General features: G+C 42.0%; 1 protein-coding gene and 1 long non-coding RNA gene across 2 annotated transcripts; both read left to right on the forward strand.

Moving 5' to 3' along the window:
* Positions 1–28538: 28538 nt before the first annotated feature.
* On the forward strand, positions 28539–31052 carry LOC145823400 (uncharacterized). Its single transcript, XM_082922944.1, has 2 exons — positions 28539–29907; positions 29995–31052. Exons 1-2 carry the CDS (start codon positions 29476–29478, stop codon positions 30718–30720), a joined length of 1158 nt encoding a protein of 385 aa, XP_082779070.1. The 5' UTR covers positions 28539–29475; the 3' UTR covers positions 30721–31052.
* A 38469-nt stretch (positions 31053–69521) lies between these two features.
* LOC145823401 (uncharacterized) lies at positions 69522–70769 on the forward strand. Its single transcript, XR_014365685.1, has 3 exons — positions 69522–69706; positions 69847–69883; positions 70466–70769. It is a non-coding gene; the product is annotated as an uncharacterized LOC145823401 (long non-coding RNA).
* The last annotated feature ends 1320 nt before the right edge of the window (positions 70770–72089 follow it).

The following is a 72089-nucleotide window of genomic DNA, read 5'->3' on the forward strand; positions in this document are numbered from 1 at the left end:
TGGCTGGCAACATGCATTTGCACATTGTAGACACCCCATTTTTGACCGTCCTCAAGACTTAGACGTCACCGTTTGAACACTCGGTGATTATCCATGTTTGTGTTTGTTTGGAGTTCTCGGAAGTCCCGGCTCGCGCGTCCTGCCTCAGGATCTCCGAACTCGACTGTTTAGTGTCTGGTTTCATACCGAACACTTGTGTTTTGCCTTGGAAGGGCAGGGAATGCCTTGTGAGGCATCCCCATCCACCACCGGCAGTGGCTAGAGGCCACCGGCTGGTCTTTTGCTTCCATTGACACTATTTGTTGCCGGTCGGCACATTTTATTGCTGGTCGGCACAGTTTGTTGCCGGTCGGCACTATTTTTTGTCGAAATAACTTTTTTGGGCAGCCGACCACTGTTCATCTACTTTATGGAGATATTTTGTGCCAGCTGTGATAGCTGGCACCAACTCTGCCTCCCTCCATACACGTGTATGGAGGGATCTCCCTCTAAGCAAGCTTGTTGTATAAGCTTTGTAAGAGGGAGTCTTATAAGAGGAAGGGCTCTCCTCTTTGATCTAGGTTAGAAAGTTAGAAGCAAAAACCAGAGCTTAGAGATATAGATATATCCTATCTCTATATCTCCCTCTCTCTCCTCCTTTGTGTGTGATTTTTGGCCCAAAAGTGTTACTTTTGCACCATTACACACACTATTACACCTTGCTCCGAGATTGAGGGACTTGGGGGGTTGATTCTTGAGTTTTTGGACTGATTTTGATTAAAAGAAGAGGGCTGGACCATTTGTTCTTCAAAGGTTCTTCAAGGGTGAGCATCTTGCTTTATATTCCCCAAACTTGCAATAGTCTTTTACCTATCTTGCTTGTTGATTTAGCTTTTGTGTATAACATGAAAAAGGCTTGTATTCTCATGATTGAGTAGACCGCATCTTTATTAATTTCATTACCTGCGTAGACCGCATGTTTTGATTGCGTAGACCGCATCTTTATTAATTTCATTACCTGCGTAGACCGCATGTTTTGATTGCGTAGACCGCATCTTTATTAATTTCATTACCTGCATAGACCGCATGTTTTGATTGCGTAGACCGCATCTTTATTAATTTCATTACCTGCGTAGACCGCATGTTTTGATTGCGTAGACCGCATCTTTATTAATTTCATTACCTGCGTAGACCGCATGTTTTGATTGCGTAGGCTGCATCTTTATTAAATTCATTACCTGCGTAGACCGCATGTTTTGATTGCGAAGACCGCATTATTATTTTCATTACCTGCGTAGACCGCATGTTTTGATTGCGTAGACCGCGCTATATCATTACCTGCGTAGACCGCATGTTTCGTTTGGGTAGACCCCATATTAATTTCATTGCTTGCGTAGACCGCATAATTTGATTGATTTCATTACCTGCGTAGACCGCATGCTTATGATCAATTTCGTTGCCGGCATAGACCGCATGCTCCACTTACATGTTTGTATTTCCACGGCATTGTTATGCTCCCCACTTGCTTTGCGCTGTCACGCATTTCGAGTATACTACTATGCATGTTGCTAACGATATTGTACCTGTTAAGTTTGTTTTCTTTTCAGGTACGATATTGTATGTACGGTTCATTTGAGGCTGGTGCAACCAGACGAGCCGCACAGGTATTGTATCTCCTGAGTGAGACGTATTGAGAATTGCATAATTCTCTTACATCCTTTCTGCATTGTAGTGTAGTTCGGTGTATGCTAGCTTAAAACTGTCGCATGTATGCTTCGTTACAGCTTTCTTTGCATGATCATAAGTTATGCTCGGCTTCGTGCATTGTCTTGCATTTTGCCCCTGCCTTCGGGCGCATATCTTGATTGTCTTGCATGTTTGTCTAAGTCTTCGGCCTTGTCAAAAATGGGTCGTCTCTAGGCTTTGACATTCACTCCCGTCATTGTTATGACTTTCGAGTTCTGTCAAAGAGGGGCAACTGTAGACACCCCATTTTTGACCGTCCTCAAGACTTGGACGTCACCGTTTGAACACTCGGTGATTATCCATGTTTGTGTTTGTTTGGAGTTCCCGGAAGTCCCGGCTCGCGCGTCCTGCCTCAGGATCTCCGAACTCGACCGTTTAGTGTCTGGTTTCATACCGAACACTTGTGTTTTGCCTTGGAAGGGCAGGGAATGCCTTGTGAGGCATCCCCACCCACCACCGGCAGTGGCTAGAGGCCACCGGCTGGTCTTTTGCTTCCATCGGCACTATTTGTTGCCGGTCGGCACTCTTTTTTGTCGAAATAACTTTTTTGGGCAGCCGACCACTGTTCATCTACTTTATGGAGATATTTTGTGCCAGCTGTGATAGCTGGCACCAGCTCTGCCTCCCTCCATACACGTGTATGGAGGGATCTCCCTCTAAGCAAGCTTGTTGTATAAGCTTTGCAAGAGGGAGTCTTATAAGAGGAAGGGCTCTCCTCTTTGATCTAGGTTAGAAAGTTAGAAGCAAAAACCAGAGCTTAGAGATATAGATATATCCTATCTCTATATCTCCCTCTCTCTCCTCCTTTGTGTGTGATTTTTGGCCCAAAAGTGTGTTTTTACCTTACTTTTGCACCATTACACACACTATTACACCTTGTTCCGAGATTGAGGGACTTGGGGGGGTTGATTCTTAAGTTTTTGGACTGATTTTGATTAAAAGAAGAGGGCTGGACCATTTGTTCTTCAAAGGTTCTTCAAGGGTGAGCATCTTGCTTTATATTCCCCAAACTTGCAATAGTCTTTTACCTATCTTGCTTGTTGATTTAGCTTTTGTGTATAACATGAAAAAGGCTTGTATTCTCATGCTTTAGAACTTTCATTAAGGTTATTTTGTGGTTTGAGTGCTAACTCACCTCATTAGGCTTTATTTGGCCTCTTTTGTGCTTCTTTTGAGAGGCCTTGTTTGCTTGAGTGTGTTGGTCTTTTCATCACTAAAAACTAGTTGATTTTCAGTATTAAAAAAGGTGGTTTGAAGTCTTGCATAGGGGAGGGACACCCCTCTCCCTTCATTGTCTTGTTTCCTTACATTTTGGCCTAAAAGGGTAGCATGTATGCTTGATCATCTTGAGCCTTATTTCAGAAGATTTTTGGATGTTTTAGGTCATATATAACCTCTGTTTTTGGCCGGATTTGTGCCTCCTTGTATGCTTGTAGTACTTGCTTTGTATTGCTCCATTTGGCCTAGAAATGTCCCTTGTGTTTAGACCATGATTTTTGCATGTGTTGGCTTAGTTCCATGAAGATGTTAGCACTATTTTTCCGTGCTTAAAGTCTGTTGGTTATCCATTTGGTCATGTTTGACATGTTTGATATGGTTACTATGCATTTTGGCTTGTGAGCCCTCAAGTATATGAGTCACAAGCATGCCTTAGTTGGTCCACTTTAATGAGTTGAAGTCGTTTGCCATGCTATTTCAGTCCCTAGATCATGTTTGCATGCTTGCATTTATGATCTCTTTTGTGCCTTGAGGGTGTGCCCTTTTATGCCTACATTTGAGCCTTGGTGCATACACTCCTTTGGAGTCATTTTGGCTGCCATATTAGGAAGATTTGGAGCCCTATTTTGTCTGCAAAAACTCTGTTTTTACTTGTCTAAACCATGCCATGATTTGGTCTTGTTGTTGGAAATGAAGTGGCCCTTTTGGTGCCTTAGCCTTGGGTCTATTGGCTTGTATGTTGACATGAGAGTTTGTCCATCATTTTGAGCACTTTTGGTGCTGTTTTGAGGTGAATTAAGGCCTGCACCTTTATCACTTTAAGGCCCTCTTGCATGCTTGTCTCATGTTTGCTACATAATTGTTTCATAAATGTGTAGTCCCATGCTATCTTTATGGTAAATTGGTCCATGTTTGCATCACATTTGCACCTTGCATGCTTAGCATTGCATATTTGTCATGATGGTTCCATAACATTTGCCATGACTTGAATATTTGGCACCATGCTGCATTTGAATCATGTTTACATAACATGCATTGCATTGCTTGGTTTGGGGTGTCAAACCAAGTGTGAGAATCAAGGAACATTCATACTACAAGTGATGTAATGTGCTTTGATTCTCGGTCACCGAGGCCTTTGACTCTGACTTGATAAGGCTTTGGTTCTCATTTTGTTTGTTGCATGCATCCTTACATCAAGTGGCAAATTTGATCCCTTGGGCTATCATGCACCATTGATGGCTCGAAGATCGAAGGTCATACTTCCTTGAGTTCAAAGCATGATAGGATGTATGACCATGCTCACATGTGCCTGAAAACCCCATGCCATGCACTATCTGTTCTCTGTTTGCTGTCAAAACTGTCTCATGTAGGAAGTTTCTGCCGACCGGCAGGATTTAGTGCCGACCGGCAATCATTGAAGTGCCGATGAGTCCAATAACAGCCGGTGGAAATTGTAGAGTGCCGGTGGGAATTCCGTCTGGCCGGTGGTGCTCTGCAGTGTGTAAGGAACCTGCTCCAGGACTTTGGCAATTTTCAGAGAGACAAGGCAGTACAAACAGAGGTGACAGGGGTACGGTACGGGTTTTTCGGGCGAGCCGAGTTCCGAGCATGCATCATTTGCGCATCCCGAGGCAGAGGCTGCGGCCACCCTCTTCTTTCTTTTGCATCCTTTCTTTTAATTAATTAGAAATTCTGTAATAATTTTATTTGCTTATCATTTGGGATTGTAATATTTATTTGTACCCTTCGAGTGAGGGCAATTATGTAATAAGGGTGCGTGAGTGTGTGTATGTCTTCCAACCTCACGTCTTTCTTCCTTTTTATTTACCTGCTTATGATGGTAGATTAGGGCATGTTTAATTTAGCATACCTTATGCTATGCATGCGTGCATTCATGCATTTGTACTGCATGCATTAGGCTCGGTACATCACGCTAACTGCATTTGTACTTCATTTCAAAAATTGAATATGTGATAGTTGATCGCATTTCATATGCCATGCTTAGGTTAGCCGAGCCTATCTAATTGCATCTTGTATGTGTTGCATTAGGCAATTTAACATGAACTAGGACACGCATGTTTGCTAACTAGTTTATTGTTTTGGCACGGAGTACGATGTAAGTATTTTCGCTTTAGCATCTCGCATGCGTGTGAATGTTAACATGACAGCATGTTTACCATGTGGCTAGATGCTTATGTGATAAAATGTTTTGAATGCCTGTGGGTGAAGGTTGGATTGTTTGAGTTGGAAAAACTCATTGAAATCCGTGTTTTAGCCTACTTGCGAGTAGCAAATTCCAAAGCATTTTCAAAACAAACGGATATGCAACGTTTCTTTCCAAATTAGGCAATCTAGTCTATACTTGTTTGCTGCTCGCATAACATAGTAATTCTAGGCTAATAAATGGAATAAGAACACGTAACGTTTTCAAAATCGGATATCATGGTTAGTAGAGACCGGTCTTCGGACCGGGCGAAAGGGGGTGCTCATAGCTGACCTTCCCCGATCGTACCCAAGCTCCCGAGCCGAGACAACTCCGGTGATGACGGACATGTGGCATTCGGCACCGAGTCAGGGTTTCCTAAATTTCCCCATTTTAAAAATATTTAGGTGGCGACTCTATATCTGGCAAAGCAGTCCATGTTTGGCACTTCTTTTCTAAAAATCTGTTTTCTCAAAACGATTTGCCAGATTTGGACTCTTTGGTTCAGATTAAGAACCGTGACACAAATCGAGTCTGAACTGTAGCGAGGTCCCCTTCGCGGACTTGTTACAGTTTCTGGCGACTCTGCTGGGGAGTTTAGAGAGCTTGACTCGAACTCGTGATATCCTGTTTTGATTTCACTTTTGTGTTTCTTTGCATTGCATGTGCATTGGTGCGCCTAGGAACACAGTGTTTGCCATCTGCCATTCCTGAACGGTTTGCCGGAGGCTTGTCTTGTCAAGGCACGACCATAAGGCTGACCGGCTATGGGCTCTGACAGTATGGGAACACAAACCCCGGTTTTTACCGAGGCACCCTTTTCGACCATTCGACCTAGTGCATATTCGGATCTATAGTGACCATTCCAAGTTAGGACAGGTTGCTTACCCGATGTTAGGTTGTTTGAAACCGCTGCGTGCATAGTGAAACCCTAGCTCCTGACAAAATAGGACAGGGAAACCCTACCCCAACATAGGGGTGTTTTGGTTCTCTTTACTTGCTATATGCTTTTAGAATATATTTCTACAGGGAAAGTACATGTCAGTTTGCAAGTTTGAGTATCAGACCTCAGGACACCAGTATCAGTACCAGTTATGAGAATCAGTTATCTGCGGGTATCGGGTTCAGTTTTGGGGGACAGTGATTTCTGGGAACAGTGATCAGCAATAGGGTACAGTTGTTTGGCTACACCCATGTTTGATCAGTTTGGGCTGAAATGCTGTCTGTTTTTCCTTTCAGTTCAGAGAGTCGCAGAGTTGATACAGAATAGCCAGTGTCTCCCCTTTGCTGAGGCAGGATTTATGGCGGCACAAAATTCAAAAGAAATTGTGGTTATGACGGCTGCATTGGAGCAGGGGACCGCTCCGCAGAGTGAGGCCAGCATCAATATGTCACACCCACCCAGGTCGCCCATTGTGCACCCGGTCTGGGCTCCCCAATTATATCAGGCTCGTGAGCCCACCACCTTTGAATTGATGGGAATGATAGGTGACCTCCAGAGGTCCGTGGCCGATCTGGCCTATGGAATGTCGGCTTCACCGCCAGCGGCGCCGTATGCCGGGAATTTCATACCACAGGAGCCCCCGCTACTGGGGTGGATTGTGATAGAGCTCAGCCAGCCAGAGGTGGCTTCCAGCTACAGCCGCGACATGCCAGCACCGGCCCAGACCCTTGATCAGGCTGAGGCTAGAGGAAAAGACAAGGCAAAGGTAGATGCCGATCCTATTGAACAACTGCTGTGGGCAGTCGAGGCTCTGAAAGTCAGAGGGATGAACAAGCAACAAACATCTGTGATCGTGATCAAAGCTGTGGATGATGCTTTCCCCACTCCGATCAAAGGCAGTTCAAGCCAGGTAGAAAATCGGGACGGGCCCCGTCATGCCCGGACAATTCCTGTCATTCCCAACCCTGCACCGGGAGAGGGTCAAAAAGCCAAGGCAGTGCCAGCCGACCCTTTCGCTAGCGCATCTGGCAAGAATCCTCAAACTTCAAAGTACCTGCCCCGAGGGCGCAGGGTCTTTCACGACCTCTACATGCCTTTGTCTAGGGCATTGCTAATATTGGCGAAGAATGGGCATCTTAAACCTTTGGAGCCTTGGCCACTCCCGAAGAATCTCCCCGCCACGCATGATGCTACCTTGTACTGCGCGTACCACCAACAGTCCGGCCACAGTACCGATGGTTGTTCCCGCCTTCGTCATGAAGTGCAAGATTTGATTGATAACAAGGTTATCCTCCCACCCACCTCAGCCAAGTTCGTCACCACCCAGTTGTTGGATTTCGAGGGCTCAGATACTGCGAGTATGTAAAGTGAACCGCCTGCGGGCGACATTTGGTATATTTTGGATGTAGCGTCTGGCACGCATTTTTGAGCATCAGTGAAACCGAGTTTTGTAAATCCTGGCTTGGATATCAAGTCAGTCTTTTGTTTTGAGTCTGTCTCTTTGTCTTGAGTCAGTCTTTTTTGCTTAAGGGTCTGTCTTGTTGTATCGAGTCAGTCCCCTTTGTATATAATACCAGGTGATTCTGGGGTTGTTGTCCCGAACACCGTTTTGTCTTGTAATTATTTGTTTTTGTTTTGAGTCTGTTTCTGCCAAGGAGCCAGTTACACCAACAAATCTGAACGGAACAGCTGTTGCTATCTCAACTTCATGCTTGCTTTCAGCATAAGTGCCAAAGAATTTGATTGGGCTGACAGTACATCTCGCCTGCTCTCCTGCGCGCCAAACTTATTGCATTAACCTAAGTTTTTCAAAAAAAAACAAACCTTTTGAACACTGCGGTGATGAAAACAAAGAGGAAGGAATTCCTCGGGTTTTGCAAAATTTTGATCACTTTGAGAGAAAGAGAGGCGTGCTAAGCCTTCTTGTGAATGAAATCATGCTTGTCGGCGTGAGTACTGAGAAGGATCCTGACCTGATCCAGATTGGTTCCACACTATCTTCGGCGCGAGCGATTTGTCGCTTTCTTAAAAACTTTCAAAAACAAATGTTTTACGCGGCCCTACGAAGACCTGTGTGGAATCGCTCTTGAGATTGCGCAGCCTAGGATCGCTCTCAGCCTCAAAATTCAACCCATCCGTTTCAAACTTTGAACCCGTTCAGAACGTTCAGAAGTTCAACGGTCAGACGCCAAGAAAGGTCTGTATGGCCAGTTTCGAAGCAGCCCTCGAGGAAGAGGCACCAAAGCCGAATCGGAAGGAGTAGATCTCGCCGGAAGAAGCTCGTGGAGCAGCCATGACAGATCCTTCCGCAAATCATTGCAACAGCCGTTCTCCTAGACACAGAGGGGCTTCAATTTCAGGAACCATTTGGCATGGACTTGCTACACTTTTACCCTTTGAGAGGCTCGCTGGGCTGAAAACCCGGAAGGGCGGCCCAGGCAAAAGTTAGAGCAAGAGAAAAATACAAGAAAAAAAAAGAAGAAGCAAAAATACAAAAAAACTAGAAAAAAAGAAAAGATGAAAAAAAGAAGAGAAAAAAGAAAGAGAAAAAGAAATAGAAAATGAAAAGAAGCTTGCAAGGTCGAAAACCCGCATCGGGCGCCTTGGCAAAAGTGAGAGCCTAAAAAAGTGAAGGTTAAAATACCCGAGTGTACCTTAGCCGGAACTACGTGAGGCTTGATTCCCATGTTTGGGATACGTAGGCAACTTCATCATGAAGTCCAGCCCCCAACGCTTTCATAGCGTCTCAGTCCATGCAATGGTTTCGATTTCATCCCAAAAGTCCAGCCGCCAACACCCTCCAAAGGCGACTGTGTCCATATATTTGTTGTGACCGTTTTCGTCATCGCTGTGTCCAAGAGCTCGACCACCGCCAATGAAGACTATTTGCAGACTGCTGCGGCACCACCCAAACAAGGGGCAACTTTCCGTTGCCATGAGCCGCCGTGAGCCGCCATTCAAACTAGGGGCAACTTTCCGTTGCCTCCCACCCCCCTTCAAACCAGGGGCAATTTTCCATTGCCTCCGATCCGAGGTTGCGCATCTCGAAGAGTAAGTTCCATGCTTGTTGAGCATCATCTGTTTGAAAAATAGCTTTTTGAAAATTTTTACTAAGGCTGACTATTTTCTCGAAAACTATCCCATTTTCCAAAACTGGACCATTGTCTTGCACCCAAAAAGGAAAATTTTCAGTGCCTGCTGCCTGACTTGCATGCTTTTCAAATCAAAAATCGAACAAGTACGTTAATCTGACTCTCATTTTGATCAAAATTGTTTTAGTAGAAAGCAAAAACAAAGAATGGTTAAAATGATGAACTAGGGGCACAGTTGAGCCAGGCGTTCTGTCTTTCCCCCGTCGTCGACGTACTTGCTAGAAGAGCGCTCTACCCGTCAGAAGAAATGGCCGTGAGCTAACGGTGTTGAACATGAACCCACACCGTTCTATTTATCCATCAATCACCCCGGGGAGGGATGAAAAATGAGAGAATGAAGAATAGAGAGGTGTAGGTTGAGAGAAAAGTGAGGAAAAGGGTTTTGAGAAAAAAATCCGAGCTCAAAAGCCGAGTGATGTGAGAATCACAAATCAGAAAGGGTGGGAAACAATGCCTAGAGAAACTGGCTCCTCGTGATCTGAGGTCCCCCGTCTTCGTCAGCGCGTCTGTATGTCGTGTCTTCGGTTTTGTTTACCTCAACTTTTGTTTTAGGTCTTTTTCGAGCGTGTCTCGTTGTGTTAGGTCGTGTACCTATATTTGAGTCCTCCCCGCTGTGTTCAGTTGTAGGCTCGATATCCCGGTTTGAAAAACCCTCGTTCGATTTCAAAAATCATTTACACTCGGAATGCTGTGCCATTCTCTACATTTGAACGTGTTTCGACTCCAACCGGTTCCATCTTTGAGCTCCGTCTTGTCAGATTGGGCTGTTTTGTTCAGAATTTACTGTGTGCAGAATGAACCGAATGCTGTGTTATGGGCTGTATGCAGATTAATCCCCAACAGAGTAAGGGCTGTGTGTCCAGAATCAGGCAGTGGATTGCTTAGGGTTATTTTGCTGTTGGCTGTTTAATTATCTGATTATTACAGTGCAAGTGTTCAATTTTCAGACAACCAATCAATTTCATTTACATTGAGGTGTAACATGATGGAATGCGATGCAATACAAAAGATTTGTAAATGTAACACTTTTTAAGCAAAAATCTGTTCATTTCATAATCTTTCAAGTACAAAAGTTTTGAAGAAAACAAAATCTGCCTGCGGCAGTACAAGGTAATCTAACTACCAAGGAAAAGAGGAAAAGTACAAGAAAGAAAAGAAAAATGACGAAAATCCGCATCTGTGTCGAGCACTCCAAGGGCTGTCAGTCTGTCCTGGTCCTCTTCCTGGACGAGGGTCCAGGGGCATCATCAGCATCGTCGTCAGAGCCCGAGCTAGAACCGCCTCCGGTCTCCTCCTCCGATGACTCGGACTCCGCCTCTGCCTCCGCCTCTGACTCCTCGTCATCATCATCATCCGGGACTGGAGCTCGCGAGCTGCTTCCGACATGAACGCGCCCCGCCTTGGAGCGGGGGAATACTCGGCCCTCCTCATCTCTCCCTTGAGGCGGGACGGAAGGTCCAGCTGGAGCACCTCCTGCCATAGGAATCTGGAAAGGAGGCTGAAAAAGTACATAAAAAGGGAATGCATCAGTATACTGTAGACAATTTATCAGTGCAGAATGCAATGCAGAGTACAGTACGAATGCCGTGAGCAGTTTATCAGTGCAGAATGCAATGCAGAGTACAGTGAGAATGCCGTGAGCAGTTTAACAGTGCAAAATGCAGTGTATGAGTACAGTATGAGAATGCTGTGAGCAGTTTATCATCGCAGAGTACAGTGCAGAATGCAGTGTATGCAGTGTTCAGATACTGTGAGATCAGTGTATCGGGTGTTGTGCCGTGCATCAGACTATGTGAAGCAATGTATGAATGGTTTGAGGCCAGTGTCAGAAGGACATACCGGCATGCTGTAGAGGGCTAGGAGGTCAAAAGTCTGCTAAAGCATCCCCATCATCGAGGCCTTCATCGCCAACGACTGACGGGTATACCCAGAAGAAGCCTGCAAAAGTATCAGATGCATCAATATTCTGTGGAATATCAAATAGATTGAAAATGAAATGACTATACAAAAGTGCAGTAATATATACCGGAGGTATATCGGGGACGCCGATGAGCTCGTGACCAGCTGGTGGAGGGGCGAAGGGGATCTGATAGGTCGCCCCACCCTGCCCCTGGAAAGTCAGTACAGCGGGCAGGGCAGGCCAGCCAGCTCCCCGTCCTCCCTGCACTCCGCCCCTGCCACGAACCTAGGCCCTCCTCGTAGCCCCTACTCCAACTCCCGCTCCGGCCCCAGCCGCCGATGCCACAGGCCTGGCCCCCTCTGCTCGACGGTCGCTCAGAGGTCGCATCAGGTACGTCTGCACGTACTCCCGATAGTCTCCGGTGCCTCTGAAGCTGGCCTCCTCCTAGCCAATGGTGTAGTCATCCATCTGCTCGCTGGTGAGCCTCCCGGTCTCCCTCATATCCGCAGGAGGGTGAACCGGGACTATCTGCTCAGGTAACCCCAGGGTCTGGCGTAGGAAACGCTCCCCCAGGTACCAAGCCCGACAGACCGGGCCCTCCAGTAAGACCCGGAAACGAGAGGTCTCATCGGCACCGGCAAACCGATCTCGAGTCACAGCTGGCAACAAAGCCCACGGCCGCCAAGTGATCTGAAAGTGACAGACAGATTGTTATCTACTGTTATTGAAATATGCAGTGGGAAAGCGAAGATTAAATGAACTGCAAGTAAAACATACCTCGGCCGGGGTAATGGTGTCGAAGTACTGGCGGAAAAACCCGAAAGTCTCTCGCGGCCGCCGAGTGCATCTCCCGTCAAAGCGCTGTGAGAAGGGGACGACCAGGGGAGTCTCTGTGACTGGTACGGGGGCAAGCCTAGGAAAGTAGGCGTAAACCCACAGCTGCAAGGTAAATACCAGTGCATTTATCAGAAAAAGCAGAATATGCAGAATAAAGCAGAAATGGCAGAGCCGTGTGTTGTGCAGTGTATTCTGTGCAGTGTACAGTGTGAGCAGTGTACAGTCCGTGTGAAGCAGAATGTATGTGTGTACTGTGTGTACGGTATACAACAAGTATAGAGCAGACTACAGTGTGTGCAGTGTACAGAGTACAGAAAATATACGGCAGAAATGAAAAGCAGAGAAGAAATGTACCTCCCAAGCCCGCCAATAGCCCCCGAGCAACTGGCCGTTGCCGCGCGAAGCCAAGCTCATGTACCCGTAGAGAGTGGCCAGAGCGGCGCCACCCCAGTCGTAGTGCAACATGTCCCAGACGTCCACCAGTGCGCTGAGAAGACAGAGAGGCACGGTGTTCGCCCGATCGGCGAAGATGGTAGTCCCGAACAGGAACATGAGGAAGCCGCGGGCATACCTCTCCACGTCCTCCTGGGTCATCTGCGCCTCCTCCTCCAACACGGGCTGAACCCGAAACTGTACCTCAAACCAGGAGTATCGAATGAAGCCTGGACGAGCAAGAGGTGGGGCCTCCCCCAGTAGATGGACTTGAGCGGCGGTCCTCTCATCCATGTCGATGTCAAAAGGGATTGGATCCCCCCTACCCCGATGCCAGTGAGCATCGAGAAATCGTAAGGGGTCATCGTCATGTCCCCTGCAGCGGAAAAGTGAAAAGAATCCGTGGTGTCGCACCACCTCTCCGCCAGAGCGGCAAGGAGAGGTCTGCATGTGGAGAGCCTGGAGAGTCCTCGGCAGAAGGCGCCGAAACCCGCTCGATCCACGATGCGTCGGACTGCGTCAGGGAGCTCATCATACCACTCCCGAGCGCCAGTATTCCCATACCCGCGAATGGTATGGGAACCCTCCTGTAAACAGAAAATAACAAATTGCAAGGCAACATTCAAAATGCAGTTTTGAAAAAAAGCAGATGAAGCATATGTGCAAGTTTGTCAGATTCAGGCAAATACCGGGTGCCGGTGTGCTTACAGTGAAATACGTGTGATGTGTCAGCGTGTTTGGGTGTTTCAGAACAGATATAGCATTGTGTGCAAATTTAACAGATTCAGACAAATACCGGGTACCGGTGTGTTTGTAGTGAAATACAGTGTGCGCCGTGTGTTTGAGTGATCCGGGGTTAGTGCAGTGTGTGTGCATGTGTCAGTCTCAAGCAGATATCAGTTGTATGTATGTTTACAGTCAACTACAGTCTACGGTATATCAGATTCAAGCAGTTAAAGAGTACAACTAACTATGACAGTTTTGTATCCTACATTGCGGAAAGTAAAGCAGAAGAAAGAGAGTTACCTCGGAAACACTGAAGGAAAGGTGGGAGGTAGGCTCGCGCAGTAGTAGCTCAGGCGCCACGTGCCTCTCGAAGCTCCGGAACTGACGCAGGCCGTCGGGGGGAGAACATGGATCGCCGGTCGGTAGGTCGCCGGGTCGAACGGGCGCTCGCTCAACGGTAGGAGCTCGACCCCGGGATCCATCTCGTGGTCCGGGGGAGTCCCGCCACGTGGAATGTCGTCCGCCATGTCAGGAATGTGAAAATGGCCGGAGGAAGGGAAACCGGGCTGGAATGCGAAGAGTCAACCGGAAAGTCAACTCCCGAAAAGGTCGGAAATGACCGGAAAGGCTGGAATGTGAAAAGGCACGGGAATGAAGAGGGAAGCAAGGGGAACAAACCCCGAAAAGGCAAGAATGCCAAATGAGGCACCGAAACAAAAATGTGATCGGTGGAAAATGTCTGAAACGCGAAGAAAATCGCGAATCCGACGACGAAACGGGTGTAGAACGCGAAGAAACGGAGAAACGAGGAGAGGGAAACGCTTTAGAGAGAGAGTGTGAAGGATTTCGGCGGAAGAGGAATGAGAAAATAGGGTTTTGAAACCCTATTTTAAAACACCCAAAGTGAAAAGTCAAATCTGCCCCGACTCAGCAACTGTTTGCCGGTCGGCAATATTTTGTGCCGGTCGGCAGTATTTTGTGCCGATGGATTGATTATTCAGCCGGTGGCCTCCCCTTCCGGCCGGTGGTGTTCCCACAACCTTGTTTAGGCCATATGAGAAGTTTTTGGTCTTCATAGCTCAAGAAAGTGCAAGAAAGAGCATCTCCGATGCTCAACCGGCCTCCGTTTTGACCTGGGACTGCGGCTTCCGTGCGTGGCACTCCAATTCATACAAGGTGTATCCTTTTCGTATCCTTTTGACTTTTACAAGATCCAAAAGTTGCCCCATGTGTATCGCATATCAGTCGCACTGTTTTGTGCATTTCAAATCGTCGCACTGTTTTGTGCATTTCAAATCGTCGCACTGTTTTGTGCATTTCAAACCGGCGCACTGTTTTGTGCATTTCAAATCGTCGCACTGTTTTGTGCATTTCAAACTCGCGCACTGTTTTGTGCATTTCAAACCATCGCACTGTTTTGTGCATTTCAAATCGGCGCACTGTTTTGTGCATTTCAAATCAATCACACTATTTTATGCATTGCATTCCGTTGCACGGTTTTGCGCATCTCATTTCATTACCTGCGTAGACCGCATGTTTTGATTGCGTAGACCGCATCTTTATTAATTTCATTACTTGCGTAGACCGCATGTTTTGATTGAGTAGACCGCATCTTTATTAATTTCATTACCTGCGTAGACCGCATGTTTTGATTGCGTAGACCGCATCTTCATTAATTTCATTACCTGCGTAGACCGCATGTTTTGATTGCGTAGACCGCATCTTTATTAATTTCATTACCTGCATAGACCGCATGTTTTGATTGCGTAGACCGCATCTTTATTAATTTCATTACCTGCGTAGACCGCATGTTTTGATTGCGTAGACCGCATCTTTATTAATTTCATTACCTGCGTAGACCGCATGTTTTGATTGCGTAGGCTGCATCTTTATTAAATTCATTACCTGCGTAGACCGCATGTTTTGATTGCGAAGACCGCATTATTATTTTCATTACCTGCGTAGACCGCATGTTTTGATTGCGTAGACCGCGCTATATCATTACCTGCGTAGACCGCATGTTTCGTTTGGGTAGACCCCATATTAATTTCATTGCTTGCGTAGACCGCATAATTTGATTGATTTCATTACCTGCGTAGACCGCATGCTTATGATCAATTTCGTTGCCGGCATAGACCGCATGCTCCACTTACATGTTTGTATTTCCACGGCATTGTTATGCTCCCCACTTGCTTTGCGCTGTCACGCATTTCGAGTATACTACTATGCATGTTGCTAACGATATTGTACCTGTTAAGTTTGTTTTCTTTTCAGGTACGATATTGTATGTACGGTTCATTTGAGGCTGGTGCAACCAGACGAGCCGCACAGGTATTGTATCTCCTGAGTGAGACGTATTGAGAATTGCATAATTCTCTTACATCCTTTCTGCATTGTAGTGTAGTTCGGTGTATGCTAGCTTAAAACTGTCGCATGTATGCTTCGTTACAGCTTTCTTTGCATGATCATAAGTTATGCTCGGCTTCGTGCATTGTCTTGCATTTTGCCCCTGCCTTCGGGCGCATATCTTGATTGTCTTGCATGTTTGTCTAAGTCTTCGGCCTTGTCAAAAATGGGTCGTCTCTAGGCTTTGACATTCACTCCCGTCATTGTTATGACTTTCGAGTTCTGTCAAAGAGGGGCAACTGTAGACACCCCATTTTTGACCGTCCTCAAGACTTGGACGTCACCGTTTGAACACTCGGTGATTATCCATGTTTGTGTTTGTTTGGAGTTCCCGGAAGTCCCGGCTCGCGCGTCCTGCCTCAGGATCTCCGAACTCGACCGTTTAGTGTCTGGTTTCATACCGAACACTTGTGTTTTGCCTTGGAAGGGCAGGGAATGCCTTGTGAGGCATCCCCACCCACCACCGGCAGTGGCTAGAGGCCACCGGCTGGTCTTTTGCTTCCATCGGCACTATTTGTTGCCGGTCGGCACTCTTTTTTGTCGAAATAACTTTTTTGGGCAGCCGACCACTGTTCATCTACTTTATGGAGATATTTTGTGCCAGCTGTGATAGCTGGCACCAGCTCTGCCTCCCTCCATACACGTGTATGGAGGGATCTCCCTCTAAGCAAGCTTGTTGTATAAGCTTTGCAAGAGGGAGTCTTATAAGAGGAAGGGCTCTCCTCTTTGATCTAGGTTAGAAAGTTAGAAGCAAAAACCAGAGCTTAGAGATATAGATATATCCTATCTCTATATCTCCCTCTCTCTCCTCCTTTGTGTGTGATTTTTGGCCCAAAAGTGTGTTTTTACCTTACTTTTGCACCATTACACACACTATTACACCTTGTTCCGAGATTGAGGGACTTGGGGGGGTTGATTCTTAAGTTTTTGGACTGATTTTGATTAAAAGAAGAGGGCTGGACCATTTGTTCTTCAAAGGTTCTTCAAGGGTGAGCATCTTGCTTTATATTCCCCAAACTTGCAATAGTCTTTTACCTATCTTGCTTGTTGATTTAGCTTTTGTGTATAACATGAAAAAGGCTTGTATTCTCATGCTTTAGAACTTTCATTAAGGTTATTTTGTGGTTTGAGTGCTAACTCACCTCATTAGGCTTTATTTGGCCTCTTTTGTGCTTCTTTTGAGAGGCCTTGTTTGCTTGAGTGTGTTGGTCTTTTCATCACTAAAAACTAGTTGATTTTCAGTATTAAAAAAGGTGGTTTGAAGTCTTGCATAGGGGAGGGACACCCCTCTCCCTTCATTGTCTTGTTTCCTTACATTTTGGCCTAAAAGGGTAGCATGTATGCTTGATCATCTTGAGCCTTATTTCAGAAGATTTTTGGATGTTTTAGGTCATATATAACCTCTGTTTTTGGCCGGATTTGTGCCTCCTTGTATGCTTGTAGTACTTGCTTTGTATTGCTCCATTTGGCCTAGAAATGTCCCTTGTGTTTAGACCATGATTTTTGCATGTGTTGGCTTAGTTCCATGAAGATGTTAGCACTATTTTTCCGTGCTTAAAGTCTGTTGGTTATCCATTTGGTCATGTTTGACATGTTTGATATGGTTACTATGCATTTTGGCTTGTGAGCCCTCAAGTATATGAGTCACAAGCATGCCTTAGTTGGTCCACTTTAATGAGTTGAAGTCGTTTGCCATGCTATTTCAGTCCCTAGATCATGTTTGCATGCTTGCATTTATGATCTCTTTTGTGCCTTGAGGGTGTGCCCTTTTATGCCTACATTTGAGCCTTGGTGCATACACTCCTTTGGAGTCATTTTGGCTGCCATATTAGGAAGATTTGGAGCCCTATTTTGTCTGCAAAAACTCTGTTTTTACTTGTCTAAACCATGCCATGATTTGGTCTTGTTGTTGGAAATGAAGTGGCCCTTTTGGTGCCTTAGCCTTGGGTCTATTGGCTTGTATGTTGACATGAGAGTTTGTCCATCATTTTGAGCACTTTTGGTGCTGTTTTGAGGTGAATTAAGGCCTGCACCTTTATCACTTTAAGGCCCTCTTGCATGCTTGTCTCATGTTTGCTACATAATTGTTTCATAAATGTGTAGTCCCATGCTATCTTTATGGTAAATTGGTCCATGTTTGCATCACATTTGCACCTTGCATGCTTAGCATTGCATATTTGTCATGATGGTTCCATAACATTTTCCATGACTTGAATATTTGGCACCATGCTGCATTTGAATCATGTTTACATAACATGCATTGCATTGCTTGGTTTGGGGTGTCAAACCAAGTGTGAGAATCAAGGAACATTCATACTACAAGTGATGTAATGTGCTTTGATTCTCGGTCACCGAGGCCTTTGACTCTGACTTGATAAGGCTTTGGTTCTCATTTTGTTTGTTGCATGCATCCTTACATCAAGTGGCAAATTTGATCCCTTGGGCTATCATGCACCATTGATGGCTCGAAGATCGAAGGTCATACTTCCTTGAGTTCAAAGCATGATAGGATGTATGACCATGCTCACATGTGCCTGAAAACCCCATGCCATGCACTATCTGTTCTCTGTTTGCTGTCAAAACTGTCTCATGCAGGAAGTTTCTGCCGACCGGCAGGATTTAGTGCCGACCGGCAATCATTGAAGTGCCGATGAGTCCAATAACAGCCGGTGGAAATTGTAGAGTGCCGGTGGGAATTCCGTCTGGCCGGTGGTGCTCTGCAGTGTGTAAGGAACCTGCTCCAGGACTTTGGCAATTTTCAGAGAGACAAGGCAGTACAAACAGAGGTGACAGGGGTACGGTACGGGTTTTTCGGGCGAGCCGAGTTCCGAGCATGCATCATTTGCGCATCCCGAGGCAGAGGCTGCGGCCACCCTCTTCTTTCTTTTGCATCCTTTCTTTTAATTAATTAGAAATTCTGTAATAATTTTATTTGCTTATCATTTGGGATTGTAATATTTATTTGTACCCTTCGAGTGAGGGCAATTATGTAATAAGGGTGCGTGAGTGTGTGTATGTCTTCCAACCTCACGTCTTTCTTCCTTTTTATTTACCTGCTTATGATGGTAGATTAGGGCATGTTTAATTTAGCATACCTTATGCTATGCATGCGTGCATTCATGCATTTGTACTGCATGCATTAGGCTCGGTACATCACGCTAACTGCATTTGTACTTCATTTCAAAAATTGAATATGTGATAGTTGATCGCATTTCATATGCCATGCTTAGGTTAGCCGAGCCTATCTAATTGCATCCTGTATGTGTTGCATTAGGCAATTTAACATGAACTAGGACACGCATGTTTGCTAACTAGTTTATTGTTTTGGCACGGAGTACGATGTAAGTATTTTCGCTTTAGCATCTCGCATGCGTGTGAATGTTAACATGACAGCATGTTTACCATGTGGCTAGATGCTTATGTGCTAAAATGTTTTGAATGCCTGTGGGTGAAGGTTGGATTGTTTGAGTTGGAAAAACTCATTGAAATCCGTGTTTTAGCCTACTTGCGAGTAGCAAATTCCAAAGCATTTTCAAAACAAACGGATATACAACGTTTCTTTCCAAATTAGGCAATCTAGTCTATACTTGTTTGCTGCGCGCATAACATAGTAATTCTAGGCTAATAAATGGAATAAGAACACGTAACGTTTTCAAAATCGGATATCATGGTTAGTAGAGGCCGGTCTTCGGACCGGGCGAAAGGGCGTGCTCATAGCTGACTTTTCCCGATCGTACCCAAGCTCCCGAGCCGAGACAACTCCGGTGATGACGGACATGTGGCATTCGGCACTGAGTCAGGGTTTCCTAAATTTCCCCATTTTAAAAATATTTAGGTGGCGACTCTGTATCTGGCAAAGCAGTCCATGTTTGGCACTTCTTTTCTAAAAATCTGTTTTCTCAAAACAATTTGCCAGATTTGGACTCTTTGGTTCAGATTAAGAACCGTGACACAAATCGAGTCCGAACTGTAGTGAGGTCCCCTTCGCGGACTTGTTACACACATTGACCTCTTCTAATTCCTTCAAGGATAAGTTCTGGAAGACTGGCACAATAACGTTGGCTGCAACTTCTCCAATTTCTGGGAATGGATTAGTGTCAATCCCCATAGCCTTTTCTACTTTAGCTGGGAATTTTAAACTCTCCTTTCGAATTTGTTCTTGGATCCTGTCCTGAAAAACAATACAATTTTTAGTTGAGTGAGACCAAGAATTATGCCATTTATAATACACTTTTCCTTTAAGTTCCTCTGGAGATGGAATTTTGACTTTTTTTGGTAACTTCAAGAAGTTTGCCGCAAGCAAATGATTAAAAATGTCATCTGCCTTTATTAAATTGAAAGAGTATTTCCTGTGAAGGTATTTCTTTTTAAACTGCTGGTCTATTGTTGTGTCTTTATGAATTAATGCCTCACAGATCACAGGTTCTTTTCCTACAATCTCTGCTACATCAATCTCATAATTAGGATCTTTATAATACATCTTGTATGATGCATTACTTCGATCTTGTTCTTTCTCTAGTAATGCTTCATACCTAGACATCTTATAGGTTAGTTCCACTAAGTCTTTAAACTCAGTTGAGTCAAACTTCTTTCGAAGCCTAAACTCTAAACCATTTTGAGCCAATCTCACGAATTCAGGCTCTGGTAGGATGATCCTACATTTGTTTCGTGCTCTTTTGAATCTAGCAATAAATTGAGCAGCCTTCTCGTCAGGCCTTTGACTCAACCTTGCCAAGTCTGCCATGGAAACTTTTGGCTTCGTTTGGAAGAATTGGGCATGAAATGCCTCATCCATTTGTTACCAAGTTTGGATAGAGCCAAGTGTAAGGTTAATATACCATACAAAAGCTGCCCTAGTTAGAGAATTTGGGAACAGTCTTAACTTCATGTAATCATTATTGGTAAATTCACCACATTGAGCAGCGAACCTAGCAATATGCTCTACTGTTGACTGGTTTCTGTTCCCATAAAAAAGAGTAAAGTTTGGTATCCTAAACCTCTTGGGTATTCATGTACCATATCTACCCATTTTGGATATGGTTTCCTGTACACAGGAGTTTGAACCCCCCGAGCCATCAGTTCACACATTTCTCTAACAATATCAGCAATTTGGTCCATAGGAACCATATTTTGTGCTTGTTGAACCGTTACCGGAGGAACGAACACAAGATTTGGTAGACAACCTTGTGCCTGAGGTCCTCTTGGTCCATAGGGCGGTATATTTGGGACTAGTTGTCCCTGTGGTGCTAGCTGTTGTTGAGGGTATGGATAACCCTTCTGAGCTTGTCCTGCGAAAAGACCTGCGAAAGGTGTTAGAACAGGTGTTGTGTCTCTTCTAGTCACAGGAAACCTTTCCAACCCCTCGGGTGCAAATTCGAACAAAGGATTAGTGAACCCCCTTGTGCCAAGTATGGCTTCGAACATGGGATTTGGAAGCATCCTTATGCCATTTTCTTATGTTGGCCCGGATCCACCAATTTGCATGGCTTCATTATTAAGTAATGAGGCATTTTGATTTTTCACAGGCCTCAAAAGAGGCTCATACCAAGACTGAGGTGATGGTCTTTCATAGTTTTGGTTACTAGTTTGACTATTAATGTGTCCATTACTCTGCATAGGCTGTTTATCTCTAGCCAATCTTTGCTGAGGGGCATTTGAAATTTCGTCTATATGCCTTGCGTTAGTTGGTTGATGAGTATTCATTTGATTCCATAAAGAATGTTGTCCATCTTTCCATTGTGTTCATTAACTGCTGTCCCATGGCATCTACTAGGCCTCTCCATGGATTCATTGGCTGAGTAGATGGAATAATGGATGGTCCAATTCCTTGGCCTCGTCCAATAGTTTGAACATGTGGTACTTGCTCCGAAGTGCTGGTCTGTTTGACCATAGGTTCTGATAAAACAGGTACTTCCACAGGATGTGTTATCACATTATCCTCTAGATTAGGTATTTCTACCTCTCCTTCCATACCTTCTTCCAAGCGTTCATTTTCTTCTTATCTCCTATGTCTAGCCATTTCAATTAGTCCCACTGGGCGTACCAAAAATATATGTTGGCTTTTTGGCTTTCGAAGGTTATTATTGTAATTTTTAGCGTGCCAGCAAGGATCAATCAGTCCTTACAGAAGATTAATTGCCAACCAATTATCAAACGATTGTATTTTAGTTCTTTCAGCCTCAATGAAGAGGACTTTTACTGGTGGTTTTGTTTAGGAGAATTAAGCAAACAATGATTAAATGAAGAACAATTGTAACATTTCATTAAGAAAAAATGAAACACTTACAATGATCCGATTCAGTCTCGTAGAGGTTTACAGCAACAAACTACTTGAAACTACTCCTATGAACGAAGTGCAGTGCAGGAATTTGAAGTACAGAAATGTAAAGAATAAGAAATGTAAAAACTGGAAGGAAAATAAAACTGTTTTTTTGGATCTGAATCTGTGCCCTTTTTCTGGTGCCTTCTCTGCTATTTATACTTTTAAATGATAACCACCGAAATGAGCTTCTAACCGTCGAATTATCCCTCAATGATTGTTGATCATGTTTCCTCACAGTTAGCTCCACTATGCCATGTCTGCAGTTAGGCTTCCCTCTTGATTTTGAATTTAACTATATGAGTATCTGTTAAAGCCACGTCAGCTTGCATCTCTTTGCTGATCCAGTGCTATGCTGATCCACAATAACCAATACTAATTGTCACGTGTGTGATTACGATTGAAGATTTGAATTGTTTTCCCGTATTGTCCTCATCCTGCTACGTGTTGAACTGTGATTGGCCTATACAAAATATGTAGCCAACAAATTTATATCAAATTTATCATGCAACTCTCTGCTGAGAACTCATATTTTATATTTAAAAAATGTGATAAGCACATTCAATTTATATCAAATATATATATAAAATATTAAAATATGTATATATTTATTTATTTAAAGCAGTAAACTGATTATATATATTATGTATATTCTCTCTATCTTCAATATTTAAAACAAAAAGTTGATATACATATATATAATATAAAAGTACCTTTTTCTTCAACTTTTTCTCGGTTTGAAACTATTGTGGGTTCCACACTTTGTTTTGGTTTAGGTGCAATGAGACTTGTGATGATAATCTTAACCTAGAATTGAAAGCATAAAATAAAAAAATCAAAAGATTGGTTAGAAGAAAAAAGAGGGAAAAGTTAGGAGGTCTTAACTTTAATCCCAATAATAAACTTACCAGGTTGAAATTGATTCACTAGTCTCACCTTTAGCTAGAAAGAGGAAATAAAAGTCTAGAAGAAAAGAACAATGGAGGACAAAGAATGAAGGCAAATTCTCTCTCCAAAGTGGGTCAACAAATCGTGTGAGAAAGTGGTGGTAGGGGTGGGGTGGGTAGGTCTTGAAAATATAAGAGAGAAGAAAGTTGGAAGACCTATGTGAGGAGAGAGAAAAATACTGCAAACTCTAGAGAGAGGATGTAAACACCATTAGTTTTGATTAGTAATTTTTTGATGTGGCAAATCTCTAACACCATTTAATTAAGGAATGTATTATTAAGTTGTGATTGGCTGCAGGTACATATATGGGTGACAGCATGGTACCCTATCTGCACCAAAAAAATTCTCCCAAATGGGATTCAAGATTGATCAAAGTATATTGTCTAAATGAGATTCAAGATTGATCAAAGAATATTGTCCAAATGGGATTCAAGATTGATCAGAGTATATTGTTTAATCTCATAGTCTAATTCCTAAATAATAACAACGGAAATGGAAACAATTAACTGCAGACATATAAAATGTGTTAAATTTATTGGTCATATCCTATGGGTCATTGTGCACTATCATTTTCTTTGGGCATTCAAGCTCTCATTTCATGTCACTTAGAAAAGAGATTCGATTCCATGATTGAATAACAGTAGTGCTACTTAGCAGTAGAAACTTGGTGCATAGGTGACTCAAAAGTATATTTTGCTACACATTGGGTTATAATTTTTTGTTTAGTCTTCTATCTGCCTGTTAACCAAATTTGTTAACAAATTTTGTTGGCATTGAAAATAAGTCAAAACCTTCAATGCAATCCTCAACTTGACATAAGCAAAGCTTTAAATCGAACTAACTAGGGTTTTCTTGTACAAGTTTTGCTATTCTTCGACTTCCTAACTGGGTTCGTCTTCTCATGCAATGCATCATTACTACAATTAAACATTCAGTTTTAATCAACGGATCCTTTACTCGGGAAGATCTTCTATCCCTTTACCTTTCTAAAATATGCGTTGAAATTTTCTTCAATCATTGTTGATGTGCATAGTAATAGTCTTTTTTTTGTTTTTTTTTATAAAGTAATAGTCTAATTGAGAGAATCAAAGTCTCTCAAATAGCTTCCTCTAATTTCACACATTTTCTTTGCAAACAATAGCTTCATGTTCTTTAAAATATTCCCTAATGTTGGCCTCTATAAAAATGAATCTCTAACGGGAGAGAACTTGCTTCCAAAATGTAAAGGCCTATCAAAAGAAAAGCGTCTGTAAAAACCCAATTGCTCTCCATGAATTTTCACATTTTAAAAGAAAAATGCCTAGATATTAAAATTTTTATACAAAATTACTGTTAGAATGATGTGACAATAATATACTTGTACATTATTATGATCATAAGAGCGAGTTCAATTTTCATAAACTAATGGGGTCAAATTTTACCTAAAAATATAAAAATATTTGTCTTCTTATGATCTTTCAAAAACTGGTGGGTTCAATTGATATCACAAAATGTATAGGGACAAGCATATTTGAACTCGACTCGTTAAAGACTTGTTCAGCTCAATTCGTTTAATAAATAAACAATCTTGAACCCAAATTATGAGCTTGTTTGATAATCAAGCCAAGCTCGAGCTTGAGAAGGCTTAACTCGAAGAAGCTCGCGAGCTAAGCATATATATATATATATGTGGTAGCCCAAATATAAATACCAAAACATCCCAACTTATTGGGATGAACACAAACAAGTCCTAACAATGGGCCCAGCCCAAGCAAAGAAGTTCATCAAGCCACCTCTATAAAAGGAAAGCATCCCATAAAAAAGAAAGGGGCCTCATCTCTACAACAGACACACAAATAATTTAACAAGTTCTTTTTCTATTATCTTTGATTCAACACTATCAAGGATTCTAACTTTATCATCAGAGTGTCCCCAGTCGGTAATCTTGGTTGGGTGGCGTCAACTATGCTTATATTTGCAAATCTACAAAACTCATCTCTTCGTTGGATCTTATCAACAATCCATGTGATGGAATTTTTTAGGTCTCACAATTAGCGTCGTCTGTGGGAATCAAGGGAGTTCAACAAAGAGATTGAGATCTAGTTTGAAGGTATGATTTATGTGTTGCTTGTGCTCTAATGACAGTGTATGAGAGGGTTTAAGAATGTTGTCAGAAAATTCAAAGATCTTCGAAGATCTTTAAAAAAAAAACTCGAATTCTCTAGAAATGATGAGATGCTTAGATTCTTTAACAGTCACAACTAGGAACGCAATAGGAAATAGATGATGGAGATAAGAGATTAGGTGAAGAAAAATACAAAGTAGTTAGAGAGAAAATAATGGTGGATCTCCCACTTTCACTCTCAAGGTAGATAATGGAGAAGGGAAATTAGTTTTTTCCCAAGAGTTATCTGTCAAAAATCCATCATTTATAAAGCTAGGAGTGGATGCTATTTGTAGGCACCTCATGATGTAGGATGAAGCCCATGTGCAAGGCACAATGGGAATATTCCCTCTAACTACCTTGTCTGAGGAGGTAACCTCTTCGAGGATGAGGAAAACCCCGAAGAGGAGATCAACCTCTTGGCGAACCTTTCTTCTTATCCACACCTAACCAATGATCCCCAATCATCCCAAAGGGTCAGGGTAGTCCAAGAGGACGCCCTACCATAGATATTGCCGAGTCTTATAGACCCCCCAAGGTCGTGCCACCTCAACTTGGGTATAAGCCAAATCAACTGATGAGTGAATTCATCTTCACCCCCATCCTCGAGATCTGGGCCCTTTGTTCAAGGTCTAACCTCACTCATGATTCTGGTGGGCTGATCCCGGAAAGCTCCAAGTTCGCAAATGTTTTGGGACTGACCAATGGAGCGACTTCTAGATTGCGATTGAATCTATTTGAAGCCCAAGTGCCTCGGATCTCTAGGCTTGCTTAATACCCTTTCGAGTCTGGGCCTGAGTAAGTCTCTAAGTTCGTGGATCTTAACTCTTTTGAGGCTTAGAGCGATTTGGCCCGTTTGGTGATAATAAATCTGGGTTCACCAATCTTGGACTTTCTGATTGGGCCTAATTAATTTTAATGGGCCTGACTTGACCCCTTTTACATTTTCCCCCTTGCATGTATGAGAAATTATAGTTTTCTCGGACATGTACTTCATTTCCTCCGTGGCTAGGTTTCGTTTCTCCTTCTTGGGTACATCTTGTCTTTGATAAGGCCTATGGATAAGGTTGATAACTCACTGTAACTTATGAATAAAATTGACGATTGTGGGAGCCAGAAAAATATAGGTACTGGCTTATTGGGCCTAACCCAAACAAAGCCTACAATGGGTCCAACCCAAACAAATATCACACCCCCTATCTATATAAAGAGAGGGGGCATCCCAAGTAGAAGGTATGCCTCATCTCTCTCTATAGAACACACACCCTTTCAAATATATATACTATTTACTTCTTGATTCAATGACTAACTTCATCATCGAAGTACTCCCGGCCGGCAACCCCGGTTGGGAGGCACCGACTATGTTCATCATTGCAGATCTACAGGAGTGAAGCTCTTCTCTTCTTTGGATCTCTACAACATTCATGTGAGAGGATATTTCATGGTCTCACAATTGGCGTCGTCTGTGGGAAACGTCTGATAGAGTTCAACGAGGAAGACAACAAATACCATACTTAAGATGCTCAGATCATTGTTACATGTTACTATAAACATGACGCACAGTTAATCCTATCTTTTTACTCTTTGTTTAAATTGATCTTTGAAATTCAATCTTACTGTACGGGGAGGAAATAATTCTCCTCGTATAATCCTGTTGACCAAGTCCACGCTCCTCCGTACGACGTCGCTTTGTCACCTGAAAACACAAACGTGAGCTAGCCGGCGGGTGTGTGCCGGAAACCTCTCCGATGCCTAAGTCAGAAAACTTGACAAATAGACAAAGCTCTAAGTTCTCAAGAAGATTGTGTTCAATTACCTCCTCCAAGGTGATGCTTGTGAGCTTTTATAAGTTTCATATGGCACAATCCTAATAGGACTTGTACTTCTCCATGCAGAGTCCTCCTAGGATTCATTCTCCTAAGGATAATGCTTATCCTTTTACACCCTCCCCACTGCTTAAACCAAGTGGGATGGTTTTCTTCATGGCCGAACTACAGCATGACCGAAATAACACTGGCTATGCTGAGCCACATAGAAGGCCGAACTATCCTTAGCTCGGTCTTCTCCTCTAACTCATCACTTCGGCTGCCCTTGTTCAACCTTGGTGCGTTTAGATCAAACTTCCAAGTAGCAAGTTCTGACTGACCTAGCCAGAGTATGTCATGACCGGACTAACTCCGAAGCCGGTCTTCCCAGAGCATACTGCGACCGGACTAACTCCAAGACCCTACTCCGAGTTGTCTCTGGACCGGAGTAGAATTACTCTTCCTTGGGCCGAAGCAACTATCTCTTCTTGAGCCGGAATAAACTCACCTCCTTGGGCCGAAGTAACTTTGTCTCCCCAAGGCCGGAGTAACCTTGCCCTCTAGGCCGGAGTATTCAGTACGGCCTTTTTACCTAGTCCTCTGCGCTTTGGGCCTCAAAACCCAACTCGAAGCTCGGCCCAATTTTTCCAAAAATTACCCTCTCAATTGCCCCTTAATTCCATCTGTGCAACATGATTGGGATTACCAGCCTTCTGGCCGAGCTAGAGTTTGTTACGCTTTTTCAGCCGAGCTAAAAAACCCTTTTAGCCTTTCCAGCCGAACTAAGTTTACCTCGGGTATCACTATGTCCGGTCAAAACGTCTCTTCAGTCATAGTGTCTGTAACGCTTCCCATTCCAGTGACACGTGGCAGGCTCTGATGGGCTAAGGACGGCTGTCACGCCGTCTTCGTGCTTTGAGATCTCGAGACGGTTCCCGCCCAAATTTTGGGCTCTCTAACAAAAGTGAACCCTAAGGCTAGGGTATCTTCACTTTTACCACCCTTCATACTCTCCCTCTGCTTTTTTTGGCTGCTCGAGTTCTTGAGCTTTAAGCTTACTGTGTTCGTGCTTCCGTTGCTGCCACTGCCTCATCTTCAACTTCTTCTTCTCCAAACTGGTAAGTTCTGAGAAAACTTGTTGTTGTTTTTTGCTTTCTTCATTTCTGTTTTTTCTGTCTGGGTGAAGCATGCTCGTGTATTCCTTGTTTTTGCTTCTGTACTTTCACGAAAAAATGAATAGAACTTGTATGTGTATGAACTGTTATGTAGAAAAACAAGCCTCAGATCCAAAATCACATTGCGACCGAACTAGGATTCTGTTTGCCCCTAATACGTAGACTTCTGTAGTTAATAACCGAACTAGAACTTGTAGGAATGTCAGTAGTTTCCTCTGAACCACTCTAGCCAAGATAAGATTACCGAACAAGCTTGCATATACCGAACTAGGTACTTCGGTCTCCAACCGAGCTAAGACCTTGGGGCCAAGCCGGCTTTCTTAGTTCTGAAACCGAACTCAGAAAGCCGCCCCTAGGGGCTCAGCCGGAGTAACTTTCCTCACATCGCAACCGATTTAGGCCTTGGGACTAAACCAGCTTTCTTAGTTTTTTAGACCGAACTCAGAAAGCTGCCCCTAGACGTTAAACCGGTCTAAACTGCTCCAAACCGAGCTAACAAACATTCTGAAGAGCCGAGGTAGAACCAGCCCACTAAGCCGAAGTAGGATTTGTATATCTTGCTTATAATTTGTAGCGCGGTCCAACGATCTGTGCTTAGCCCCTTTGTTTTCTACTTTGCAGACTTAGGTTGCCCAGGCACTCCCGCGTGTGCTCAACCGAGCTACTGAGCCTAGTTTTGGTACCGAAATAATTTATTCATAAATTATACAATAAATGGGTAAGTATAGATATTTAGTCGAAACCCCTGGTGGCCTGGCCGAATTTAGGCAAGATTACCAGATTCCTGATGATGTCCATCTGGCGCTGGCCAAAAAAGATGCTACCCCCTGGAACAATGAAGGCTTTGTGCCTTTTACCCTTCAATCCATAATAGAGACCGGACTACGGTTTCCTGTCCAACCGCTAATCTGCGAATTTCTTAGACAGACTAGGTTATGTCCCACCCAACTATCCACCAATACGTACCGTATTATCATGGGGATAGCCGCATTAAACCACCAAACCGGACTGAATCTTGGTCTAGCCGAGATCTTTCACCAATACTCTATCGGCTCAAAGAATGCTGGGTGGGTCTACTACCTTAGAATTCGCCGCCGCCGAGAGAAGATAATCAAGCACACTCCGGACAAAGATCTTAACGATGACGATTTCTTTTGGGTCTCTGGGAACTTTGAGGATTTTCAAGCTCAAATTCCTGGCCGACCTATAAATTGGAAAATGGGAGAGCCTGGTAATTTTACTTCGGTCTTCTGCTTTGTAAGTTATCTCGGTTGTTTAGTCTGTTAGCCGAACTAATACTTCTCTCTTTTTTGCAGATTTTGCCCATCTCCATTCCCTGTATAGCTATCCTAACCTCGGAGTCTTGCGAGCCGCTTTTCGGGTTAAAGAAAGGGATTGGGCCAAGCTTCTAAATTTCGAACCGACCTACCGTTACAGCGGTCGACGAAAAGCAAAGGTGACTGACTTCCTTCTTGAAGAGGCACCGGAACCGGACCCAACTCTGCCCGAGATAAGACTTGTCCCTTTATCCGCAGAAGAAGAGATGGCGAAAAGGAGTAGAGTCAGGGCCCTTCTCACCGAAACAGCTAGGCCCGAAGTGGCGCCTTCCAGCCAACCGCAGCCTGCTGTTGTCGCCCTTCCTTCCCAACAGCCATCCTCTTCCCGCCGAACCAAACGTGCCCGAACTTCCGAACCCGAACGGGTTTTGATTGATGAAGAAACTCCTATTCGGCCGAGCTTACCACCGAGCCCCCAACCGGAGTCTTCCGACCGAACCATCGGCTGCTGGGCACCGAAATTAACCTTCAACGACCGAGACATTCTAGACACAGACTCGGTCGTTGCTGAGAAAGACCACCTGTTGGCCATCAACCTGGCCAAGAGCGTGTGTCTGCCCAAAGACATGGAACATCACCAAAAACAGTTAACCACCGAGCTGAAGTCCATCCGGTCTGCTACTAAGTCCATGATTCTGGTTAGTGACTTCGGTTGCTTTTCTGTTTATGTTTCTTTTTCTTTTTAACTCTTTCTTCGGTTAAAGGGAAGTTGTTTGCTTTGTCAGGCCATTCAAAAGAACCAAATCACCCACAGGAGAGTACTGGAGCTGAGGAAAGTGACAAGGCAAGCGGCGGCCGAGGCAGAGGCGAAATCGGCCGAACTAGAGTTGGCCAGAAAGGAAATGGCCGAACTCCGAGGTGAGGTCGGTCGTTTGACCGGAATGGTTAGTTCGGCCGAGGCCGAAAAGCAAAAGACTGCCATTGTGCTGAAGGACAAGTACTTGCGCGAGTTGCTAAAACTTGAGAGAAAGAAGGATGCCGAAATAAAGGAGAAGGTAAAACAGGCTGACCAGCAGGGCTTCAAGAGAGCAGAGGACGCTTACGCCCAACAATGTAATGCTGCCAAGGATCTTTTCTTTAAGTGCGGCTGGAGGGGAGCCGTTGAGAAGCTCGGTCATGATCCTCAGACCGAGGTTTTCAACCCTCCAGCCTATTTCATACCTAACTCCTTGATGGAATATGCCACGGCCATGCAACAGCAGTTCCTTGAGGGCTCAGATGATGAAGATTCTGATGAAGACTCTGCCCCTGGGGATACTTCGGTTGTGAATGTGGATCAGATAGATCGGCCCGAGTCCAGAGTGGAAGATCTGACTATTGAACAGCCAAATGAAACTGTGGCTCCGGTCGATACCACTGTTGTGACTCAAGGAGTCCTGCCGCCAGAAACCGGTCTTCCAGCTGACACTGATGCTTCCTTTGATGCCGAGATAGATGAACTTTTCTCTTAAATTTGTACTCTTTTCTTTGTAACCGAACTAAGCCCCCTTGTAATGACTTCTTTTTCGAATGAAAATTTTACTTCTCTTATTCCAGTTATTGCGTGTATGCTTGCATTTTGGTTGGTTAAACTATACTTACCAGCCAACCACTCCTTAGCCGACATAATTACTTCGGCTGAGGAGTATTAAGTGTTGGTTTAATCCAGCCAACCACTCTTCAGCCTTACACTTACTTCGGCTGAAGAGTAACAAGAGTTGGTTTATTCCAGCCAACCACCCTTCAGCCTTACACTTACTTCGGCTGAAGAGTAACAAGTGTTGGTTTATTCCAGCCAACCACTCTTCAGCCGTACACTTACTTCGGCTGAAGAGTAACAAGTGTTGGTTTATTCCAGCCAACCACTCTTCAGCCGTACACTTACTTCGGCTGAAGAGTAACAGGAGTTGGTTTATTCCAGCCAACCACCCTTCAGCCTTACACTTACTTCGGCTGAAGAGTAACAAGTGTTGGTTTATTCCAGCCAACCACTCTTCAGCCGTACACTTACTTCGGCTGAAGAGTAACAAGTGTTGGTTTATTCCAGCCAACCACTCTTCAGCCGTACATTTACTTCGGCTGAAGAGTAACAGGAGTTGGTTTATTCCAGCCAACCACTCTTCAGCCGTACACTTACTTCGGCTGAAGAGTAACAGGAGTTGGTTTATTCCAGCCAACCACTCTTCAGCCATACACTTACTTCGGCTGAAGAGTAACAAGAGTTGGTTTATTCCAGCCAACCACTCTTCAGCCGTACACTTACTTCGGCTGAAGAGTAACAAGAGTTGGTTTATTCCAGCCAACCACTCTTCAGCCGTACACTTACTTCGGCTGAAGAGTAACAAGTGTTGGTTTATTCCGGCCAACCACTCTTCAGCCGTACACTTACTTCGGCTGAAGAGTAACAGGAGTTGGTTTATTCCAGCCAACTATTGAGTTAGTTTTTCCAGCTAACTTGGAATAGAATGCTTGCAATAAACTTAGTCTCTAAAGCTAACTTTTACAAAGAATAATTTGTGCTAAAAAGAATTGCTCACTTTATTGAAGGAAGAGAAAATTACATGTTTGAAAAAGAAAAGCTAAAAGTAAAATAACTTGAGATTGGCCGTATTCCATGGCCTAGGGATTGCCTTGCCATCCTTGTCTTCTAGGTGGTATGCCCCTTTGCCGGCTAACCCAACCACCTTATAGGGACCTTCCCAATTGGGGCCTAACTTGCCGTCTCCTGGGACCAAGGTGTTTCCCATTACTTTGCGTAGTACCCAATCGCCAATTTTGAATTGTCTTGGATGAACCTTTTTGCTGTATTTTTTGATTAACTCTCGTTGGTATGCGGCGATGTGGACCAACGCTCTTTCTCTTCTTTCTTCTGCAAGGTTGAGTTCTAAGGCTATGGCTTCTCCATTTAAGTCTGGATCAAAATTTTCGCTTCGAATTGTGGGGAGGCCAACTTCTAGTGGGATCACCGCTTCCATTCCATATGCTAAGGAGAATGGTGTTTCTCCTGTTGATCGCCGAGGTGTGGTGCGGTAGGCCCATAAAACATGAGGAAGTTCATCCGCCCACTTGCCTTTCGCTTTCTCTAGCCTTTTCTTTAGTCCATCCAAGACGACTTTATTTGATGCTTCAGCCTGCCCATTTGCTTGAGGATACGCCGGTGTGGAATTGTAGAACTCTATCTTGTATTCTTCACAGAAGCTTCTGAAGATTCTGCCGTCGAACTGAGTTCCATTGTCTGAGATCAGTGCTTTTGGTATGCCAAACCGAGTGATAATATTTTGCCAAACGAACTTCTTCACATCTTTTTCTTTGATTGATGCCAATGCTTCTGCTTCCACCCATTTTGTGAAGTAGTCTGTTGCTGCGAGAAAGAATTTTCTGCCTCCGGGTGCTGTTGGAAGTGGTCCTACTATGTCTAAGCCCCACATTGCGAAAGGCCATGGGCTAGTTAAAGGTAGGAGTTCTCTTGCTGGTTGATGTATTTGGTGCGCGAATTTCTGGCATTTTTCACACCTCTTCACATATTTCTCTGAGTCTGCTTGCATATATGGCCACCAATATCCTTGCGAAATAGCCCTGTAAGCGAGCGACCTTCCCCCTTGGTGACTTCCACATACCCCTTCATGTATTTCGAACAGGAATGCTTCTACCTTGCTGGGATGAACGCACTTGAGGTAAGGCCCAGAGAATGACTTCTTATATAATGCCAAAGATGGAGATAGCCAAAACCGCTGCGACTTCGCCCTTATTCTGTTGGCTTCTTTTTTCTCTTCTGGTAGGATGCCGTCTTTTAGGAACAGGATGATGGGATCCATCCAGGAGGGCCCTAATTCTGCGCAATATACTTCTTCTGCTTCGGGGTCTTCTATGCTTGGTTTTGGTAAGAAGTCGACGAGTAATGGATGAGGGATTGATGTATCTGCCATTGAGGCAAGGCCTGCTAGCTCGTCCGCTCGGCTGTTTTCCTCCCTGCCAATTTGTTCTATCCTTACCACATCAAACTTCTTGATCTTCGTTCTGACTAGCTCTTGGTACTTGGCCATTCTGTCATCCTTTGCTTCGTATTCGCCAGAAATTTGGTTTACCACCAGCAGTGAGTCACTGTATACCATTAGTTCGGTTGCTTTCAGGAAGTGTGCCGACTTGAGTCCTGCGAGAAGCGCCTCATACTCCGCTTCATTGTTGGATGCTGGGAAGCCAAGGTTGATTGCTTGCTCTATAACCAGGCCGTCTGGAGAGATGAGGACTATGCCAAGCCCTGCACCATGTCGGTTGGATGCTCCATCCACAAAGAGCTTCCACATCTCTCCAACGAATAGTTTCCAGCAGGTGGAAGGGTCAGACGATGCCGTGGGGTCAAGGATGGTGTTTTCTTCAAAGTCCATATTGGCTGTCTGCCCTTCGTCCTCTGTTTGAACTGCTGGTGAGCCTTTGTTCGTCCCTTCCTTGTGGTCCTTAATGTGGTCTGCCTTTGTGCTTGATGGACTACTTTCCACTAGGGGTTGCGCTATTCCGGCGTCAACTTCCGTCCTTAGTTCGGTTGATGGACTATCTTTCACTAGGGGTTGTGCTATTCCGGCGTCAACTTCCGTCCCTAGTTCGGTTGAGTCAGTCAGGTCGACTGGGCAGATATGATGACTTCCAGGAGTAAACTCTGCGACGAAGTCTGCCAAAGATTGAGCTTTTATTGCGGTCTTCGGTTGGAACTTGATATCGAATTGTCCCAACTCTACTGCCCATTTCAAAATTCGCCCACTGAAGTTCGCCCTTTCAAACAGAGCTTTTAAGGGAAAGGCCGTGAGGACGACTATGGTGTGGGCATGAAAGTAGTGCGCCAATTTCCTGGATGCCATCATTAATGCTAATGCTAGTTTCTCCAATGGTAAGTACCTTGTTTCGGCTCCCAATAATGTCTTGCTGACATAAAAGATGGGCAAGTGTTGTATTCCTTCTGCACGAACCAACACTGCGCTGACTGCGTGTTGAGAGACTGCTAGGTACAAAAAGAGTTCTTCACCAGGTACTGGAGTAACAAGAAGTGGTGGGGAAGACATGTATTCCTTTAAGCTTTCCAGAGCTCGGTCGCATTCTTCATCCCACTCAAACTTGGCCTTTAAAGTTTGGAAGAACGGTCGTAGTCTGTCCGACGATCTGCTTATGAATCGGTTGAGTGCAGCCGCCATACCAGTAAGATGCTGCACTTCTTTGACTGAGTTTGGTCTCTCCAACTCCTGGATCGCTTTGATCTGAGAGGGGTCGGCTTCTATACCTCGGTTGGTCACCAGGAAGCCCAAGAATTTGCCAGATCCAACTCCGAATGCGCATTTGGATGCATTGAGGCGTAGCTTGTGTTTCTTCAGGATCTGGAACATCTCGCCTAAGTCTTTCAGATGGTCATTCTCATCCTTGCTTTTGACCACCATGTCGTCGATGTACGCCTCCATTGTTCTGCCTAACAATGGTTCAAACATCTTGGTGACCATCCTTTGGAATGTCGCCCCTGCGTTCTTTAGGCCAAAGGGCATGACCTTGTAGCAATATAACCCCCTTGGTGTTGTGAAGGAAGTGACCTCTTGGTCTGGTTCGTGCATGGCGATCTGGTGGTAGCCTCTGTATGCATCCAAAAAGCTAAGTCGGTTATGTCCTGCCGTTAAGTCCACCAGTTGATCTATCCTTGGTAGAGGGAAGCTATCTTTCGGGCATGCCTTGTTGACTGTTTTGTAGTCGACGCAGATGCGCCATTTACCATTCTTTTTTGGCACTACGACGGTGTTGGAGATCCATTTTGGGTAGTGCACTTCCCTTATTGCTCCTGCCTCCAGCAGGTTGCCCACCTCTTCTGCCACTATTTCGGCGTGGTGGAGTGCCGATCTGCGTGTACGTTGAATGACTGGTCTGGCGGATGGGTGGACATTGAGTTGGTGACTGATGAAGTTTGGATCAATGCCTGGCATGTCGTACGGTGTCCAGGCAAACACTTCGATATTAGAGGTCAAGAATTCCATGACCTCTAATCTCTCAGCGCTGGACAATGATGAGCCAAGCAAGAAGAACTTATCCGGGTTCTTCTCATCTATTTTTACCTCCACCAAGTCTTCCACCGCTTTCTGATCAGCTTCTTTGCCGACGTCAGCGAATAGTTCATTACTCTCTGGTTCTTCCACCGAATGAACGTATCCTTTAGCAGCTCGGGTTCCATTTGCTGTGGCGAAGCACTGTTTTGACATGATCTGATCGCCATAGACTTCTTCAATTATACCGGCGTCATTGGGGAACCGCATTACCTGATGGTATGACGACGCCACCGAACGCATGGCATGCAGCCATGTTCTGCCCAGGATGATGTTGTAGGTGGAGGGGACCTTCAATACCCAGAACTCCACCTGTTTTGATACACTTCCTGCTCTGACTGGAAGGATTATTTTGCCGACAGGCCACTCTGGCATGGAGTTGAATCCAATCAGGGGAGAAACTGCGGGTGCCAAGTCTTTGTCCTGCAGCTTTAGTTGCTTGAATGTGTCGTAATACATGATCTCACATGAACTACCCTGGTCAATCAGAATCCGCTTGACGTCAAAATCCTTGACTCGGAGAGTGACAACCAGGGCATCATTATGGGGGCAGTAAATTCGTTCCAAGTCCTTATCCGAAAAGGACATGACGTTTGTTGCCTCTGTCCTCCCCTTCTTGATGGCGGGTTGGGCACTTAATACTTCCCTAAAGTGCTCAGCCTTCTTGATCGAACCTCTAAGCTCGCATACGCGCTCAGGTTCAAAAACTCCATGAATTACATTGATAATGCCTTGTGGTGGTGCATCGTTTGGCATTCTGTTGGGTTGGTCATTATGATCTTGGGGGGCCGGTTGTGCTCCTCCTTCAATGTATTCGTCCAAGTGGCCTGCTGCCACCAATTCTTCCAAATGCTGCCTTAGTGGCGTGCAATTCTCAGTTCGGTGCCCCTTTTCTTTGTGGAAGGTGCACCGTGATCTGTCGTCGTAATTCTTCTGAGCTTCCCCAAGTTTGGCTGGCCACTTGACAAAAGGCTTGTCTTTGATTTCGCTCAGAATCCGATATATTGGTTTTTTGAACACCGTTGTTATGGCAGTGCGGATTCTCAACCATCTTTTGTCTGGGTCTTCTCCGTTATCTCATCTGCCACGTCCGTTCTTGTTACTTCGGTCAACCGTGTTGACCTTGGCAGGGGTTTTCTTTTCCGGTGCTGCGGTTGTGCTTGATCTTGCTTTAGCACGCGCGCCATCCTCTTCTACCCTGATGTGCTGATGCACTCTTTCCATCAGGGCCTCCATGGTGAGGGGCGGCGTCATGGTGATCGAGTCCCTTAATCGGTTTCCTACTGGTAGGCCTCTTTTATATTGTGCAATGGCTAGATTGGTGGGGCAGTCTCCAATCTGGTTGAATGTCTCCCAGTAGCGACTGTTGTAAGATCTGAGGGTCTCTTTTTCACCCATGTCGATGGAGAGTAACTGGTCTATCTCCACCGGTGTCTTAGTATTTGTCCGAAACCTTGTTACGAACGCTTCTGCCAATTGGGCCCAGGAGGCTATGCTACCCTCTGGGAGCTTTTCGAACCAAGTCAAGCCTAGGTCGCCCAGACTTGATGGGAAAAGTATGCACATTAAGGCCTCGTTTCGCCTGTACACGGCCATGACTTGGCGAAAGTGGCTCAAGTGTGAATACGGGTCCGTCTTCCCTTCATATGTATTGAACTTCGGCTGAAGGAAGCCTGATGGTAGGGGTGCGTTTTCGATCGCTGGGACAAACGGCGAGGTCTGTAGTCTTGCCAATGCCTTGTCCGTTGGTTCGTAGGCCGGTCGCGGTATTGGCATTCCAACCTCGACGCTTCCGTGCGTCCGAGGAGCCAACCGTTGTAAGGCCGAAACTCGGTGTGGATCCCTTGCCCTGGCATCTTCCTTGCATCGTGCTTTTCCTTCTAGCACGGTTCGTAAGTCGGATGACCTGGGTAGCTCGGTTTGTCTGGATCTGGTTTGGTGTGAATGTGAAGGCCAATACGTGCTTCCTTCAGTGTATGATCTTTCGGATCTCGTCCTCTCAGACCTGGAGTGACGAGTCCTTGAAGATAAGGAATGAGTGTCGCCTGTCCTGAGGCTTCTGCTCTCTCCTTGAGAGGGTGTAGTATTCCTACTACGACTTTCTGAGTGGCGAGGGGGCGTCTTGTGCTTGCGCCCCTCTCCTGTCGCCACATCTTTGGTCTTCATCTGGCGTTTCAAGGCCTCCATGTCCGCCGCCATCCTCCGAATCAGTTCATCCTGTTCCTTTACGCGATCTTCCAGGACTTGAGGATCAATCCTCCTCCTTTGCCTGTCGGGACTTTGAGAGTGACGAGGGCTGCCATTCCGCCTTCCCCTGCCGCTCCTCCTGGAATTATGTTGTTGGGGCTCCAAGTCCGCCATGGGAGGGACAGCAGGTAATCCCTCACGCCTTGCGCCCCCTTCTGGAGTTAGTCCGTCGACGGCGGACTGCGGCAAGTCTTCAATGTGTGCCATTGAATGAGAAAAGGAGAAGCTTAGTCAAGAGGTTTTTGTTCTTGTCTGTTCTTCCCACAGACGGCGCCAATTGTACGGGGAGGAAATAATTCTCCTCGTATAATCCTGTTGACCAAGTCCACGCTCCTCCGTACGACGTCGCTTTGTCACCTGAAAACACAAACGTGAGCTAGCCGGCGGGTGTGTGCCGGAAACCTCTCCGATGCCTAAGTCAGAAAACTTGACAAATAGACAAAGCTCTAAGTTCTCAAGAAGATTGTGTTCAATTACCTCCTCCAAGGTGATGCTTGTGAGCTTTTATAAGTTTCATATGGCACAATCCTAATAGGACTTGTACTTCTCCATGCAGAGTCCTCCTAGGATTCATTCTCCTAAGGATAATGCTTATCCTTTTACACCCTCCCCACTGCTTAAACCAAGTGGGATGGTTTTCTTCATGGCCGAACTACAGCATGACCGAAATAACACTGGCTATGCTGAGCCACATAGAAGGCCGAACTATCCTTAGCTCGGTCTTCTCCTCTAACTCATCACTTCGGCTGCCCTTGTTCAACCTTGGTGCGTTTAGATCAAACTTCCAAGTAGCAAGTTCTGACTGACCTAGCCAGAGTATGTCATGACCGGACTAACTCCGAAGCCGGTCTTCCCAGAGCATACTGCGACCGGACTAACTCCAAGACCCTACTCCGAGTTGTCTCTGGACCGGAGTAGAATTACTCTTCCTTGGGCCGAAGCAACTATCTCTTCTTGAGCCGGAATAAACTCACCTCCTTGGGCCGAAGTAACTTTGTCTCCCCAAGGCCGGAGTAACCTTGCCCTCTAGGCCGGAGTATTCAGTACGGCCTTTTTACCTAGTCCTCTGCGCTTTGGGCCTCAAAACCCAACTCGAAGCTCGGCCCAATTTTTCCAAAAATTACCCTCTCAATTCTGTCTAAGAAATTCGCAGATTAGCGGTTGGACAGGAAACCGTAGTCCGGTCTCTATTATGGATTGAAGGGTAAAAGGCACAAAGCCTTCATTGTTCCAGGGGGTAGCATCTTTTTTGGCCAGCGCCAGATGGACATCATCAGGAATCTGGTAATCTTGCCTAAATTCGGCCAGGCCACCAGGGGTTTCGACTAAATATCTATACTTACCCATTTATTGTATAATTTATGAATAAATTATTTCGGTACCAAAACTAGGCTCAGTAGCTCGGTTGAGCACACGCGGGAGTGCCTGGGCAACCTAAGTCTGCAAAGTAGAAAACAAAGGGGCTAAGCACAGATCGTTGGACCGCGCTACAAATTATAAGCAAGATATACAAATCCTACTTCGGCTTAGTGGGCTGGTTCTACCTCGGCTCTTCAGAATGTTTGTTAGCTCGGTTTGGAGCAGTTTAGACCGGTTTAACGTCTAGGGGCAGCTTTCTGAGTTCGGTCTAAAAAACTAAGAAAGCTGGTTTAGTCCCAAGGCCTAAATCGGTTGCGATGTGAGGAAAGTTACTCCGGCTGAGCCCCTAGGGGCGGCTTTCTGAGTTCGGTTTCAGAACTAAGAAAGCCGGCTTGGCCCCAAGGTCTTAGCTCGGTTGGAGACCGAAGTACCTAGTTCGGTATATGCAAGCTTGTTCGGTAATCTTATCTTGGCTAGAGTGGTTCAGAGGAAACTACTGACATTCCTACAAGTTCTAGTTCGGTTATTAACTACAGAAGTCTACGTATTAGGGGCAAACAGAATCCTAGTTCGGTCGCAATGTGATTTTGGATCTGAGGCTTGTTTTTCTACATAACAGTTCATACACATACAAGTTCTATTCATTTTTTCGTGAAAGTACAGAAGCAAAAACAAGGAATACACGAGCATGCTTCACCCAGACAGAAAAAACAGAAATGAAGAAAGCAAAAAACAACAACAAGTTTTCTCAGAACTTACCAGTTTGGAGAAGAAGAAGTTGAAGATGAGGCAGTGGCAGCAACGGAAGCACGAACACAGTAAGCTTAAAGCTCAAGAACTCGAGCAGCCAAAAAAAGCAGAGGGAGAGTATGAAGGGTGGTAAAAGTGAAGATACCCTAGCCTTAGGGTTCACTTTTGTTAGAGAGCCCAAAATTTGGGCGGGAACCGTCTCGAGATCTCAAAGCACGAAGACGGCGTGACAGCCGTCCTTAGCCCATCAGAGCCTGCCACGTGTCACTGGAATGGGAAGCGTTACAGACACTATGACTGAAGAGACGTTTTGACCGGACATAGTGATACCCGAGGTAAACTTAGTTCGGCTGGAAAGGCTAAAAGGGTTTTTTAGCTCGGCTGAAAAAGCGTAACAAACTCTAGCTCGGCCAGAAGGCTGGTAATCCCAATCATGTTGCACAGATGGAATTAAGGGGCAATTGAGAGGGTAATTTTTGGAAAAATTGGGCCGAGCTTCGAGTTGGGTTTTGAGGCCCAAAGCGCAGAGGACTAGGTAAAAAGGCCGTACTGAATACTCCGGCCTAGAGGGCAAGGTTACTCCGGCCTTGGGGAGACAAAGTTACTTCGGCCCAAGGAGGTGAGTTTATTCCGGCTCAAGGAGAGATAGTTGCTTCGGCCCAAGGAAGAGTAATTCTACTCCGGTCCAGAGACAACTCGGAGTAGGGTCTTGGAGTTAGTCCGGTCGCAGTATGCTCTGGGAAGACCGGCTTCGGAGTTAGTCCGGTCATGACATACTCTGGCTAGGTCAGTCAGAACTTGCTACTTGGAAGTTTGATCTAAACGCACCAAGGTTGAACAAGGGCAGCCGAAGTGATGAGTTAGAGGAGAAGACCGAGCTAAGGATAGTTCGGCCTTCTATGTGGCTCAGCATAGCCAGTGTTATTTCGGTCATGCTGTAGTTCGGCCATGAAGAAAACCATCCCACTTGGTTTAAGCAGTGGGGAGGGTGTAAAAGGATAAGCATTATCCTTAGGAGAATGAATCCTAGGAGGACTCTGCATGGAGAAGTACAAGTCCTATTAGGATTGTGCCATATGAAACTTATAAAAGCTCACAAGCATCACCTTGGAGGAGGTAATTGAACACAATCTTCTTGAGAACTTAGAGCTTTGTCTATTTGTCAAGTTTTCTGACTTAGGCATCGGAGAGGTTTCCGGCACACACCCGCCGGCTAGCTCACGTTTGTGTTTTCAGGTGACAAAGCGACGTCGTACGGAGGAGCGTGGACTTGGTCAACAGGATTATACGAGGAGAATTATTTCCTCCCCGTACACTTACTATCTATATGCATATACATATATATATATATATATATATATGTGCATATATTTATGCTCATAGATTTGGTCCAAACATTTATTCAATATAGTCGGCATATACTAAACCCATTGAAATGCCTTTAGTTGGATTTACTTTTGCATTTTTATTCACTCTCTAAAAATGGGTTTCACTCTTATTTTTGTTAGCTTCTTTTCGGCATTATATAATCGATTCACACTCTTTGATTCTTGAGATATACTTGTATCATGAGTTACTAATCTAATTTTTGTGGTAGTCGGCTGCTTATAAAGTTCGAAAATGCGGCAGTCGACTAATCAAGAAGTTATTCGGCAACCAAATGAGGATGCATACAAAAAGTTGTGGCCATGAAAATTTGTTTTTCGGCTTTTGAAAAAACTGTATATTTTATTCGGCAGTGTGAATTTCATAGGCAAATTTTATTCGGCAAATATTTCATTACCTTACGTCATATTTACAAGTTCAATTTTATTCCTTACGTCATTATATTTTCAAGTTCAATTTTATTCGGCAAATATTTCATTACCTTACGTCATTATATTTTCAAGTTTAATATACGGTTGACATTATTCGGTCACAGGAAAATTTTCATAGTTTCACTACCTACATCATGTATTTATTCGGCAACCGTATTCGGCAACATCACTTTCTCAGCCACATTACTCGGCAACATTACTATTGGCTCGTCAACAGTCCGTTGAAGCTTATCCATTAAGTCACTCGGCGACTTCCTACAATAGCTACCAACTTGCCGACTTCCTGCACATCAGCTCGGACACGTCGTTACAATTCTGTCGACGTATAATCCACTTACAATGCCGAGAACCAAGTTCTATCATGTCCGCCATCCCAGTTTCATCTTACATTGCCGACTTGCCGACCAAGTTTTTCGGCCAGCAAAAGCTTTGCCGACTATGGTTACATACCCATTTTCTCTCTTTACAATTGGGTCTACACTCTTCTTCATTCGAATCATTTTTTAGCAATGCAACATGCATTACTTGGCCAATCAAAAGGTTCGTGTCGACTAGATGAGTCCAAACCCACCAAATCGAAGAGCCGAAAAGTAACCAAAGTCCGCCGAAAGTTGCAATACGGAACACATTTTCTGGCAACTAAAATTTCCGACGCAATCAAACCCAAGTTTTGACCATACCAGCATGAAGTACTTCTTGAGATGAGTCCAACGCAACAAACCACGTCAAAATCGGTGCTCAAACAAAGTGGTACGAGCCACTCGAAGTTTGCCAAAAAATTCACTCATTTTTGCCGAAGAAAACGAAGTTGGCATGGCCAAACATAAGAAATCATTCGGTGCATCATGGCTAAGTTACATCCCATAATAGCCGAATAATCACATTTAAATATATACTTTGCCAAATACCAACACAAGGCTCTCTCTTGGTACAGTGGCTTGTGCTCTCTTTCCCTTCCAAAACAAAAGGCAAGGGTTCAAGTCTTACTAGCACCATTTCTTTCCTTATTTTTTATTTTTTGCCAAAACCAAGCCGAGAAATTTTCCAGTGCTTCGTGGAGCTCAATTTTTCACCAATCTGAGCCGTCCGATTCATTTTGGCTGCAATTACGCCTTAAGGAGTCCAATTCCAACGATCCAATAGTCGTTTCCACCTATTTTGAGCCTTTTGAACACATCTGTATGGTCTGATTTTGCACATGCCATGCCAAAAAATTGTACATTTTATATGAAATGCCACATCTCGCAGCTCAAACACTATTTTTGCCACCAAGTCTGAAGTTTGATCGACGTTGACTTTAACAACTTCTTGTCGGCTTTCTCAGTGTAACTCAGCACTCTTGGCAAGACTCCTCTACAATGGGGCAAGGGCTCCACTTCAGCAATTCTTTCTCGGCTTTCTTGGTTTAACTTATCGGCACTTTTGGCAGGACTCCATTCTGATTTCCTTCGAGAGCAATGGGGCAGATCTACGTTGGACAAGAAACTCAACTTTCATAAATCGACAATCTACTTCGATCTGCTTCCAAAATCTACTCGTCGATTCCTTACAATGCCTGAATGATATTTTTTAATACTCTACCATTGGTGTACTTTTTTTCACTTTCCACTTATTTGTGATTAACAAGTCTACCTTATTCAGAACAGGTCATCACTAACACGGAATGTGTAGACACCCCATTTTTGACCGTCCTCAAGACTTGAACGTCACCGTTTGAATATTAGGTGATCATCCATGTTCGTGTTCGTCCTGAGTTCTCGGAGGTTTCGGTCGCGCGCTTTGCTTCAAGACCTCTCGACTTGTTTGTTTTGTGCTTGGTTGTATACCAAACACTTGTGTTTTTGCTTCTGAGGGCAGAGAATGGCTTGTTGGCCATCCCTACACCTCATCGGCCTTGGCTTGAGGCCACCGGCCTAGTTTTCTTGCTACCGGCCAAATATTTTGGTCGGTCGGCAATGTTTTTGGTCGGCCGGCCATTTTTGTTGGTCAATCGGCCATTTTTTCCAGCCGACCCTTATTCATTTGCTTTATGCAGATATTTAGTGCCAGCTGGCACAGCTGGCACGCATAATTCACCCCCTCCATACACGTGTATGGAGGGATTTGCCTCTTGGGTTAGCTTCTCTTAGAAGCTTTAGAATTGAACCTCTATAAGAGGAGAGCCCCTCCTCCCTTCTCAAGGGCTCCAGAGGTCTGAAATTAGGGTTAGAAATAGTTGTATCTATCTATCTATCTCTCTCTTTACATATTTGTGTGTGTATAAGGTTGTTTTGTTCATACTTTTGCACACAAACACCTAGCATTACACCATCCTCTTCGAGGTGAGGTCCTTGGAGGTTGATTTTGGTGTTCTTGGGTTGCTTTGGACTCAAAAAAACCTGCTGGACCATTGTTCTTGAAGAAGGTCTACAAGGGTGAGTGTTCTTGCTTTAGTTTCCCCATTTTTACACAAGCTTTTAGCCTATCTTGCTTATTGTTTTAAGCTTCAACTATAACTGATAAAATTTCTGATTTTATGTGCTTTAGAACTTTTCTTAAGGTCACTTTGAGGTTTGGGGTTTTCTCCCCCCTCCAAGGCCTTGTTAGGCCTTGTTTTAGGCCATACCTTTTGGCCATTGTTCTTAGTTTTGCATGACCTCTCTACCACTGAAATCCAAAGGATTTTCAGTGGTGGAGAGGTGGTTTTGGTGTCCTAAATAGGAGAGGGTCATCCCCTCTCCTTGTTGTCTTTGATGCTTACACAAATGGCTTGTGTTGTAGCTTGTATGCCTAGCTTGCTTTAGCTTCATTTCAGTAGGTATTAGGCTTTGTTTTTCCATGTTATACCTCTGTTTCAAGTTGGTTTAGACATGCCATGTATGCTTCATACACTTGTCTTGTAATCTCATGTTTTAGCCTTAACATGCATCATGTTGTAACATGTGTTTTTAGCATGATTTTGGCTCAATCTCATGAAGCTTCTAGCTTTGTTTTAACATGCTAAAGCTCTGATTTTGGTTGTTTTGGTCATCCATGACTTTCTTTGTATAGTTACCATGTAATCTTGCTTGTTAGCTTCGAGTGTTGAATCCTCTAGCATGCTCCATTTGGATCATTTCAGTGGTTTGGCACCACTTATAATGCTATTTCAGTTCATATGTTATGCTTGTATGCTTGCATTTATAACTCCTTTAATGCTTTAAAGAGTTAGGGTTGTATGCCTCATGGATGTGTCATTGTGTATGCCATCATGTCTAGGCATTCGGGATGCCATCTAAGTGGGTTTTGGAGCTCATTTTAGCATGTCATATCTCTGATTTTGGTGCCATGTTTGGTTGTCTTAGGTGTAGTGTAACACCTCTTTGGTGGCCTTGTATGCCTCATGCCTTGCCCCTTTTGTTTTAGCTTGTTTTAGCTTTGGCCATTGCATGTTTTAGGCTTACTTTGGCATGATTTGGAACTATTTTGGTCCACTTTGGTCATTTGCTTCATGTGTCACATGATCATGGTTTGAGCCTTTAGGCTAGTTTCAAGCTTTTTGTGCATGACTTGTTTGCATTATTTGGTTGATTTGGCATCATCCTTTGCATGTTTTTAGAGCATTAAAATGCTTGCCATATGTCCATGTTTGTCCCTTTTAAGTGTCCTTAAAAGTTTCCCTTTTATGCTTAAGTGTTGGACCATTATACATGCATGTTTGTATGTGACTTTGTCCCTTATCCCCTAGCATATTGGCCGCTGATTTGGGCCTATTTGAGAGCTGCCCATATTGGTTTGAGACCATCCTTTGCATGTTGTTACATGCTTGCCTTGCATGTTGTTGCATACTTGGCCCCTTTGCATGTTGTTGCATGCTATGTATGTTTGTACGTCTAGATGATAGGACTATTAACATGTTGTTGCACGTTTAAGTGATATTGCATTTGGCATGCATCTTTGATTAAGTTGCTTAACATGTTGCTACATGTCTTGCATGTTTGCATGTTTAAATTGCATCTTGCATGCTTGTTAGCTTGCATACTTGTTATATACTTGCGTGTTGGCATGCTTGTTCACATGCTCATATTGCATGCTTAGCTTGCATGCTTAGGCTGCATAGCATTGTGCATGCATCCCATCCCTCTTGATCAAAAATGATAGAGATTGGAGGAACCCTTTGTATGTTTTGTGTGCATTTCATTTGATATCAAATTGCACACTTGACACCTTGGGCCATCACGCATTGAAATGCGTGATTGATGACCCGAGGGTCGAGAACCATACTCCTTTAAGTCTCAAACATGATAAGGAGGGTGGTGGTGCATAAATTGCTTTGAAAATGCATTGCCATGTCTTGTCTGTCCTCTGTTGCAGCAAACCAATATTCTGCAAGAAGAAATGGCCGGTTGGCAACTTTCAGTGCCGGCCAACTATCAATACCCAGCCGGTGATCTAATTTTTGGTCGATGACCATAATTCCATAGCCGGTGGTGTTTCCTCTTGGTCGGTGACCTCCCACAGTGCTCAGGGAGTAGTCCAGAAGTAACCTTGAGACTTGTGCAGTCCTTAGAGGTGCAGAGCAGTGTAAACAAAGGCAACATGTGACATGGCGGTGGATTTCCGAGCGGAGCCGAGCGTGCATGCATTCGTCCCTCTTCCCGAGGCTATTTTACTACTTTCAGTAATTTAATTAATTTGTTTAATTAATTAAGGGTCTGTAATATTTAATTGGCTTGTTAGTTAATTAATTTGTATTATTCAGTCGGACCCTCTAAGAGAGGGCAATTTTGTAATAAGTGTGCGTGTGTGTGATGCATGTCTTCCAACCACCATTTCTTTCTCCCTTTTACTTAACTACTTATGATGGTTAGTTCTAGGGCACATTTCAATTAGCATCCTTATGCTATGCATGTTTGCATCATTCATCTGTATTGCATGCACCGGGCTCGACGTATCATACTAACTGCATAGTATTTCAATTCCAAGTTGAATACATGTGTTGAATTGTCACATCTCATATGCCATTTTAGATTAGCCAAGCCTATTCTAGTTGCATTTTGCCTGCGATCCATTAGCCATCTTAACATGGATTTGGATCATACATTTGATTACTAACATATTCCTTGTTTTGGCTCGAAGTACACTGTGAGTATTTATGCTTTAGCATCTTGCATGTATGTGAGTTTTGACATGATAGCATGCTTACCATGAGGCTATGTACTTATGTGATATAACTGCCTGAATGCCTGTGGGTGAAGGTTGGGTTGCTTCAATTGGAATAATTCGTCGAAACCCGTGTTTTAGCCTACTTGCGGGTAGCAAACCTCGAACCATTTTCCAAACAAAACGGATATGCGATGCTTTGTTCCAAATTAGGCGATCTAGTCTATACTTGTGTGTTGCGCGCATCACATAGTAAATTCTAGCTAATTAACCGGAATAAGAATACATATGTTTTCAAAACTCTATATCATGCTTAGTACAGGCCGATCTTCGGATCGGGCGACCGGGGGTGCTCATAGATGATCTTTCCCAATCGTACCCAAGTTCCCGAGCCGAGGCAACTTTGGTGATGACGGACACGTGGCCTTAGGCACGAGTCAGGGTTTCCTAAATTCCCCCAAAATAAAATATTTAGGTGGTGACTCTGTATCTGGCAAAGCAGTCCATGTTTGGCACTTCTTTCTAAAAATTAGTTTTTCAAAACGATTTGCCGGAGTTGGACTCTTTGATGATTCATCGGTCTTGCATTGCACTCCGCGAGATTAGATACAAGAACCGTGACATTGAGTCCGAACTATAGTGAGCCCCAAAATGAACAAAACGGGATTCCCTCCCGGGATGTTCGGGGATGTCTACAGAATGCATTATTCAAAATTCTTGCAATATTGGCACTTGATCGCCATTTAACATTAAAAAAAAGTCTCTGAATACAGTGCAATTTTCGCACTTAGCATGGAGTACCATCAGCAAAGGCCTACACCCATGCCCGGGGGTTCGAATACCGCGACCTACACCCATGCCCGGGGGTTAGAATACCGTGGCCTACATCCAAGCTGAGGGGTTAGAATACCGCGGCCTAGACCAACGCTCGGGGGTTAGAATACCGCGGCCTACACCTACGCCCATGGGTTAGAATATCGTGGCCCACACCCTCGCCCGGGGGTAACACTACCGCTACGAAAGACCCTCGCCCAGGGGTAATAATACCGTGGCCCATCATTCATTTATTCAAAATGTTCTTTATCATGAAACTAACATTTATTTGAACAGTGTAACTCGGCAATAAAAACTTTCATTCCTTCTACCGTAGACAATGAAAGTTTTGGGGCAATGGTAATCCAATGTTACATGTTCACGACAATGGAAGCAAAACCGAGGCAATTTTGCAACTAAATCGCAACTAATTCCGTGACAGTTCAATATGGTGATGGTACAATTTACTCGGCTTAAAGTTCATCGACAAACTCACTGAATAAAACTCTTACACTCACTCGGCGCTTTCACTTCGGCAACTTGGCACTTCAATCTCCATTTAGCCGCATCAAAACCAATTGGGCAAAACCTATGCGCCTATTCATACACCTATAACTGGGTCACTACCATTCTCAGCAACCCATTATCTTGGTCAAACTTTATGCCGCCAATTAATTTTCACCGAACAATCCAACTCAATTTTGTCGATTCGCGAACTTGGCAATATCCGCATTCACAGATCAACTCCCGAGTACTCAAACATATTTCTCGCATTCCTAAATAATCCCTTCAGCCGAGTATCAACAACAAATCTGAAATCACACAATCCATTTTTGGAGTCTAATTCTACGAATTCCACGCCTAATAATGGGATCAACGACCTGGAAAGTTCGGGCGTTACAAGATTGCTCAACGGTCACATCATATCCGATCGGCATACAATTTCAACAACAGGATCGTGGGGCTAGGAAAAATCCTCCGTCCTCCTCGATCATTCATTTCATTACCTTGGTCATTTATTGCCAACTCAGACATCTTAGTCAATTTTCTGCTTTCCACTTGGGCATATCAGTCAATTATCATCTCGGCACCTCTGCTATGCATGCATACTTGGCCAACTTGGTCCAAGCATTACAAAGAAAATTACTTGTGTTACAAACTCCCGCTCCTTTACACACACCTCCAAGCAAGCACCAGTGTTAGAGCAATACACTTATACTACACATTCGGTAGTTCTTCGCATAATTTTGCGCGCTGTCCTTTTTATAGCTTTGACAACTTTTCACTTTTTTGTGGCTGATATTTCTACATTATTTGGTACAGGCAATCATTGACACACATTATTATCTTTGCAATGTCTGCAATTGATCGCCACCTGACACCAACAAAAGTTTCCATATTTTGGAGCAATTATCGTGCTCGGTACAGTGCGCCACAGCAAAGCCTCCATATTTTGGAGCAATCTCCATGCTTGGCACGTCGAGCGCCAAGACTCTGAATTTGGAGCAAGCATACATTCACATATACATACATTCATGCACGCATTCTAACATCGCTCGACAATGTGGTCCTGGAGTAAGACCTATATCAACTACGTATTATCCACCAAAGATCTGGCATCTGTTTATGCGGCGAACTCAGAACAGAAAAACTTTCACTTCTTTTGTCAAACAAAGCAAAAGTTTTGGGGCAATTGTGGGAGCCAAAAAAATATAGGTACTAGCTTATTGGGCCTAACCCAAACAAAGCCTACATTGGGTCCAGCCCAAACAAATATCACACCCCCCATCTATATAAAGGGGGGGGGGGCATCCTAAGTGGATGGTATGTCTCATCTCTCTCTACAGAACACACACCCCTTCAAATATATATACTATTTACTTCTTGATTCAACGACTAACTTCATCATCAGAGCACTCCCGGCCGGCAACCCCAGTTCGATGGCACCGACTATGTTCATCATTGCAGATCTACAGAGGTGAAGCTCTTCTCTTTGTTGGATCTCTACAACATCCATGTGAGAGGATATTTCATGGTCTCACAATGATTAATAAGAAAGAAAGCTTTTTTTTTTTTTGGAACATCTGAATAATTTTCACTCCAAGTAAAAGAAAGCTGATAAACCCATTTTCATACTCTTGAAAAGATAAAGCCCACGTTTTTTTTGTGTGTGTATTTTTTTTTTTAATAATACAAAAGGCCCCATGACATGTATATATATATATATATATGTGTGCTCTTAGAATATTTGAGGGATCAAAATCACACCTCTTTCTCTAAGGAAAAGTACAAATCCTAATTCTCATCTCTTCTACTTTTTTTTTTTTTTTTTTCAAAACCCAGCGGCACACTTTCTCTCTAAGATTACATCTTCTTCAACAAACCAAAGACCATCATGACCAGCTGGCTTTGCAACTACTAAAGACCACCGACATTTGCACCCCGGTCGTCGTCGCAGCTCCAGGCATCGTCGTTGTCACCAAAGACCCACTCCACCATTGGCTAGTGCCGATACCAACTCTATTGCGATGTTTTGCACTGCTGACGTCCTGTTCTAGCTCTGCTTGTTGCAGAGGTCGTGACTCAAGCTGCTATTGGTCTCTTTCTGCTGCAACTTTGCCTTCTATTGCAGACCACTGCTGCTTCCAGCCTCAACTGTTCAGCGTCGACCATGTACGTCACCTACTTAACGCGACGTGTGTAGTCTTACCTAGCGCCGTTTAGCTTGCCAACAACGCGACAACTAGACGGCACAGCCTACTAGCCTCATCAACTCGCTTACGACAATTAGTACACGGTGCCGTTGACCTTCTCCAGTTGTTGTTGCGCTGTGGTTTAGCTCGCACATTCGTGTGCCTCATGGTTTGCATTTTTTTTGCTGATTTTAGCTCTGTCGTGGGTCATCCATGCCGACCTCAAACCACACTAATGCTCACTGGTGCTGCTTTTCACCCAGCTTCCTCTTGCTGATTTCGGTTTGTGCTGATTCAAACCCTTCATTGATTTGCTCCATTTTCCTTTTGCCGCTTGTAAGTCTGTGGGTAAGTATTTTTGAATTTTTTTCTTTGCTTTTAATCGGCTGGATAATCTTTGTTTATCATACTTTTTCCCTTTTTGTAATTTTTTGATTCATAAGCAAGCCTTTTGTGAAACCCCCTTTCAAAATCTCTTATTATGATAGATATATTTTTTTGAGCTTAGGAACTTTGATTTACTAGGACTTGATGCTTGTGATTTGAAACTCCACTGAGGAGCTTGAATAGAACTTTGATGTTGTGACTCCCATTGATGTTGAAATTTGTAAAGCTTGAGAGTGATTGAATTTTTTATTTGTTATCCTGAGGAAATGGGTTCCTGATCCTGACTTTGTTGTCATGAGTATTTGATTCTGGACTTGTTATCGTAAACATGAATTTTACACAATGTTGGAGGTTGTAGAGCTGTTGAATTTTTTTTTATCCTTGTGCAATTTTTTGTTGTAGAGTTTGATTCTGGAAAGCACCACTTTAGAGCTTGAATTTGTGTTGATGTAAAATTCCTCGTAGAATTTGTTACATTGTGAATTCTCTGAGAAACAAATAGTTGATGCCGAAATTTCATTTGAATTCCTATTAATTTGTGTTGCTTCAATTTTGCTATTCTGAATTTGATATAGTCATCTCCTCATTCTTATGCTGGTTATTTCAGCTATATGTCTTCTCGAGTGGAGGAAATCTCCTTATTTTGGCCGAAAAGACCCATTTTGGAGAGCAGCTACCTCCACTGCTTCGCTTCCACCTCTAAAGGGGGCTCCATTGTGTCCTTCTGAGGATACTAATTCCAGACATGGGACCCTCATTTCTCCTTCTTCGGTGTTACGATTTATGATTGAGCGAGGGGATTTCCTTCACTACCATCCCTAGTTCAAGGCTTTCTCTAACCCTCTCGTTGGTTGGCAGGAGTAGGTCGATGATGTCCTCTCGGGCAGGGGTCTCTGTCAGGGGCTTTAGGAGGCTCGGTTGTTGATTCCAATGAAGATATCTTGATCTTTATCTATTCACCGCAACAATGCTAGCCTTGAAGCCATGGCTCTCCGGTGAAGCACCGAGACACGCACTTTCATACTTGGCTAGCATGAGATGGGACCCACCCTCGAGGATGTGTTCATGTTGTTGTGCCTAGAAGTGACTGGCTTTGATGCCTTCTGCCCTGAGCGGATACCCCCAAAGGATGATTCTCTAATCCAGCCCTTAAAACAAAATCTTCAAGCTTGTGGTTTGTGGAGCTCTATCTTTGATGGTTCAGCGAGGAGAACTAAGTGAGTGAGAATAGACCGTGCCTCCTGCACTGCATGGATCCGCCCCTTCCTCAGAGATCTTCAGCCCCTAGATAGAGATGGTGACCCTGGTTCTCAAGAGTATGAGGGTGGCCCGATGTATGGTTCTAGGCTTTATTTTCTAGGATTTCTGGCTTGCTTTCTCTCATTCTTCATTCTTCTAAGCACACCTCCAGATTCTCTCAATTTTTTTGTCTTCCCACTGGCAGTTTGATTCTTCAATAGAGATCGGATCCCCTTAGCCCCAATATTTCTTGGGAACTTGTATTACCGATTGGATCTACTATATCGAGACATGGTATGTTCTGTGGGTCAGTATGAGCCTGTCTCTTTCGTCTACAATCAGTTCCTACTCTGCTTCTTTTTTGAGAGGTTCCAAAGTGTGCCCCTACTCCAACTGTATCCGAGGCGAAAGTTCTTCGGGAGATAGTAGATAAAGAGGGTATCCTTGTGCTTGGAAAGGATAGGTCTCGCACATTTGAGAAGGCAAAGAGTTGCCAGCCGTTGATCACACACTGGTCACGTGTCATTTCCACCCTATCCTTGAACACTTTGATGAATGATCCTCGGCGCTTTGTGGCACGCCCCTATATATGTTCACCAGTGGGTGTGGCAACGCCACTTATTTATCATTGTTCCTCCTGACTAGTGTCATTTCCTTTTCCAAAGGGTATTTCTGCACATCTTGTTGATATGTTGATAATAGTTCGTCCTAGCTCGTTACTAGTATGGCATGAGGAAGGCCTCGATAGCACCGTCTATAGACCTGACAGAGTAGCCTGCCAATTTTGATTTGACTAGTGTGCCCAGGGCTGGCACCTCCTTTATTGTCTTTTTTAGAAAGCTACGAGCGCTTTACTCACGGACTTGTACACGCCCTACTTCCTATATCTAGCTCTTTGATACTACCGGGTTTGAGTTTGGTAGGGGGTTTCACTCCTTCATTCAGGAGATATTAACGGAAGAACATTGATACATTTATTGAGTTTGTCCAAAGTAAACCGACTATATGTTTGCCTCTGTTGATTTATAAGAAGAACTCATCTCTTCGGTTGCCTGAGAGTAAAAAATATGATCATATATATGAGAGCTTCTTCGCTTCATCCACTCCGACTAACCCTCCGGCTCGAATATCTACTACTAGCTTAGCGATTGCTATCTTAGAGTCAATTCCTCTGAATATGGCTTCTGGTCCTCGAATGACCCGCCTCAAGAGGATGGCCCATAAGCGGGCCTTTGATGCTAGTCCTTCTCCTCCTCGACTTTCTAAAAGGCTCCATCAGGTATCAGATAGACATCTTAGTTCTTTCACTGATTCGTAGTTATTTTCCTTCTTTCGGCTATATCTTTTTAAATTAATACTCTTTACTTTCCCTGCTGTACAGGACCCTACTCCATCTTTTGATCCTGTGGCTGTTAATGTTCTTGGTACTGCGGATATTGGCCAAGTTACACCTACCGGGTTGGACTCAGACTTGGGTGACACTCTTCCTTTGTTTGCAAGGCTTGTGAAGATTCCTACCCCTCTAGTAGCAGCTATAGATGATGATGAGGCTGAGTTTTTTGATCACTTTTGTTACTTTGTCTCGCGTATGTGTCATCATCGATCTATTGTGACTGAGGATGCCTCCCCATCTGTCAGATATTTCCCTCATCGCTCAGATGTAGGAGAGGAGCACCGTCTTGACGACGAGATTGTCAGGGATCACTGTCCTGATATTGAGATTATTGAGAAATGTGACTCTAGTACTGAGACTATTGAGAAACATGGCTCCGGTGCTAAGATTATTCAAGGGACTGATGCCAAGGAACATGCTTCTAGAGGCAATGCAGATGTGAGATGTGCTTCTAGTGGTGCCGAGGGATACACTTCCAAAGATGGTGTAGAAATGAGGTGCACCTCTGAGAGTAGTGTGGAAGTGGATGTGCTACAAGTCTCTGAAACTCGCTCTGGCACTTATGGTGATTCTCTTCCTCCATCTTTCCTTCCTCCCTCAGGATAAATGCTACCATTCTAGCTTCATGAGTTATTGAGATCGATCAGGTGCCCTCCGTACAGCTAAGTGACTTTGTTAATGCTAGGAGCCCTCCAGTGGTCCCATCTTTGCATAATGATTCTTTTTCAGGTAATCTTCCTTTATGAAGTTTATCATGTACTTCTATCTATGAGAGCTTCTTGCTCAAATGGCTTTACTGCTCTCTGCCCCTAATAGGACTTCCTTATCTTTTCTTTAGTGTTAGTGCCTACAGGGGTCTTGCCTTCACTCGCTTCGGACTCTGCTCCGACTCTCTTTGGGACTCCTCATGGCTCTCATTCTCGAGGGGACACACATGTTTTTGAGATGATTGCTAGGGGCTCTTCATCACAAGTGCCTTCGACTGTTTTGGATCTAAATCTCAGTGATTTTCACTTTAGTGATGTTTACGTTCTTTCCTTTCATCAGACTGTATTCTCAAGCTCGGGACTTCTCCTAGAAGTTACCCCTCCGGGTGGTTCATCTAACCCGATAAAAATTGGAAAGGTTCCTGAAATTAATAGCTTCCAAGCCCCAGGGTGTCTTCTGGAAAAGTACCATTTTTTCACTATTGGGTAGCTCCTGAGTTTGTGTCAGTTCTACAGCTTGTGCATTTGAGTTACCCTGAGACCTTTACTTCCTTTGCTTGCCAATGTTCGCTCATTCAGACTTCTCTTCTCGAGTCTTTTGCCACTATCTTGTATAGCTTGGATATGCAATGGCTATGTGACCTTAACAAGAAAGTAGTCAAGACAACATATCAGGGGATCTCTGACATGAAGCATCACCAAGTGGATCTATTGTGGCTTCGGAAGTGCCTGGATATAGCCTTGAACGCTAGTTGCAGGGTAGAAGTTTTGTTTGTGCTTGCCTCTTATCGTTTGTGCTTGCCTCTTATCGAACCTCTATAGATGAGACAAACGCAGCTCTTCGGGAACTTGAGTCGGGCTATGCTCGAGCCTTGTAGGCTTTAGAGGCACACTCTACTGCTTGTCCTCCGGATGTAGATATGACGGACAGCTTCTTCGAGGGAGTTTTCAGAAGAGATTGAGTTTCTTTTATTTATTTATTTATTTATTAATTACTTTCTTGCCCCTTTCGATAAAAATGTTTTATCTAGGACAATGCAATGAAATGACAAAGTCTTTGGTTTTCTTGGAGATTTTCTCACTATTTTCTCATTCTATTTGATAAAACATTTATCTCGAATGACATAATGGAAATAACACTCACATGTACATATTCATAAAAGCTGAAATATTCTCATTACTTTTTCAACTTTCTTAACAAAAGTATAAAATTTTCATCACAAGTGATGGAATAGACATATACATCATAAAGGAAATCAACCTTTTCATAAGGGAAATATAATTTTTAGGTAAAGCAAGAAAATGGAAAACGAGATTTAACACAAATGAGTCTATTTATGGGTAGTAACACTTGATGAACTTTGCATTGAGTGGGCCTGTTCGGAAGCCATCTTCAACTCTCACGAGCCTATAGTACTCGTTTGAGCTTGCTTGGATCACCCTATTAGGCATTTCCCATTTCGGAGAAAACTTGGGCAGGGGTTGTCCTCGCATGATTGAGTCTACGATCTTCCACACTAGATCACCCTCTTTGAACTTTCTTGGCACCACGGTCTAATTATAGGCTAGTATGATGGACTCATGATACCTTTTCACGACTTTTGCAGCCCTGTCTTGTTTTTTCTCTAATGTCTCCAGTCTGGTGGTTGGAAGCTCAAGTACCATTCTTGTGGCGAGAGCCATTCGGGCAGATGGTGTCTCCAACTCTATAGATAACATTGCCTCAAACCCATACTCAAGGGAGTAAGGAGTTGCTTGAGTTAGCTTTCTCTTTGAGGTGCGATATGCCCATAGGGCTGTTATCAGCTGTTCAGACAAGGCCCCACTGAATTCGTCCATCATTTTACTCAAAATCCTTATCAATGTCTTATTCATGGCCTCCACTTGTCCGTTCCTTTTTGGGTAATAGGGTGTGGATTTGTGATTCTTCACTTTGTAAGTCTCCAAGAGGCTCTTCATATGTTTGTTTATGAAAGGTGTGCCATTGTGCGAAAGGATGGTGTTCGGTACTCTGAACCTGCAAATGATATTTTCCTTGAGGATCCATTTATACCCTTTTGACAGTGAAGAGATAGGCCCTATAAGTTCAAAAGCCTAGGTATGAAATGGCTATGGTGTTCAGATGCTGTGCAGATCTACGGCTGACCCGTTGATCAAGTTTTCGTGCTTCTAACAAGTCTGGCACCTTTTCATGTAATGAGGGGCATATGACTCCATGGTTGGCCAATAATACTCGAGGTGTATCAGTTGCTCAAACAACTGAGCCACTCCTTGATGTTCAATTTCGTGCGCTCTTTTGAGGACTAGATCCAGCTCCTCCTTGGAAAGACATCTTAGGGGAATGGCCTCAATGCTTTTTCTGTAAAGCTTGTTCTGATCAAGAAAATACCGCCTTGCTCTCCTTTTGAGATGTGCAATGTCCCTCGGGTTCTCAGGTAATGTCCCCTCATTGAGATAGTCAATGTACACTTGTCTCCAATTGGGGGTATCAATTCTGAAGCAACTCTAATTCTCCTGGATGTATGATTGACATTTGGGGCATTCTTTTTGTAGTTGATTTGAGGCCTTCTCCATCACGGGCCAATAGTAGCCTTGTTTTTGAATCCTTCTGTACAGATTAATATCCCTGTTTGCGCATGACTTTTCATGAATCTGTTGTAGTTAGAAGCTTGCTTCTTGTTGGCCAATACACTAGGCTAGAAATCCGGTAATTAGGAATTGAGAAAGCTTGGCCATAGTCAATTTTTCAATTTTTCTTCTGAGTTGTTCGAGGACTTCTTATCTCCAGTCCTTCGGAAGGTCTTTGTTCTTGGGTATTATTGAAGGCTCTGTTCTCTTCTTTATAACAATTGTCGCCTCCTCCTCTAGAATGTCAACTCTTGCCCCTAGTGTTGCGAGGGCATCTGAATACTTGTTGTCGGAGTGAGGCACATGCTCTATTTTGACCTTTTGAAATTTGTCAAGAAGCCTTTGAACCGTCGTTTGGTATGTGGCCAAGGCAAGCTCTTTTAGGACGAACTATCCTAAAACTTGCCTCATTATCAGCTTCGAGTCCTCATGAATCCGAATATTCTTGATACTATGTTTCTCAGCTGCTATCAGGCCTAAAATAAGAGCCTCATACTCAGCTTCATTATTCAAACAATGGAAGTCCAGTTTATAAGACAAATACAACTTTTTCCCACTTTTGCTTGTAAGGACTATCCCGGTTTCACCTTTCCCTCTGGTTGCTGCTCCGTCAAAGCTCAATGTCCAAAAGCTTTCCTCAGAAAACATAGTTGCATGCATTTCTCCTCTTAATTCTTCATTCTCTAGTTCATAATCGCCACCTGGAAATTGGGCAAGGAGATCGGCTAAGGCTTGGCTTTTGATTGCCTTGGGAGTTACACACGTGATCTCGAATTCACCTGGTGCTAACAACCATCTTGTCACCTTCCCGGTTAGAGCAGGCTTGCTGAGGAGGTATCGAATTAGATCACTTCTGGTAACAATCTGAATCTGATGTGCTAAGAAGTAATGTCTGAGCTTTTGGGCGGTGAATACCAAAGCTAAACGATGTCTCTCCACCGAAGTATATCAGACTTCTGCTCCTTGAATTTTTTGGCTAATGTAATACACCAGGTGTTCTACTCAATCTGTAGCTTGGACCAATAATGCCCCTATGGACTTGGGGGTTGAAGTTAGGTACAACGTTAGAGGCACCCTGGGCTACGGGGCTATCATGGTTTGAGGCGAGATCAAGGTTGCCTTGATTCTCTCGAAGGCCTTTCGGTGCTCTTGGTTCCACTCGAACTTGGCGTCTTCCTTTAACAAAGAGTTGAAGGGGGCAGAAATCTTTGCAAGTGCTGAAATAAACCTGAATATAAGACACCTTCCTGAGGAACTTATTTAACTTCTTTTGAGAATGCGGGGGAGGCATTGTTCTAATAGATTTGACCTTGTCTTTATCTGCCTTGATACCATGTCTATGTACAAGAAACTCGAGAAACTTCTCGGTCGTCACTCTAAAAGCACATTTGAGAGGATTCATCCTCATTTTGAATTTCTAGCACCTCTTGAATACTTTCTCAAGGTCTCGGAGATGGTCCTTTTCTTTTTTAGACTTTACCACTAGATCATCAACATAATCTTCCACCTCATGATGGATCATGTCATGAAAGATTGCAGTCATAGCCTTTTGGTAGGTTGCTCCAGCATTCTTGAGTCCCAAAGGCATGACTGTAGTGAAAATGTTTTCGAGAGGTGTTCTACAAGTAGTCTTTTCTGCATCCTCCTTGTATCTTAATCTGATTGTATCCGTTGAATCCATCCATGAACGAGAACATCTGGTGTCATGTGGTGGAGTCCACGAAAGTATCGATGTAAGGTAGAGAAAATTCATCATTCGGACAGGATTTGTTCAGATCTCAAAAGTTTACACATACTCTAATTTGACCATTTTTCTTCTTTACTGGCATATGTTGGCCAACCACATGGGGAACTTTATTTGTCAGATAAAACCTGCCTGTTGAAGTTTTTCAATCTCCCCCTTAATTTTCTCTTCGAGATTTGGATGATATTTTTGAGTAGCTTGCTTGATGGGTTTGGAGTTTGGGAATACATTAGGATAATGGAAGACTAGGTCAGGATCTAGTCCGGGCATTTCCTTATATGACCAAGCAAACACATCTTAGTATCGACTTATCAACTTTAACAACTGGTCCCGCTTTTCTGAGTTAAAGCTCGAACTTATGAATATTAGCCTTGGAGCATCTTTCCCATCACTCAGATGTATTTCAACAAGTTATTCGGGTTGAGGCTGAAGCTCGTCTTGCATGTATTCTGGAGCCACTTCAGGCTTTATTACTATGTCATCGTCAGAAGGCTCTTCTTTTGATTCGGAGTCGGTTGCTAAAGAAACCAACTCCCCGCACCTTCACAAATAGTACACCATCTTGCCTCATTCTTGAACTTTCATCACCTTCCGAGGAATAGGCGAACTTTTTGGTCGAGACGTCGTCTGCTTACTTGATTCTGCTTTTGGCTCCTTGTCATCTTTGATATCCTCCAAACGAGGAATTTTGACCCCCCGAGGCTTAGAGGCAGTGGGACTTTCTTTGACAGACAATTCGGTGAAGTAGATGACATCAGAATAATGAACTTCATAAGTCTCAAAAGGCCTTTCTGTAGCGTGAATTATCACCGTCTTCTTTCCCCATTTAGCCTTAACACACTGATTATAACTCGATGGTATAACCCCATATCTATGCATCCAGGTCCTCTTTAAATGATGTGATAGTCTGCCTCGGAATCGATAATATGGAACTTGGTGGTTGAGTAAATCTCTTCGACAGCTAAATCAACTATTAAATATCCCATAGTAACTCTCATTTCTCCACCAAAGCTAGTGATGACTATCGATTGCTTCACAATGCGGTCTTTAGAGATTTCAGCCTTCGCTAGAGTAACACAGGTCATAATTTTGGTAGAGGCTCCACTGTCTAGAAAGGTCCTTTTGAACTCAACCTCGTTAATATAAGCAGTCACATAAAGTGGGCGATTGTGAGAAAAGGGATACTTCTGGTCAGTCTCAGAGAAAGTAATGGCACTAGATTGCTCTTTTTCCTTCCTCGGGATGGATCCCTTAGTTGAGATGCATTCCTCATGGTGTGCCTCAGCTATATTGATGATGGCCTTGGTGATTTTTGTTCTTGTTTCTCTGGAAAGTCCAAGTTGGTTAAAGAATTGCTTGAACTTTACACAGTCTTGCAGGGTTTTGGCGTAGTGATCTGGATCTTTCTCCACTCTTGGAGGCTCATAGTTAACCATCTCCTTGGTCTCTTCAAAATAGGATACCATATAAAAATGGTGTCTTTCTCTTCTGTAGTATTCTTCTCCTCCTTCTGGATCGAAGGGACCTTTGACATGAGCCATAGAGGCTCAACCCTCTGGATCGAGAGAACTTCCATAATAAACTTGTTCACCCTCGGGCTCGAAGGTGTTATCCAGATAATAATCATCATCATTGAGATTGGCAATAGCCTCAATCATCAGGCCTTCATATGTTATCATAGCAATATTCTTGCCATTGTCTCGGTGCTGAGGATATGGTTGTTCTTGGATATCTTGAGTTCCTTGCTTTTTGAACCTCAATTCGTCTGCCTCGACTTTATCTTTGAAAATTTTCCTGAGAGTCCAACACTTCTCTATTAGATGTTTCAATGTGCGATGATAGACATAAAACTTGGGCCTCTCGTGGTCCTTCTTTAATAAGACTTCCTCAACATAAGGCAATTTTAGCTCTCTGTCGACCACCCATTCCTTAACTAGATCTTTTACCTCCTCGATTCCACATGGATAAGAAACATTGCCCTTTTCACCACTATATTGTTTCCTCTTCCAGCCTTTGTGACCTCCTCCTTATGACTTCCGTGTATTGGGAGCGAAGGCAGCAGCAGTGATAGGTCCATAAGACGATTTGAAGCTAGTTTTGAAATTGGCTTTAAATCCAGATTCCTAAACCTGAGGAGTGCTAATGTTCCGAGCTGCTTCTATTAGTGTCGAGAAGGTGGGTAGCTTGTGATTAACTAGAAACAATTTGTATTTGTTCAGTGCCCCTTCTAGGCATATTTGAACTAGATAACTCTCCTTCATAGTTTCATGGCAATCCACAGCCTTGTCCTGAAACCTTTTGACATAGTCAAGGATGTCCTCACTTTCTCGTTGCTTTTCCTTACACAATGTAAGTGTGGTCACCTTCTCAGCCACTTGAAAGAACTTGGCATGGAATTTGTTGACCATCTCCTCCCACTTCGGATAGAGTTTGGGGCCAAGTTAACATACCAGTTATATGCTCGGTCAGTGAGGGACTTAGAGAATTCTTTCAATTGAAGGACGTGGTTTGAACCATGAATACCTAGAGTCTCGATGAACCGCACAACATGTTCTCAAGCATTTCCTTGTTTGCCATTGAATTTGATGAACATTAGCACTGTATACCCCTCGGGGAATGGATAACTCAATATCTCAATAGGGTATGGTGGCTTGACATCTAGGTCGAGCAAAGAGGGTAAAGTCCTATTGCCTTGTTCGAGATCGAACATAGCTTGCACATCTGCAAGGGTGAGAAATTATTGAGGGAGAGAATTTGATGGTGGCATTCCTGGAACTTGGCTTATGGACCTGAAAACTAAGCTAGGAGCGGCTTGGCCATTATGGTGTTGAGAATTCACCATTGGTGAAGATACGTGATGATACTGGCCATCGACACCTATGGACAAGCCATTTGGTGATGGGACATTGAATTGAGTTCTATAAAGTCCACTGCACATCACAACTATATCAAGTTGGGCTTGCAAATTTGTTATCGGCACCAAAAGAGGCTTGCTTGGTACTTGAGTAGCGTTTACTATTTGTGAAATGAGATTAGGTATGGGCAAGGCTCCCTTTTGTGCAATCATGCCCCTTATATTTATTTGGACACCAACAGTCATCCGAGCGCCATTCATTACACCGAAACCTCCCCTAGTCACCATTGGATCTTGGTTTGGCACACCATAGAGCCCAGCATGTCGGCAAACTACTACCGCCAGCTGAGGTCTGAGCATGTGTTGCCACTGTTGTGTTTCCATGAGCCACGGGCTGGCTGTGGCCTACTTCTCCTTAGGTTTGATTTTGCACTCCGGTGGGGATAGCTCCACCTCCAATTTGATTTTTATTTGGCGTCGGGGCAAAACTAGAACTCATCACCAACATAGTGTGAGTGAGATTCTGAAGTATGGTATGAATCTCTTGCTGAGTATTTTGAAGTCCTTGAATGGCTTCAAGCAAAAGTGGTTGATCTGGAGCCATGGTCCTATCATCACCACCATTAGAGGATCCTTGTTGGTGAACTTCATCTTCTCCTGCATCCTTGCCGGAGTTGTTTGGGTTCCGGATCTTGTTGAGACCATTAACTAATTCGCATTCCCAGCAGAGTCGCCAAATATATGAGAGGGTTCAAGAATGTTGTCAGAAAATTTGAAGATCTTCGAAGATCTTTAAAGAAAACTCAAATTCTCTAGAAATGATGAGAGGCTTAGATTCTTTAACAATCACAACTAGAAACACAATAGCAAAGAGATAATGGAGATAAAAGATTGGTGAAGAAGAAGGCAAAGTAGTTAGAGAGAGAATAATGGCAAGGCTATCCCATGGATGTCCCATTTTCACTCTCAAGGTAGATAATGGAGAAGGGAAATTAGTTCTTTTCCAAGAGTTGTTTATCCAAAAATCCATCATTTGTAAAGTTATGGGTGGGTGCTATTTATAGGCACCTCATGATGTAGGATGAAGCCCATGTGTAAGGCACATGGGGGATATTCTCTCTAACTATCTTATCCGGGGAGCACTACAACAAAAAAGGTCTATGGTGACAAAAACGCGTGACGAAAAAATAGTTCGTCTCCAAATATACATGTTTTAGTGATGAAAATAAGATTTCGCCTCCAATTGTACTATTTTTAGAGATGAAAACCAAATTTCGTCACCAAATGCTTAAAATCAAATAAAACAATAGGTGACGAAAATTTTATTCGTCTCTAAATTTTATTTTTCGTCACAAAACAATTTCTCGCCCTTGGAAAATTTGGTGGAAGATTTGGCGCCATTTTGGAGATGAAATTTGTCGTCACCATTGTAAAAAAATTTAGAGAGGAAATAATTTCGTCTCCAAATGTATTATTTTTAGAGAGGAAAACCAAATTTCGTCACCAAATGCTTAAAATCAATAAAAAATACAAGAAATCTAGGCTATTGTGACAAAATTTGGTGACGAATTTTTTTATGTCTTAAAATTTAAGCCAAAGATGACGAAATATTAATTTTGTCATTTGTTTTAATTTTTCTCAAAAGTATAGGTAACGAAAATAAAATTTTGTGTGAAAAAATGAGGCGCCAATTTCATTTGCATTGGCGTGAATTATTTTAGCTCATTGGAGACGAACATTTTTTGTCACAAAATATAATTTTTTTTTGTGACGAACGTAATTCGTCGCCAATAAATTCCATACCTATTAAACGATGTCGTTGCATATTTCCATTTATTAGGCGACAAATATATTTTTGTCTGGGAAGGATAAGTTATGGAAGACGAAAATATTTCGACATCAATAAACACTCCATCATGCAGACAATGTCATTTCATCTTTCTATTAAATAGGCGAAAAATATATTTTTGTTTCAGAAGAATAAGTTGTGGGAGACGGAAATATTTCGTCACTAATAAATTCTAATTGATTGCGTGACGAATACATTTTTCATCTCATAAAGTTAAGTTGTGGAAGACAAAAATATTTCATCACCAATAATAAATTCTTTGTTCTGGTATTGAAGGATACAAAAATATTTTATCACTAATCATTTCTCTTTATTAAAATGCCATGGTTTTGTGTTTCGAAGCATTGAAACTGTGACCCCAAGAGATACACTCTAACGCTTATCACTCATTTTCATGTACACGGACCTTGAAGTCGTGACCCAAGAAGACACTTTCTACAAACCCTCATTTCTCTCTCGCACTTGAGTCTACTCCTCTCTCACAAGTATTGAAGTCGTGACTCAAAAAGACACTTTATAAACCATTTCTTCTATTTCGCGCAAAAGCCCCTCTCTTCTGTCTCACACTTAAGCCCTTCGTGCATGCCAACATTGAAGCTATTATCCAATAAGGCACCCTATGTACGCAAGCACTTTTTCTCATTGTCTGAACCAACTCTACCCTTTCCGTCTAGAACACCTATTTCAGAAAAATCAAAGGTCAAAACCTCTCTCCACAAAAAAAAAATAAATAAATAAATAAATAAATAATGTAGCTATTTTTTGTGAGAAAAAATACAGAGAAACAAATAATAAAAAATTTGTAATTTTCAAAATTAATAGAAAACATTATCTTGTTTAGTATGGAGTTTTCAATAATTAATTTTTAAAATTTGGTGATAAAATTTATTTTCGTTTTAGAATGTAACCCAAACATGACCAAATATTACTTTTGTTGTTTCTTTTAATTCTTCTCAAACCTGTAGGAGACGAAAAAATAAATTCATCAGAAAAAAAAGAGGCTCCAATTTTTTTCTTGTTGGCGCCAATTATTTTAGCTCATTGGAGACGAAAATTTTTGTCACAAATTTTAAAGTTTTTCGCGACAAAAGGAATTCGTCACCAATAAATTCGAAACTTATTAGACGATGTCGTTTTATTTTCTTATTTATTTGATGACAAATATATTTTTTGGCTGGGAAGGATAAATTATGGGAGACAAAAATATTTCGTCACCAATAAACTCTTCATGCTCATTTTATCTTTCTGTTAATTAGGCGACAAATATATTTTTGTCTCGGAAGGATATGTTTTGGGAGACGAAAATATTTCGTCGTTAATAAATTCTCCATGTGTCGTGTTGCATTTTGAGTGATTGTGCGACGAATATATTTTCGTCTCATAAGGTTAAGTTGAAGGAGACGAAAATATTTCATCACCAATAAATTTTCCATCCCCACACAACGTTGTTTTTGTATTTTTGTTGATTAGGCAACGAACATATGAGTTTGAGACGAAAATATTTTATCCCTAATTATTTCTCTTTATTAAAAAGTCGTCAAAAACTAAGAGATCACTCTCACCTTAATCACTTACTTTCACACACACACAAATACTAAAGTCGTGACCTGAAAAGACATGTCTACAAACCCTCGTTTCTATCTCGCACTTGAGTCTCCTCTCTCACAAGTATTGAAGCTGTGACTCAAGAAAATAATCTCTATAAACCATCTCTTCTATTTCACACTAAAGCTCCTCTATTCTCGCCGTTTGTGCATGCAAACATTATTATCCAAGAAGACATTTTGTGCAAAGGTATTATTCTTTCTCATAGTAAACCCCTCACCACAATATGAAAATAATAATAATAATAATTAAACAAGGAAACAAAATACAAGAAATCTAGGCTATTGTGACAAAATTTGGTGACGAAATTTTTTTTGTCTTAAAATTTAACCCAAAGATGATAAAATATTAATTTTGTCGTTTGTTTTATTTTTTCTCAAACGTATAGGAGACGAAAAAAAATTTCATCTGCAAAATTTAGGCACCAATTTTATTTGCTTTGGCGCGAATTATTTTAGCTCATTAGAGACGAACATTTTTGTCACCAATAAATTCCCTATCTATTAAACGATGTCGTTGCATATTTCCATTTATTAGGCGACAAATATATTTTTGTCTAGGAATGAGAAGTTATGGAAGACGAATATGTTTCGTCACCAATAAACACTCCATCATGCAAACGATGCCGTTTCATCTTTCTATTAAATGAGCGACAAATATATTTTTGTCTTGGAAGAATAAGTTGTGGGAGATGAAAATATTTAGTCACTAATAAATTTTGATTGATTGTACAATGAATATATTTTTCGTCTCATAAGGTTATGTTGTGGAAGACAAAAATATTTCATCACCAATAATAAATTCTCTGTTCTTGTATTTAAGAAGACAAAAACATTTTTTCACTAATTATTTCTCTTTATTAATATGCTATGGTTTTGTGTTTCGGAGCACTAAAACCGTGACCCCAAGAGACACACTCTGACCCTTATCACTCATTTTCATGTGCACGGACACTCAAGTCGTGACCCAAAAAGACACTTCCTACAAACCCTCATTTCTCTCTCGCACTTGAGCCTACTCCTCTCTCACAAGTATTGAAGTCGTGAAGCAAGAAGACACTCTGTAAACCATTTCTTCTATTTTCGCACTAAAGCCCCTCTTATACGTCTCACACTGAAGCCCTTCATGCATACCAGTATTGAAGCTATTATACAAGAAGGCACCCTCTGCAAAACTGACTATTCTTGCTCATAGTGAAGGCGCCTCTTGCATAAGCACTTTTTTTTATTGTCTGAACCAACTCTACCCTTTCCGTCTAGGACACCCATTTTAGAAAAATCGCAGGTCAAAACCCCTCTCCACAAAAAAAAAAAAAAAAAAAGAAAAAAATTAATGTAGCTATTTTTTTTTTTTGTGAGAAAAAAAAAAACAGAGGAAAAATTAATAATAATTTTTTAATTTTCAAATTAATAGAAAACATTACCTTGTTTAGTATGGAGTTTACAATAATTAATTTTTAATTTTCAATCTATATGTTTTTAGTGAACATTTTTTAATATCATAATTTTTTGTTCTTTTTTTTTTAACTTTTTAAATCCCTTTAATTTAGATGAGTGCAAATTGCAGCAGTTGTCCCGATACTTTGGTCCTTGTGTCATATAAATGGTATGTGCCATATCTATATCTATCTATCTATCTATCGATCGATCTATATCTATCTATCTATCTATCTATCTATCTATCTATCGATCTATATCTATTTATTTATCTATATATATATATATATATATATATCTATACTATATATTAAGCAAAAGGGGGTTTTTAACCCCAAGGCCTGTGGGAGTTTCAATCTCCTAATCCTAATTTTCTAATTTTTTGATTTAAAAAAAAAAAAAAAAACCTCAACATTTATTGACTTCTCCCAACCCAACCTCAGCATTTATTGACTTCTCCCAACCCACAATTCCTTTTGACTTCTTTCATAATTATTGTAACACCCTTTTCAATTTCTCCCATATACTATGGTTACACACAAAAATAAAAAATAAAAAGATAAGAATTTAGCTATAGATCTCAAAAAGATATAACATCTAAATTTGAATTATGATTTAATAATATAATTATGTATTTTTTTTTATGTATATCTATCAAAATTTTAAATCACTTAATAGGAAAAATTAATCAATTTTCCAAAATTATTGATTTTTAATTTACAAAATAGATTAAAAAAACTATTGACTAATTTATTTATTTAATAACAAAAATATTTCATAATCTCTCCCTCCTAATCTCTCTCACAAATTTTCAAAAAAAAAATATTAAAACTTGCATTCATTTTCTCTTCCCCAAAAAATAAGATAATATTTTCTTTTAAAGTTGTAGATATCTACCTATATTTTATATATTACATTATAACATAACCAAAAAAACTAAAAAACTAAAAAAAAAATCTTTAAAGTTTATCTAAATAAACTTTAAATCAATAAAACTTACATGTCTATCACATATCTAACTCACATCATAACTTACCTAAATAATAATAATTAAAAACAAATGAAAATCACAGATAAATTAAATTTTAAAAAAAAATATACCCACAACTCCATCTTAAATAAATTGAAAAAAAAATACCCGAATAGAAACCACACAAAAATAAAAATAAAAAAAGAAGAAGATATATATATCTATCTATCTATACTATATATTAAGCAAAATGGGGTTTTTAATCCCAAGCCTTGTGGGAGCTCCAATCTCCCAATCTAAATTTCTTGATTTTTTGATTTAAAAAAAATAAAAATCTTAGCATTTATTAACATCTCCCAACTCCCAAGTTTTACCCTCATAATAACACTTTAATGCATTAAGAACAAGCATAAAAAAAACTTATTTAAAATCCAACACATATGAATTCCTTGAAAAGTTCCAACACATATGATTATTATCCCTCATAATAACACTTTAAAGCATTAAGAACAAACATAAAAAAAATTTCTTGAAAAGTTCAACACATATAATTATTATCAAAATATTAAACTTTAATATAATATAATAAAAAAAAGACATTTAATTCCTTGAAAAATCCAACACATATGATTGTTATCAAAATATTAAACTTTAATATAATATAAAAAAGGAAAAAAAGAAGACATTTAAAAAAAATATTTAAAAATCACAATTCACATATATAGATAATTATAAACACAATAAAATAGGAGGGCATTCATGTCTACACTTTTTTTTTTTTTTATAAGATCTCATCCAAAATATCTAAAACAGACATAAATTTTTATTAAATCTATCTATCTATCTATCTATCTATATCTTCTATATATTAAGGAAAATGGGGTTTCTAACCCCAAGCCCTGTGGGAGCTCCAATATCCCAATCTAAATTTTCTGATTTATTTATTTAAAAAAAAAAAAAGCTCAGCATTTGTTGACTTCTCCCAACCCACTTTTTGACTTCTCCTATATCTACTCCTACGCCCTTTTCAACTTCTCTCATACACTATGGCTAGTGACGAGATTGTTAAATTATTTTTATAAAAAAATCTTAAAAAAAATAATTTGTATATTAAAAAAATATCTAAAATAAACATAAATTCTTATTAAATCTATCTATCTATCTATCTATCTATCTATCTATCTATCTATCTATATCTATATATTAAGGAAAAGGGGGTTTCTAACCCCCAAGCCTTGTGGGAGTTCTAATCTCCCAATCTAAATTTCCTGATTTTTTGATTTAAAAAAAAAAATCTTAACATTTATTAACTTCTCCCAACCCCAAGCCTTACCCTCATAATAACACTTTAATTCATTAAGAACAAGTATAAATTTTTTTTTTTTGAAATCCAACACATGAATTTCTTGAAAAGTCTCAACACATATGATTATTATTCCTTATAATAATACTTTAATGCATTAAAAACAAGTATAAAAAAATTTTCTTGAAAAGTCCAGCACATATGGTTATTATCAAAATATTAAACTTTAATATAATATAATAAAAAAGAAAAGACATTTAATTCCTTGAAAAGTCCAACACACATGATTATTATCAAAATATTAAACTTTAATATAATATAAAAAAAGGAAAAAAACAAGACATTTAAAATAAAAAAATAAAACATTTAAAAATCACAATTCACATATATAGATAATTGTAAACACAATCCGTTCATAGCACGGGTGATATGCTAGTCTATACTATATATTAAGCAAAAGGAGGTTTTTAAGCCACAAGTCTTGTGGGAGGTCTAATATCTCAATCATAATTTTCTAATTTTTTGATTTAAAAAAAAAAACCTCAGCATTTATTAATTTCTCCAAATCCCCATGTCTTTTGGGAGATTTGGTCAAAACCCCGTCATAATTATTTAATCGTTTTATTTACTATTTTAATGGTTCTTCTTTACAATTATTTTTTTTATTATGAAAAAAATATTATTGTAATTAGATAGCATAAAAATATTTGTGATTTGTATGATTGAAGTTAAATTGACAAGTAATCTACATGCTAAATTGACAAGTAATTATGGGCTAACAAAATTGACAAGTAATCTACATGCTAAATTGAAGATGAAAACTAATGACGAAAATAAATTTTGTCACGAAAGACGTACCTTTTAGTGAAGAAAATAATTTTTCGTCTCCAAATGTACCATTTTTAGAGACAAAAATAAAATTTCGTCACCAATCTGCATACATAATAAAAAAATTAGGTGACGAAATTATTTTGTCATTATTTATATTTTTTTTGTCACTAAAGATTTTCCCGCTAATTTTTTGGATGGTGCCAAAATTTTCAGACTTTTGGTAAGGAAAAAATTGGTCACCAATAATAAAATTATTAATGACGAATATATTTTTGTCACCAATAATTTTTAATATTTTAATATTATTTAGTGAGAAAATTATTTTTGTGGCTAATAGTTTTATTTTTAGTGAGAAAATAATTTTATCACCAAATAAATGGTTTAGTTGCTAAAGATTTTTAGAGGGAATTGAATATATTGGCGCATAAGATATATTAGTTCTTCTCACACACAGATTCCAAACCTCACCCTACATGACCTCACCTCCCCCTTTCTCTTCTCTCACGCCTCACGCCTCACGCCTCTGTGTCTCTTCTCTCTCACGCCTCACGCTGCCCTTCTCTCTGTTACTGGAGCATCACCGCAAGGGTTAGACGAGCACACCGTAAGGGTTAGCACTACCATCGCTTTGTCTCAGGTAGGTATGTCCTTTATTTCACCCTCTCTCTCTTTCTCTGTGTGTGTGTGTGTGTGTGTGTGTCTGTCTGTCTTCCTTTCTATGTCTCCTTCGATTTGGGGCTAATTATTTTCTTCATTTTGCTCACTATTTGACATTAAACAGGGGAATTTGGGGCTTTATTGGCATCAAACTGGAAAGGGTATGACCCTCTCCTAATTTCTTTTTCTCATGTTTTTTCTATTACTTAAGGGGATCGAAAAGGCATTGGTAGCATTATATAATGGGTTTTATTGGACTAGGATATGATTTTGAATATTGGTATATTAATTTGGGATTTGATTCCACAGTTTCTTTCTCTTCTGATCTTTTGGTGCTACATCAAGTTTTTTTTTGACCTTTGATAATGATCCTTTTGATATGTTTCCTCATTCTCACACATATTGGGTTATCCACTGGTTCATTGGTCAAAATTTTGGTCAAATACTGTGACAATTTGTTGAATTGATTAAGTTAATTTTTCTTTTTAGTTAATGAAATCTTAGTTTCAAATTCACACCAATTCAGGGTATCCGAATTCAAGGCTTGAGGGTTTTGATTAAGAATTGGATTAAAGGTTCGAACCAGGTTCTAAAATTGGAGCTAAAGCTCATTTACTGTGTCAACTTTTCCCCTTCCTCTTGTACTTTACCAAGAAGGGGAAAAAATTTAGAAAGAAGAGAGAATTGTTTTGTACTATGCCTTGTTACTCATGCCTTGTGTTTGTCTTTGTTTATATGTTTAGAAGAGAGAATTATTTCAAGATTTGGATCCACTGTTGTCGAACACTTTGGTACTATCACTGCCCTCTTGCAGGTATGCTTTATATTGTTCATAATAATATTTTGTAATCAGTTTTTTGCCCCACAATTGATGTTTGCTGCAGTGTTCTTCATTAATCACTGGCTAATCTGCTTCTCAAAGAACCTACCTTAATTTTCTTTTCCATTCATAATTTATTTTACTAGAAAATGCTGTTTGTCTTAGCTTTTCTTTTGTCTATCAGACATAGGATATGTTCCTTTATAGAGCACAACAAACAAGGTATATGTTCCACTCTGTCTTGTGGCAGCAAATTGACGGTTCGTGCTATTGCAGCGTTGATTATACTGGTGACCTGTGCATTTATTGTTTATATATCTACTGCTGTGCACACGTTTTTGCATTGATCATGCAAATTCTGAGTTCTACTTGTGTGTTACTTGATTATAGGATATGAAAAGAGATTGAAGTAGTATGTGAACTTGGTGGTGTTGATTTGGTGAAAATTGACGGCCTGATTCCTATAAAAAATTTATTTTTTGGGCCTAATTATGATGATTTGGTAAGTATTTACTATTGCAAATTATGCTTATTTGGATATTTTAATTTACAATTGGATGAATTTGCTTATTGAGCTAGCAGAATTATGTTGAAACATTTCTAACTTGGATGCACTATATGCACATTGTCATGTATTTTTTTTAGTTGTGGAAATTATTAAATCATATTTTGTTTATAATCAATCATTGAATCTTGAAAGGAAAACAAAATCCTACAGAACAGGATATTGTTTTGTTAGAGAATGCACCGAAGTAATGGAAAAGAAACATTGACTTGACTTCAAACTGCTCTTTTCATAGATGACAACACACCACACAATGACAGGAGAATCCATGCCGATGCCCCCACAATATCTTGGCCCTCTTGGTTTCTCTTTGTAGCAAATAGGCAAGTTGACACTCTATTTTGTTGAAAAAAAATTGCTCGGAAAAAGTTACTTTTAACTATGAAGATAATTTATTTTAGCAATCCCCTCAAACCTAATTAAAGAGACATACTAATTTTTTTCTTCAAGGTGCAAGGAAATTTACTCGTATAAATGAATGAAGTAATGTTGTTAATTATGGCTGCATTTTTTGTAGGCTTCTTCAGAGATTATGGAGTAAATGGTTCTTGGGCGATTGAAAACTTATGGAGTTGGGTTGGTTTTGTTGCGTGTTAGGGTGATATTTCTTTGATAACCAGCATCTCTAATTTGTGCTTTTCGACTTTGCTTGGATTGCTTTTCAATAGAATGCTATTTGCGTACATATTGACTGCCTTAATCTTGTTTTGCTGATGGGAGGAAAGAAAAAGTGAGCTTTGTTGATATCATCCCTTTCTTCATATTGCATTTTAGACTCCATTGACAACTTGATTTTGTGTAAAATATTTTTTGCGCCTAAAGAAGCTGTTAAGCTTTCCCGTCTCTCAAGAAGTTTTTGATTTTATCTTTGCAGCCTTATTCTAGTTTAATCGTGTTTATGATTAATTGTATGCTACTTTATTAAAACTGGAGTTCTTTTATTTCTATATATATTATGAATAGAATGGGATTTTTTATTTTT

The sequence above is a fragment of the Camellia sinensis genome, chromosome 4 (genome assembly GCF_055761805.1).
Source record: "Camellia sinensis isolate YWXY chromosome 4, ASM5576180v1, whole genome shotgun sequence".
Lineage (NCBI taxonomy): Eukaryota > Viridiplantae > Streptophyta > Magnoliopsida > Ericales > Theaceae > Camellia > Camellia sinensis.

Coding starts and splice junctions, on each gene's coding strand:
- LOC145823400 (XM_082922944.1), top strand. CDS start 29,476: ATGGCGAAAAGGAGTAGAGTCAGGGCCCTTCTCACCGAAACAGCTAGG. Junction 29,908..29,994: donor CTACTAAGTCCATGATTCTG/GTTAGTGACTTC, acceptor TTGCTTTGTCAG/GCCATTCAAAAGAACCAAAT.